This window comes from Saccopteryx leptura, chromosome 2, assembly GCF_036850995.1.
Source record: "Saccopteryx leptura isolate mSacLep1 chromosome 2, mSacLep1_pri_phased_curated, whole genome shotgun sequence".
NCBI classification, from domain to species: domain Eukaryota; kingdom Metazoa; phylum Chordata; class Mammalia; order Chiroptera; family Emballonuridae; genus Saccopteryx; species Saccopteryx leptura.
Genome location: NC_089504.1, coordinates 102,265,985 through 102,336,835, shown reverse-complemented (window position 1 = coordinate 102,336,835; position 70,851 = coordinate 102,265,985). Strand labels below are relative to the sequence as shown.

The 70,851-nt window shown below is 46.4% G+C and overlaps 2 protein-coding genes, 1 long non-coding RNA gene and 1 other non-coding gene across 5 annotated transcripts; all 4 read right to left on the bottom strand.

Annotated features, from left to right (window-relative positions):
* Positions 1–448: 448 nt before the first annotated feature.
* Positions 449–551, bottom strand: LOC136396538 (U6 spliceosomal RNA). Its single transcript, XR_010749811.1, has one exon. It is a non-coding gene; the product is annotated as a U6 spliceosomal RNA (small nuclear RNA).
* A 13,621-nt stretch (positions 552–14,172) lies between these two features.
* On the bottom strand, positions 14,173–28,323 carry LOC136391473 (putative serine protease 47). Its single transcript, XM_066363161.1, has 5 exons — positions 28,128–28,323; positions 21,178–21,340; positions 19,417–19,694; positions 16,634–16,800; positions 14,173–14,490 (listed from the first exon to the last, which is right to left on the bottom strand). The coding sequence occupies exons 1-5, from the start codon at positions 28,321–28,323 to the stop codon at positions 14,173–14,175; spliced, it is 1,122 nt and encodes a 373-aa protein (XP_066219258.1).
* Positions 28,324–43,732: 15,409 nt separating this feature from the next.
* LOC136393073 (uncharacterized) lies at positions 43,733–51,537 on the bottom strand. The gene is made up of 4 exons (XR_010749029.1): positions 51,440–51,537; positions 44,735–44,832; positions 44,399–44,508; positions 43,733–43,952 (listed from the first exon to the last, which is right to left on the bottom strand). It is a non-coding gene; the product is annotated as an uncharacterized lncRNA (long non-coding RNA).
* Positions 51,538–54,859: 3,322 nt separating this feature from the next.
* Positions 54,860–62,582, bottom strand: CDK20 (cyclin dependent kinase 20). Of its 2 annotated transcripts, XM_066368459.1 has the most exons (8): positions 62,282–62,582; positions 61,724–61,837; positions 59,673–59,861; positions 59,312–59,433; positions 59,086–59,148; positions 58,195–58,318; positions 57,622–57,777; positions 54,866–55,959 (listed from the first exon to the last, which is right to left on the bottom strand). In XM_066368459.1, the coding sequence occupies exons 1-8, from the start codon at positions 62,354–62,356 to the stop codon at positions 55,762–55,764; spliced, it is 1,041 nt and encodes a 346-aa protein (XP_066224556.1). In that variant the 5' UTR covers positions 62,357–62,582; the 3' UTR covers positions 54,866–55,761. The 2 variants fall into 2 exon arrangements, with proteins under 2 accessions (XP_066224557.1, XP_066224556.1); XM_066368460.1 differs by lacking the exons at positions 58,195–58,318; positions 59,086–59,148 and having other exon boundaries at positions 54,860–55,959.
* Between the last annotated feature and the right edge of the window lie 8,269 nt (positions 62,583–70,851).

Below are 70,851 nucleotides of genomic sequence, written 5' to 3'. Positions count from 1 at the left end.
AGCATTTTATATTTTTCAAGATTTTATTCATTTTCTTTAATTCATTTTAGAGAGGAGAGAGAAAGGGAGAGAGACAGAGAGGGAGAGAGAGAAAGTGGGGAGGAGCAAGAAGCATCAACTCCCATATATGCCTTGACCAGGCAAGCCCAGGGTTTCGAACCGGCGACCTCAGCATTTCCAGGTCGACGCTTTATCCACTGCGCCACCACAGGTCAGGCCGATTTTATTCATTTTTTAAAGAGGAGAGAAAGAGAGATAGGGGAGAGGAGCAGAAAGCATCTACTCCTAAATGTGCCTTGACCAGGCAAGCCCACAGTTTCAAACCAGTGACCTCAGCATTCTAGGTCGATACTTTATCCACTGTGCCACCACAGGCCAGGTAGAATCTAGCATTTTAGTCATTTAAGTATACAGTTCTGTGGAATTAAATACATTTACATTGTTGTGCAAAAATGTGGAATGCTTCACAAATTTGCATGTCATTCTTGCATATGGCCCCTGCTAATTTTCTCTGTATTGATACAGTTTTAGTCTATGTGCTATTAGAACAGGCAGCCACCTCTTTTCACTGTATAGTGTGACTCATCCTGCAGGTCTCAGGTTAAGAATCACTCCTTGAGAGAAGCCTTCCAAGACCAGGCCCAGCACCCTTCACACCTCCCCGGGCTGCACAGCCCCCAGCACGAGTGATAAGACTGTCTGGGATCTTCCCCTCACTACACTGTGGTCTCCGTGCCTGCGGCACTTGGGGCCTAGAGGACTGCTTCGCATAGAGTAGGGTATCAGTACATCATCTTCAAATGAATGAGTGAATGAAAGAATGAAGAAATGCAATTCTGCTCACAGTGAAGACTACCTTTGATAACTGCAGAAAAGTAGGTATTTCTGCATTGTCCTGAATTTTGTTCCAAAGTGGAATCTGGGCTTCAACTTTGAAAAACTCAAACTAATAGAATTTTTTAAAATGTTTTTCCAAAAAGAAAAGTTATTTAAACTTTTCCTCTCATAAAAGAGAAAAAATACTTAGTAGTCTTTATTTTTTAATATTTATAATGTAATTATTAGTATCAGTACTTATTTTTTTCTTTTCTTTTTTATTTATAAATTAAATGTAGCCTGACCAGTCAGTGGCCTAGTGGATAAAGCGTCGAACTGGGACGCAGAAGACCCAGGTTCGAAATCCCAAGATCACCAACTTAAGTGCAGGCTCATCCGGCTTGAGCATGTAGGGTCGCTGGCTTGAGCATGGAATCATAGACATGACTCCATGGTCGCTGGCTTGAGCCCAAAGGTCACTGGCTTGAAGCCCAAGGTCACTGGCTTGAGCAAAGGGTCACTCGCTCTGCTATAGCCCCTGGTCAAGGCACATATGAGAAAGCAATCAATGAACAACTAAGGTGCCGCAATGAAGAATTGATGCTTCTCATCTCTCTCCCTTCCTGTCTGTTCCTATATGTCCCTCTCTCTGTCTCTCTCTCTCTCTGTCACACACACACACACAAAAAAAAAGGGAATTAAATATATTAGGGTGGCCTGACCTGTAGTGGCGCAGTGGATAAAGCGTTGACCTGGAAATGCTGAGGTCGCTGGTTCGAAACCCTGGGCTTGCCTGGTCAAGGCACATATGGGAGTTGATGCTTCCAGCTCCTCCCCCCTTCTCTCTCTCTGTCTCTCTTTTCTCTCTCTCTCTGTCTCTCCCTGTCTTCTGTAAGATGAATAAAAAAAAAAAATTAAAAAAAAATCTACATAAAAAAAAAAGAAAAAAAAATGTAAAAAGGTGACATTGGTCCATAGGAACACATAGGTTTCAGGTATGCATTTCCATAGCATATGAACTATTCATTGCATTGTGTGTTCATCACCCAAAGTCAAACCACTTTCTGTCACTGTAAATATGGTATGGCCCCTTTATTTCCCTTCCCCCTAACCTTCTTCCTGTGATAACCACTTCATTTTCATCTATGTCCATGAGTCTCTGTTTATATTTAACCTATGTATGAAATCATACAGTTCTTAGGTTTTTCTGGTTTACTTATTTTGCTTAGCATAATATTCTCAAGGTCCATCCATGTTGTTACAAATGGTAATATGTCATCATTTCTTTTTTTTTGTTTGTTTGGGTTTTTGGGGTTTTTTTTTGTTTGTTTGTTTGTTTGTTTTTTTGTATTTTTCTGAAGCTGGAAACAGGGAGACAGTCAGACAGACTCCCGCATGCGCCCGACCGGGATCCACCCGGCACGCCCACCAGGGGCGACGCTCTGCCCACCAGGGGGCGATGCTCTGCCCCTCCAGGGCGTCGCTCTGCCGCGACCAGAGCCACTCTAGCACCTGGGGCAGAGGCCAAGGAGCCATCCCCAGCGCCCGGGTCATCTTTGCTCCAATGGAGCCTTGGCTGCGGGAGGGGAAGAGAGAGACAGAGAGGAAGGAGGGGGGGTGGAGAAGCAAATGGGCGCTTCTCCTATGTGCCCTGGCCAGGAATTGAACCCAGGTCCCCCGCACACCAGGCCGACGCTCTACCGCTGAGCCAACCGGCCAGGGCCTGTTTCCGTGTCTTGATCACTATGAAGAATGCTGTGAAGAACATGGGTGTGCATGTGTCTCTGCATACAGAATTTTTGGGGTAGATACCCAGTAGAGGGATTTCTGGTCATATGGTAATTCTATTCTTAATTTTTTGAAGTACCCCCATACTATCTTTCATAATGGCTGTACCAGTTTACATTCCCACCAGCAGTAAATGAGGCTTCCTTTTTCTCCACAGCCTCTCCAACACTTGTTATTACCTGTCTTGATAATATCCAATCTAACAGGTGTGAGGTGGTATCTCATTGTAGTTTTGATTTGCATTTCTCTAATAGCTAGTGAAGATGAGCTTCTTTTCATATATCTGTTGGCCATTTGTATGTCTTCTTGGGAGAAGTGTCTATTCTGGTCCTCTTCCCCTTTCTTTCTTTCTTTTTTTTTTTTCTTAATTGGATTTATTGTGTATTTGTTGCGGAGCTTGTGAGCTCTTTATATATTCTGGATATTAACCTCTTATCAGAGCTGTTATTTGTGAATATCAATTCCTGTTTGGTTGGCTGCCTGCTTGTTTTGTTGTCAGTTTCTTTCATTGTGCAGAAACTTTTTAGTTTGATATAGTCCCATTCATTTATTGTCGCCTTTACTTCCCTTGTCTTTTGGGTCTAATTCATAAACTATTCTCGGCAGTCAAGGTCCATAAATTTAGTACATATGTTTTCCTCTATGTAATTTATTTTTTCAGATCTTCTGGTTAGGACTTTAATCCATTTTGAATTGCTTTTTGTGCATGGGGACAAACTATAGTCAATTTTCATTCTTTTGCACGTGGCTTTCAATTTTCCCAGCACCATTTATTGAAGAGACTTTCTTTTCTGTATAGTGTGTTTTGGGGTCCTTTGTTAAAAGGAATTTGGACACATACATGTGGTTTTATTTTGGGGCTCTCGACTCTGTTTCATTGGTCTCTGTGTCTCTTTTTCTGTCAATACCATGCTGTTTTGATTATTGTGATTTTGTAGTGTAATTCGAAGTCAGGTTGTGAGATACCTTCAGCTTTGTTCTTTTTTCTCAGTATTGCTTTGGCTATTTGATATCTTTTATGGTTCCACACAAATCTGGTGATTTTTGTTCTATTTCTTTAAAACTGACAATGGGATTTTAATGGGGATTGCATTAAATTTGTATAATGCTTTGGGTAATATGGCCATTTTAACCATGTTGATTCTTCTAATCCATGAACATAAAGTATCTTTTTATTTTGTTGTGTCTTTTTCAATTTCTTTTAATAATGCTTTGTAATTTTCTGTATATAGGTTCTTCATATTGTCTGTTAAGTTTATTCCTAGGTATTTTTATTTTTGTTGCAATTGTAAAAGAAAAAAAATTAGCAAGAGAAAGACACAGAGAGAGAGACAGAAAGGGAGAGAGATGAGAAGCATCAACTCATAGTTTTGGCACTTTAGTTGTTCATTGATTGTTTCTCATATGTGCCTGGACTAGAAGCTAACAACTAAGCCAGTGACCCCTTGCTCAAACTAGCAAGCCAGTGACCTTGGGCTTCAAGCCAGTGACCTTTGAGCTCAAGCCAGCAACCATGGGATCATGTCTATAATCTCACATTCAAGCCAGCAACCCTGGGCTCAAGCTGGTGAGCCCACACTCAACCCAGTGACCTCAGGGTTTTGAAACTGAGTCCTCAGCATCTCAGGTCAATGCTCTATCCACTGCACCACCACCTGGTCATGCAGAAAATTTTTTTGAATTCATTTTCTGAGGCTTTATTGTTGGCATATAGGAAAGCAGTAGACTTTAATATACTGTATTAATTTTGTATCTTGTGATTTTACTGTATTGGTTTATTGTTTCTAATAGCTTTTTGGTTGAGTCATTGAGGTTTTCTATATACAGAATCATGTCATCTGCAAGAAGTCATACCTTTATTTCTTTCCCAATATGGGTACATTTTATTTTTTCTCTTGCCTGATTGCTCTGGCTAAAACTTCCAGAACTATGTTGAATAAAAGTTGTCAGAATGGGCATACTTGTCTTATTCTTAATTTTAGAGGAAAAGCTTTCAGTTTTTCACCATTCAGTATGCTATTGACTGAGGGTTTGTCATATATGGTCTTTATTATGTTGAGGTACTTTTCTTCTGTACTCATTTTATTGAGTGTTTTACTCATAAATTGATGTTGTATCTTATCAAATGCCTTTTCTGCATCTGTTTATATGATCAAATAATTTTTCTTTCTTTTGTTACTCTGGTATATTACATTGATTAATTTGTATATGTTGAACCATCTTTGTGCTCCTGGAATAAACCCCACTTGATTGTGATGTATTATTTTTAATGTGTTGTTGTATTCAATTTGCTAGTATTTTTTTAGGATTTTTGCATCTGTGTTCATTAGAGATATTGGTCTGCAGTTTTCTCTTTTCTTTGTTGTTGTTGTTGTCCTTGTCAGGTTCGACAAACCCCTGGCTAAACTCACTAAGGAAAAAAGAGAAATGAATCATATAAACAAAACATGAAATAAAAGAGGAGAAATTACCACTGACATCATAGTTATACAAAGTATTATACTAGAATGCTATGAAAGATTATATGCCACCAAATTCAACAATCCAGAAGAAATGGATAAATTTCTAGAACTATACAATCTTCCTAGTCTGAGTCACAGAGAAATGGAAAACCTAAATAGACCTCTAAGCAGGGAGGCAATAGAAATAGCTATCAAAAACCTCCCCACAGGCCCTGGCCGGTTGGCTCAGCGGTAGAGCGTCGGCCTAGCGTGCGGAGGACCCGGGTTCGATTCCCGGCCAGGGCACACAGGAGAAGTGCCCATTTGCTTCTCCACCCCTCCATTTGCTTCTCCACCCCTCCTCCGCGCTTTCCTCTCTGACTCTCTCTTCCCCTCCCGCAGCCAAGGCTCCATTGGAGCAAAGATGGCCCGGGCGCTGGGGATGGCTCTGTGGCCTCTGCCTCAGGCACTAGAGTGGCTCTGGTCGCAACATGGCGACGCCCAGGATGGGCAGAGCATCGCCCCCTGGTGGGCAGAGCGTCGTCCCATGGTGGGCGTGCCGGGTGGATCCTGGTCGGACGCATGCGGGAGTCTGTCTGACTGTCTCTCCCTGTTTCCAGCTTCAGAAAAATGAAAAAAAAAAAAAAAAAAAAACCTCCCCACAGGCCCTGGCCGGTTGGCTCAGTGGTAGAGCGTGGGCCTGGTGTGTGGAAGTCCCTGGTTCGATTCCCGGCCAGGGCACACAGGAGAGGTGCCCATCTGCTTCTCCACCCCTCCTCCTCTCCTTCCTCTCTGTCTCTCTCTTCCCCTCCTGCAGCCAAGGCTCCATTGGAGCAAAGATGGCCTGGGCGCTGAGGATGGCTCCTTAGCCTCTGCCCCAAGCGCTAGAGTGGCTCTGGTCGCAGCAGAGCTCTGCCCCAGAGCGGCAGAGCATCGCCCCCTGGTGGGAAGAGCATCGCCCCCTGGTGGGCGTGCCGGGTGGATCCCAGTGGGGCACATGCGGGAGTCTGTCTGACTGCTTCCCCGTTTCCAGCTTCAGAAAAATACAAAAACAAAACAAAACAAAAAAAACCTCTCCACAAACAAAAGTCCATGACCAGAGGGCTACACTAGTGAATTCTACCAAAGATTTAAAGATTTGGTATCTATTCTTCTCATAGTTCTCCAAAAAATTGGAAGAAGAAGCAATACCTCATAACATATTTTATGAGGCCAACATCACCCTGATACCAAAACCTGCTAGTCTTTAAAAGTAAGTTTTCCCTTGATTCTGTTCATCAAGGTTTCAAAACTATTGACTCCTGCAGCAATTTGTAATTTCTAAAACCTAATGTAAAGTAGAGCTCACTTTGCATAAGCCTGCAAGATGCTCAGCTTGATTCTGCCCACTATGTCTGCAGGGACATCCCCACTATGTGTTGGGGTTGACAGTGAGGTCTAGAGATAGCTTTCCCCGGAATCTGAGGTGTGCTTTCACCCACCAAGTTCATGGGAGTTTGTGATGCCCGATTCCAGCAAGACCTGGAATTGGCCAGATGAGGTGCACTGAGCTTTCATGGGACAAGAACTGTACTCCTGAATTACAGCAGCAACAGTTGACATTCATGTAACCCTTCACACTTGATGTGTTATCATAACACTAGGAGCTAGGGATTGACATCATCATAAACAGCATCCTAATTTTACAGATGAAGGGAAAACACTCAGAGGTCAATCAGTTGGCCCACACTCCCTTAGCCAGGAGCCAAGCCAGATTTGGCATCTGCCTTTGATGCCAAAACCCTGCTCTTCCACTCCACTTTGCTCTGTATGTCATTAACTTCTGTGTCTTTAGAAGCAACCTGTGTTAAAACAGTGCCCTTGATGTGGTGTAAATAAAGAGCTTCTGGCCACTTTGCCCTGTGGGCAGAGCCATGGAAAGTCGAAAGAAATGTGGCCTGTGATTATATGCCCTTTAATGTTGCTGAACACTTAGCACTTGATTGCACACTCTGGTTATCCAAAAGTGTGTGCTGACTCACTGGCTGGTCAAACATCTGAGAGGAGGCACTGCATGATGATCTAGACTGCCTGGAAACAAAAATCTAAGAGCCGGGGGTCTGTGAGCCATCCCGGGCTCTGTCTGCACAGAAGAGAGTGTCCTCGTACAGACAGAGTTCTGACCTAGAGCTGCTTCTGCCCTGGTGTTCTGTAAAGCTGTACTTAATCTTAGGGGGAAAGCTAGGATGCCCTCTGCCTCCAAAGCATAGGCCATGGGAGGCTAGGTCCTTCGGGTTTTCTCTAAATCCTGCCTGTCCCCACCCTCTTCACGGATAACGTGGTGAAGAGCATGTTAAGCTCTTGGATCAACATGAGAATGAAACGCATGACGCACCTACCGCAGGATCAGAGCGTGCTTACAATAGTGCTGTGCGCTCCTGGCTCAGGAGGTGAAAGGGAGAGAGGCGCCCGTATGAGGTCATTGGACAAAACCTCCTAACACCTGTCCCCTTGCCACCCCCACTTGTGGCAAGCCTTGGACTCACTGAGCCAAAGGTTCCAGTGACCATGAATGTCCCTCAGGCTGGTATTTCCCATCTCTCCATTAGGTTTCCTTTTTTTGTATCTACAAATCTGCCTTTCATCACCCCTACCACGTGCTCCCCTCAGAGGCGTGTTCCCTGTGACCCTCACCATCTCTTCCTTTGGCCATAGCTCATTCCTTTACGTGTCATAGTCAGAACTCCAACTGGAGCAGGAAGTAGGTGCTCGGCTTATTCACACAGCAATGCACGCCCCCCGCCCCCACTTTTATTATCTGCCTCCTTCTTGGATTTTCCAAAGGTCCTTTGCTTAAAAAAGAAATCTTCTCAGGTTCCCTGCAGTTTACTTCAGTGTCACCTTTCACCTAATTCTAAGAGGACTTCAAGCTGTCCAGGAGCGGAAGGAGGCCTCTATGTTATTTTCAAGGTTTGTGGAATCATCAGCAGCATTATTATTTAGAGTGATTTCCACCATGACCCTTACTTACACAATTACCTGTCCTGACATTAAAAAACTTTCTAAATTAATTTTTTGTTGTTGTTTTTGTTGTTGAATCTTCACTTTGTCAGCTTAAGAATAGTTTCCCCTGAAGCCTGCAGTTTACTGTCTGAACCTGCTCATTTAGGGGCTTCATATGCAGACACACTGGGTGTGTAAAAAGCATCAAGAACACACCTGTGGGCAGAGATAACAGTGCCCCAGAGTCACAGGACAGCCTGGTTGTCCAGGTGTTTATTCTTGTCCTATCCCTTTTCCTTGCTCTTCAGAAAAAAATGAGGCCCTGAAAAACTACCATGGATGTAGAGTATTACCAATGATTTTTTGAGGAAAAATTCTTACATATCCATTATCAGGTGGTTACTTATTTCTAGCACTTACAATTTAAATCACTTTCCTCTTAAAATTATTCATGAGCATGTATTTTTTCTCCTTCTTCTTCTTTTCCAAGTGAGAGGAGAGGAGATAGAGAAACAAACTCCCTCATGCTCCCTGTCCAGGATTCACCCAGCAACCTCATCTGGGGACAATGCTCTGCCTATCTGGGGCCATGCTCGCAACTGAGCTATTTCTAGCACCTGAGGTAGAGGCTCCATGGAGCCATCCTCAGTGCCTGGGGTCAATGCACTTGAATCAATCAAGCCATGGCTGCAGAAGAATAGAGAAAGAGAGAGAAAGGGAAAGGGTGGAGAAGCAGAAGGTCATTTCTCCTGTGTACCCTGACCAGGGACTGAACCTGGGACATCCACATGCTGGGCTGATGATGAGCACGTATTTTAAAAGGCTCGTTTAACAAACTTACTGTTGCAGTCCTGGGCCAAGTGGGAAGGCTGGAACATGGCATGAAGGGGCACCTGGGGAGCGGGGAGGGACTGGAGGAAGCAGCTTTTTCTGCTCATCCTGAAAGTGCTTATCAGAAAGGGAAGCCCTGACACTGGAAAGTATGGCTTTTTGTTGGGAATTAAGATTCTCTCAGTACCCTGAGTGTTAAGCAAAAAGGAGGATTGCTGTGCTTTTCTCTGTATGATAATTCAGTGTGTGTAGGAGAATTTGTGTCTTACAAAGATTTTGGAAAGATGCATCTCTTTCCAAAATCTGAAGGTGGTTCCCGAGCACAGGGAGCCGGCAGGGAAGGATGACAAAGACACCATTCTAACCAGACACTCGTCACTGGGTGAGGATCAGCCTGACTTTTTTTTTTTTTTTTCCCATTTTTCTGAAGCTGGAAACAGGGAGAGACAGTCAGACAGACTCCCGCATGCGCCCGACCGGGATCCACCCGGCACGCCCACCAGGGGCGGTGCTCTGCCCCCCAGGGGGCGATGCTCTGCCCATCCTGGGCGTCGCCATATTGCGACCAGAGCCACTCTAGCGCCTGAGGCAGAGGCCACAGAGCCATGCCCAGCGCCCGGGCCATCTTTGCTCCAATGGAGCCTCGGCTGCGGGAGGGGAAGAGAGAGACAGAGAGGAAAGCGCGGCGGAGGGGTGGAGAAGCAAATGGGCGCTTCTCCTATGTGCCCTGGCCAGGAATCGAACCCGGGTCCTCCGCACGCTAGGCCGACGCTCTACCGCTGAGCCAACCGGCCAGGGCCACCCTGACTTTTTAATGCTTTGAAAGCACAAACAAGAAGATTTATAGAAATTTGAAATCTAGTTTATGTAAGAATCCATGGGAGTCCGAAAGACCAGAGTAACAGGCTTTATTGAAAGGAAGAAAGGAACCCTGCCGGACACTTCTCTTGGGGAGAAGAGCACCAGTTATAGACTAGGGGCAAGTTATATAGTGTTTGGGAGAGCCTGAGGGGATACTGAGGCAAAAGTCCTGGTATGTCCGGAATGCTCCTCCTTGGGGGGCTTCGAGCATGTGGGTGTTGAATCAAAAATCCTGGTATGTCCGGAGCCCCTCCTTGGGGCAGCTTGTCAGCTTTTGGAATTCCTCTGTCTCAGGGGCGATAGTCCAGTAAGGGTGAGGTCTGACAGATAAGCGGAACATCAAGAGGGCAGTTTGAAATTCACGTATCTATCAGTTTAGAAGAACAAAATTAGTGTAATGAGACCAACATGCACATGGTTAGAGGCTGAGAACTATCCACAGAGAAGGGGCAGTTTCCTCCGTGGTCTTTCTCACATTTGACAGGGGCGTCCTCAGGTTTGTGTCTTGGTATGCTACTATGGAAAAATTCCACAGGGAGTGGCTTTACTACAAATCTCTTTCTTCCTCAGCAGTTTATTCCAACCTCACCCACCTACAAAACAGGCTATAGAAAACCTGTTCTGAATATATATAGACAGTATTCACTTGGGGTCCAAAAATAGAAAGAAACTAGAAAATTATGACAAAATATTACCTGCATTTTTCATTTTCAGAGCTTGATATCTTTTTTTTTTTTTTGTATTTTTCTGAAGCTGGAAACGGGGAGAGACAGTCAGACAGACTCCCGCATATGCCTGACCAGGATCCACCCGGCACACCCACCAGGGGGCGACGCTCTGCCCACCAGGGGGCGATGCTCTGCCCCTCCGGGGCGTCGCTCTGCCGCCACCAGAGCCACTCTAGCGCCTGGGGCAGAGGCCAAGGAGCCATCCCCAACGCCCAGGCCATCTTTGCTCCAATGGAGCCTTGGCTGCGGGAGGGGAAGAGAGAGACAGAGAGGAAGGAGGTGGGGGGGGGGGGTGAAGAAGCAAATGGGCACTTCTCCTATGTGCCCTGGCCGGGAATCGAACCCGGGTCCCCCGCACGCCAGGCCGACGCTCTACCGCTGAGCCAACCGGCCAGGGCCAGAGCTTGATATCTTTTAATTTAAATAATGCCTTCTACACAGCTCTCAAAACTGGTTTTCCAGATGAGAATCAAAAATATAAACAACCTCAAACATTTTAATCATTTACCATTGTGAAGTATACTACTCAAACAGAGCCCTAACCCTGAAGACAGATATCTATTGCTGTGTAACAAATTACCCCCAAATTTACTGGCTTAAAAGAATAATAAACATTTATTATTTCGGTAGTTTTTTTGGGGGGGAGGGTTAGTCTTTTTTAAAAAGATTTTATTTATTGATTTTAGAGAGAGGAGAGAGAGAGAGAGAAGAAAGCAGAGGAGCGGAAAGCATCAACTTGTAGTAATTGCTTCTCATATGTGCCCCGACCAGGCAAGCCCAGGGTTTCAAACCAGCAACCTCAGCATTCTAGGTTGACACTTTATCCACTGCGCCACCACAGATCAGGCACATCCCTGATAGTTTTTGTGGCATGAGGACTTAGAAGCAGCTTAACCACATGGTTCTCGCTCCTGGTCTCTTATGAATTGTAGTCAAAATGCTGGTGACAGCTGCAGGGATCTGAGGGCTTCACGGGCTGGAGGACATGCACATTGGCCAACTCTCCTGGCTGCAGGTTGCTACAGGTTGCTGGTGTGAGCCTCTGATCCTCACTATGAAAGCTTCTCCCCAAGGCTGCTTGAGTGTCTCCATGACATAGCACTGGCTTCCAAAGAGTAAACGCTGTGAGCGAGAGAAGCCAGCGGAAGCTTCATCTCTTTTAGGACCCAGCCTCAGAAGTCACATAGCATCACTTCTGTTTGTTCAAGGGAAGGGGAGTTAAGCTCTACATTTTGAATGGAAGAGTATCAAATAATTTGCAGACATGTTTAAAAACCATCAGTGAGGCTCTGGCCGGTTGGCTCGGTGGTAGAGCGTTGGCCTGGCATGCAGGAGTCCCGGGTTCGATTCCCGGCCAGGGCACACAGGAGAAGCGCCCATCTGCTTCTCCACCCCTCCCCCTCTCCTTCCTCTCTGTCTCTCTCTTCCCCTCCCGCAGCCAAGGCTCCATTGGAGCAAAAAGATGGCCCAGGTGCTGGGGATGGCTCCTTGGCCTCTGCCCCAGGTGCTAGAGTGGCTCTGGTGGCGACAAAGCGACGTCCCAGATGGGCAGAGCATCGCCCCCTGGTGGGCATACCGGGTGGATCCCGGTCGGGCGCATGCGAGAGTCTGTCTGACTGCCTCCCTGTTTCCAGCTTCAGAAAAATAAAAGTAAAATAAAAATAAAAACCATCAGTGGTTACAGATAAATGCAAATTATTTTAAAACTTTTATAGCTTATTTGAAGTATAATTTATATAAAGTAAAATTCACAAATCTTAAGTCTATGGTTCAGTGACTTTTTACATGAATATAATCCTGGGCAACCAGCACCTAGATTACATCAAAAAGTGTAACAATTTCAGCTCCTCGGAAAGTTTCATCATGTTAATGGGAGAATATGTGTGAGCCACACACTGTCTCAGTAACTCACTGACATCCAGGGTCCACAGCAACCCTGCCAGAGACCCCATAACTGAATTTTCCACCAAGGGAGACAATGTTGATCTTCCTCCTTCCAGTAGCAGGTGAGCTCGTAAGGGCTGACCCTGGTGGTGGGCGCACAGCTCTGCATAGTGCTGTCATCCTGGGGGAGCTCCAGCTAGAGGGGCGCCAGAGACAGGGACTGCCAGAAACGCCCATACAGGTGTGGACCTGGGAAGACACTTTCTTGAAGCCTCCCAAGATCAGCCTGGAAAGGAGTTCTGAGCTAAGTTCCTGGTTCAAGCCAGTGAGATCTCAGTGTTGATGGGTATGTAAGTCTATTTGTGGCCACCTGCTATGAGGGTCCAGGATTTCTGGGAAATGCCAGAGTTAGGAAAATTTGAACTGAACCTTCTGAATGGCCTCTGGTCCACACTGGATGTGCACTAAGTGGAAGCTTCCCCAGATTCTCGTGTCTCTGAAGGCTGGGCTGGGGCCTGAGGTCTGCGCGGGGACCCTGTGTCAGGCAGCTCGGCAGGAAGGGTGACCTGGGGGTTGCTTCAAGGCTCATTGTCTGGACACCAAGCCCTGGGTTAGCTAAGCCAAAATGGTGACACCAGGGTCCAACTGCAGGAAGTGTGTGGACACCCCAGGGCAGGTTAGCTTGGGGCCTTGAAAAGAAGGAAGTTTCATGGGGGTTTGGGGGATATGAGGCGGGAAGTGGCTTAGGTCCCTTCAGATTGGGAGAGTGGAGCCATGGGCACAGGTGAGGAGGGTGCTGGGAGCCGACTCTAGAAGCAGAGGTCTGAGGACTGCAGGCCTGAACCTCAGCTCTGTCTGGCATTTGGCCTCCTCTGTCTGCTTCTGACTCACTCTCCAGACCCCTGCCCATCTGAGAGTCATTGTACCACCGGCCGGAGCCGCCTGCCTCATGGTCTGAGTCTAGCTAAACTGCCCTGGGAACTTCCCTCTTCCTCCACTGGAGTTGGTCCTCCTCCTCCAAACCCTAGAAGTGACGTTTTCTACTTCAGGAAAGGCCTTGCCTCCCTGCACTGCAGATACCTGGAAAAATGTCTTACTTCCCGTTAGGAGCAGAATTGTGTTCCTTAAAATCCACATGTTGGAGTCCTAGCCCTGTGCACTGCAGAATGTGACTGTATTCAGAGATAAGGTATTTAACACGGTGATTAAGTTAAAATGAGGTCAGTAGGGTGGGCTCTAATCCAATGTCACTGGTGTCCTTACAAGAAGACATTGGGACACAGACCCCAGAAGGAGGACTGCATGAGGACACAGGGAGGAGATAGCTGTCTGCAAGTCAAGGAGAGAGGCCTTGGGGAAAACCTACACTGCCCTCATCTTGGCCTCAGACGTCCAGCCTACAGACCTGTGAGACGAGGAGTTCCTGCTGGTACAGCCGCCCGGCTGACCCTTGCCCTCAGAAGGTCTGTGCCCTACCACAGCAGGCGCAGAGTCTGGCTGAGGCCACTGCTCTGTCCCCGCTCATGTCCTGGCTCCCTCGGTGTCCCACCCCTGCCTGCCTCCTGGGGCGGCCCCCTTGCCTGTTTCCTTGCCCGAGAGCAAGGTGCCCAAGGGAAGAGCTGAGTACTGAGGAACAGGAGGGGCAGCGGGAGCCCCATACAGGAGGTGAATGAATCTTTTATTTGTTTCTGTTTTGTTTTTTTCAGGCTTGGTTTGAGGGTGGCAGCAGAAGGACAGGACAGCCAAGGAGGAAGGACCATGAGAACTCGTGGGGCTGGGGGCGGGGGGAGACATGGGGACAAGGCTTGAGGCAGACAGCAGAAGCAGAGGGGCTCGGCGGGTCACTGCGGGGCCTGCCACCGGGCCCTGAGCACAGACAGCAGTGGCAGCCAGGTCTGTGGAGGCACGAGGGCCGTGCCAGGGCCGGGAGAGCCCGCAGCCTGCAGAGGCTGGTAAGGAGCTCGGGTCTGGGGAAGAGCAGCCGTGGGGTGAGGAGGAGGGGTGAGCCGCCGGGTCTCGCTGATCCAGTCCGCGAAGTAGGTGACGTTGGTGAACACGCTGGGGTAGACGGGGTGCCGGCAGTCCAGGCCCCAGCTGGCCAGCCCTACCAGCACCCAGACATCGAGGAGGTCACAGACGAGGGGGCCCCCGGAATCGCCCTAAGAAAGAAAGGAGAGTTAGTGGGATGACAGAGTCTGAGACACCAAGTGGCCAGGAGGGGCTTGTGAGTCTCCACTGTCCTGGCCATACCAGGGTGACCCTCTGTGAAAGTCCAGGCACCACTGTGGACCCCATGAAGTCACCCTGGTGGGCACTGGAATCACAGTTCAAAGAGCTTCTAATTGACCCTCAGGAAAATCCAGGATCTAAACCCTTCAACACAGGGACCCCACCCTCTGCCTCTGCAGCCAGGGAGGGCCCTGTGGCCCAGGATAAGGCACTGAACAGTGCCAGCCAGAGAAAGCTGCATGGCTGGAACCCAGGAGGGTCAGCGTGTGAGCAGAGCCCAGCCAGCTGAAACCTCCGCAGACCCTGGCTCCTGCCACACCCTGAGCTGCAGCAGCACATTCTCCCCAAGGTTCTCTGCCTTTTTCATTTATTCAGGCCTTTGGTTTGCTCTCAGCTTCTTTAGAAAATGCCCAGGTTGAAGCCTGGTGGAGGAGGCCTGCATTACTAGATGAGTGGGCAGGGGTCCCCAGAAAGCTGCTGGGGGTTACTGGAGTCCTGAGATGCTGTCAGGGAAGAACCACCCAGTTGGAAGTCCCCTCACTTCACTGGCCATAGGGAGAGTCTCAGGAAGTGCAGGAGCGGGAGCCACAGCTACGTGTGGTCGCTCTGCCCCCACCCATCCAGCCTGCACAGGGTGTCCAAGGTGGTCTCCGTGCTCGGAAGCACAGCAGTGGAGAGACAAGGTCTCTCCTTCATCATGCTTTGTAATAACCAATTAGCCACCATGTTCAGATGGGATATGTGGAAACAAGCCATGGAAGAGACTGCAGTGGGGAGGATATCTACTCTGGTGACAGCGTAAGGCTTTTCTGAGCTCAGACTCCAAACAGGAAACAACGTACATCTCTGATACAGAAGCAGAAGGAACAGTGAGTGCAAAGGAGGAAGGAGGAGGCTTGCCACGCGGAGGGGGAGGACAGCAGTGAGGGGAGCAAGGGGACAGAGAGGATGTGGGTCACAGGGCCCTATGGCTGGAGGTTCGGGACTCCCCCAGGGGAGAACTGTATGCAAGGGGTGGCCTGACCTTCTAGGTGAGTCACTCTGGTGTGCAGTGGAGAATGGACAGTGGAGGGACGACCAGTCAGGAGGCAGGCACAGGAGAGAGATGAGAGATTATTGATGGGCAGTGGCCAGGGTGCTGAGGAGCAGTCAGATTTGGGGTAATATTTTGAAGGAGGAGCAAATGGGACCTGTCAAACCGGAGCCTCCTCATCAACCAGACAGAAGGCGCGGAGAGAAGGGAGAGGGCTGAGCACGGAGCCCTGGGGCCTCCTGCATCTCGTGGTGTGTCAGGAGGGGGCCAGGAGCAGAGGGGAGCAGCTGTGGAGGTTGGAGCCCAGGGAGCAGGAGTGAGACCTCCGGATGTGCCGTATGAGAGGAGCACTCAGGCGGGACCGAGGCTGGTGGGGACTCTCATCATGCGGCTTTGTTGGCGTGGCAGGGATACACGGGAGGAGTGGGCCAGACAGACTCGGTGCTGTCAGAGGAGTCTTTCGGGAAGTGAGGCAGAGAAACTGGGCGGTGTCAGGAGAAGACTGCCACTGTGAGTTCGCACTGCCGTCGTGTGTGACGTTGGGAAGGGCTCACAAATATAATGTGAAGACACAAATGATGGTCAACTGGCAACAAATTCCACTGTGGGAGATTTGGAATCTAATCTAAGGCGTTAAAAGTGAAGACAGTGGTTCCCTGGGGTGTGACTGGGAGGAAGGGACATGAGTGTGGCACCCGGGGGGTTGTCCACGTATGTCAGTATGTGAACAGTCATTAAACTACATACTCACTAATTATATGCTTTTTTGAATGTACATTATACTTCAATAAAAAGTTTAAAATGTGCCTCAAAAATAGAAGCTGTCCTTCCAGCAGAAGCTGTCATGGGGGATGGGCCTAGGGAGGGGCTAACCCAGGGGACACTGCTGAGGGGTCGAGCCCAGGAAAGACCTGCAGAGGGAGAGAACAGGAAGTCCCAGGGGTCTCACAAAGGGAGTAGAGGCAGCACGGGCTCTCCCTGGGGAAACTGAAGCCCTGAGCTTGGGCCAGGGAAGAATAGAAAGGGCTTCCTTCACTCACCCGGCAGATGGCCTTTCCTGTCAGGAAGTCCCCGGCACACAGCATCTCCTGGTGCACAGAGTAAGACTTGGCTTTGTTGAGCCTCTGTCCGTATAACATGTTACAGAACTTGTTCTCAATGAGCTGCACCTTGCCCTCCTGGAGCTGGAAAGGTGGGAGTAGGTGTGCTGCAAGGATAAGGAGTCAGTGAGGCGCTGCCGGCCAGCCGAGCGCCAGGCTGCTCTGAACACCACCCTGTCCTGCTCCCCGCTGCCCCTGCCTTGGGGCGTTCTCAGCGCAGCTCCTCCCGTGTCTCACACGTTCACAAACTCATCTCCTTCGCTCCACCTCTCTCATAACAAAAGACCAAACCTCTCCTACTCCACAAAGAAAAACGGCCAATCCCACCATCACATGCCATTCACGGGGGCTTAGCAACCGTTCGCCGACCCACCTACCCTCTCATGACCATCCCATCTACTCTGCATCCCTCTCTCATTGACCTTTCCCATCCTTCCATCTACAAAGTCCTCCAGCCATCTGCCCATCTTCCCTCATGCCCCGTTCATCCACCCATCCTTCCCTCCATCTTTCTGCCCGCCATCCACCCACACTCCATCCATCTTCCCTCCTACTCACCCCTTCTCCCACCTACCCTCCCATCCATCGTCTCATCCAGTTACTCATCTATTTATCTATCTCAGTGGTCATTTAGACAATACTGATACAGAAGAATATTTGGAGGAGAGGGGAAGGTAAGTCAAGTTAATAGAATTATTTTACATCTAATAAGTCGTGTGAAGGAAATAAAACAGGAAGATGTGATAGTAGGGATTGTCCATTTAGCTCACATGACCCAGTATAACTCCTCAGAGGAGGAGCTGAGTTGTAACAGTAATGTAAAAATGAGTCATGCAAAGATTACTGTGGAGAGCGTGTGAGGCAGAGAAGATAGCCAGGTCAAGGCCTTGAGGTGAGGATGACCTTGGCACAGTCAAGGCAGGAAAGGGGCCTGGTGGCTGGGATGCTGAGCCTCAGTGAGGGATGCAGCAGGGATGAGGCAGGGAGTGATGGGTGCCAATGATGAGTAGGGGCTGAGAGCTAAGGTACAGAGTTTGATTTCTTAGAAAAATGGCAAGGCACTTAGGATGCTGAGTGGGGAAGTGGCATGACTCATGTTTTAAAGCAAATGGACAGCTGTTTGGAGACTAGAACAGAAAACACAGGATGGCAGCTGGGAGACTAGTCTGGGGGTCCAGGCAAGAAATGACAATCTATTGACCCAGGGTGACAGCTGTGAAGTGCCTCCAAGATGCCAGGTCTCGTGGCACAGATTGTGATATTAAAACAAGTAAGACGTGGTCTCTGCCCTCAAAAAAGAACCAGCCTCTCTCTCTCTCTCTCTCTCTCTCTCTCTCTCTCTCTCTCTCTGTGTGTGTGTGTGTGTGTGAGAGAGAGAGAGAGAGAGAGAGAGAGAGAATGAATAAATATTTGGGGGCCTTGGGTGAGCGGTGCTCACCAAAGCAAGCATCCCTCAACTGGAACCGCAAGCCCACGTGGGCATCCCCTCACCCTCCTACCCAGACTGCGCTTGAGCTCTTCTACAGCCCCCACCACCTCCACCTACCCACCATCCCCAACACCCCCACCGCCTCCACCTCCACTGAGAAAGCAAACAAAGGGGAGGGGACTCCTGCAGGGTCTGGATACAGGGAGCCAGTCAGAGGGCTCCCATCTCCCGGAAGGCGGGCGCCTTCATTTAAGAGGGCCCGAGCAGTTCCTAAACCGGGAGATGAGGAGGGGCGGAGAGATGGGCGGGAAAAGCTGGAAATTGGGAGGGGTCCCCGGGAGGGGTGGGACGCGGAGGGGGGGGTGGAAAGAAAAGAATAGGAAAAAAAAATATTTGGGGGCCTTGGTTGTCCTGTGATTGGAGGGAGTTCCAGAAACTTGGTCGGCAAGAGCCAGAGATGTGGGCATCTCCCACCCATGAAGACATGGTCTGTCCAAAGTGCCTGTGGCACCTCTACTGAGAAACACCATACCAAATATGGTCCTATAAATAATTACAAATATATATTATTTTCCCCTTAACTTTACACCATGAGCATTTCCCCAAACCACTAACACTCTTTTCCTTAATTAACACTGATTCATGAGTCTTTGCATACATTTCTCCTTTCAATCTAAAAAATAACACAAACATTTCCCTCTGTTACTCAGTTTACCTCATGAGCCTGTGAAATAGACTATTTATCAAAATGAGGTTCAGAGAGATTTTTTTTTTCAGAGAGATTTGATTCTTTTTTTCAGATAGGTGCTTAAGTTTTTATCATTCTAACTTAATCATGCAAGCTCAAAAGTCAGAAGCCATAAATAAGTTTTTATCCCAATTTTTCCATGCACCTTCTCTGGCAATGGGAAATTGGGGTGTTTGGCAGTAGCCTGGAATGGGTCAAGCCTCTAGCATGACTTTAGATCTCAGATCCATGGCTGATTCAAACCTTGGAATCAAGAACCTTAAAGACTCCAAAACCCCCAATTTTTTTATTCCAAAAGTCAAAGATTCCCAGACCTTCAGAGCTGAGATGGGAAACTCTAATGCTTTAGAATTACACGCTTTTCAGAATTAGAACTAGAATGGTCCAGTCCTCTGGAAATGAGGCACAGAGGGCCGGGGCCCAAGGCCTCTTTGTGTGAGGGCCCTTCATCTGAGCTGTTCCCCCTTCTTCTTGCCCTCTCCTTCCCCTTGTAGCTCCCCTCCCACCTCCCCGCCCTCATCCGCCCGCCTCTCCCACACCCCTCACTGTCCTCGTTGAGCATCCCCCAGCCGGTTATCCAGCAAGATGAGTGACTGGGAAGCTGCATTCCAGTGGTTGGGAGACAGGCAGGACTAATGTAGGAGGTGAAGTTCACGGGCAGGTCCAGCTGCAACATGGCTATGTCACTCCCGAAGGGGTGGAACTTCTCAAAGTCTGGGTGTGTGACAATCCGGCTCACAGACATCTTCTGGGTGTGCTGGGTGTGCTGGTACAGCTGGGTGTTTCCCAACAGAACCTGGTAGTCCTCCGGGGCATGGGATTTGCTGGAGGAGGAAGCACCCACTGTCACCATCATCCCTGAGTTGTGTGGGCCAGCTCTCAGTCCCTGCATCCTTGTCTAACTGCCCACACCCCTGTAGAGCCTTCTGTCTCATATGATGAGCAGGGGCAGCTTTTGTCTCCACTTTCTGACTGTCAGGAGCCCTGCTTTCTTGAGGCCGATTGATAGTCTACTCACAACCTCAGAACACACAGCTTTCCCATCACACTCTAGAACTGAAGGCACAGAGTCTTCTCATGCTAGAAGGGTCCTGGGAGGGCCAGCACATCAGGGCATTCTGATGGTACACAGAGGAGCTCTGGCTCAATCCTAGCTCTAACCTGACCCTTCCCAAGGCTCCCTGTGACCGAACTCCTGGCCTCAACACTTTTGCTGCCCCTCCTTTCTTTAAACACCTTCCTGCCCAAGGGCTGTTTGTTCACTTGCCTATAATCACTCACAAAAGATGTGTTAAATGTGCAAATGAGTGCAGGAGACACAACCTCACCTTGTTCCTTAAACACATGTGATAAAACTTCCCACAATTCTGACTTTGTTCACACGGCTCCTCCACCTGGGAAGCCCTTTCTTATGCTTCCCAGACCCAAGCCCTTCTTCTCGGCAACCCCCTCCTGCTCCATACCAACTGGGGCACAGCCCTCCTTCTCCCGTGAGTCGGTCCTTCTCCTGACCTTCTTCTCTCTTCCGCAGGGTAGGCCCTTCTCACCCCATGTTGGGCTTTCTTTCCTGACAGACTGGAGGCATGGGGAGGTAGGATCTTGCCATCTCCTGTGCCACAGAGGGGCTCATGTGGAGTGTGGCACAGAAAAGGTGTCAATAGGACTCTGGGCTCTCAAGGCCGATTGGTACTCGAGCTCCAACTCTCTGACCTAGGCTGTGATGCCTCTGCTTCCGTGGGCCCCTTCCTTGTCTGTTCAGAAGCTGGGCACTGAGCCAGGCCCAGAAGGGATGGAGGAGTTAAAACTCCCGAGTGGCCATGTCACTCTCTAAGATCAGGGAACTCCACCTCTAACCCACACAGCCTGGGACCACAGCTCTAAGAGGCATGCAGTTTTGTGGAAGTGATGAAAATTGCCCAGCTGTTGGCTGTCCTTACAGCCCCAGGTCCCTACCTAGAGTCTGAAACTCAGGAATAAGAGGACACTGAGAAGAAGCTGTCGTCTGAGGCAGCGAAAGCCAGTCCACAGTGTATGGCAGCTTGGATGGACACTGCCAATTTCTTGGGAGACAGCACAGGAGCGAAGGATAAAGGATGAAGAGGATCTGGGCAGGTGAGTGGGGAAGACCTTCCTTGTCAAAGGCAGGAGTGACACATGTTAGAAAGCCACAGGCTGTTGCAGAGCAAAGCCCAGTGAGCTGGCACGGGACACTCCTCACCCCCTTTTCCTTCCTCCCTTGCATCCCTACCCCCTCCCCACACACACACAGCCAGCCCATCTGCTGGAGACCCAGGAAGGAGGACTCACTTGAGAAAGCAGTGGGCAGTGGAAACCAGCCAATGGGAGTCGATGAGGACAGCTCCGCAGAGGTGCCTGTTTTGGTACAGCAGGCTGGCCTGCCATGGCCACTGGCCGGCCACCACGTTCTGGCCACCATAGATCTTCCCCATCACTTTGGGTTTCCCACATGCTGTAAAGACACCCCCCCCCCCCGGCCTACCATAGTGAAACTGGTAGTATCCCAATGGACTTTGTCCACTTCACAGATGAGAAAAGTAAGGCTAAGGGTCAAGTGGTCAAGCCCAAATCACAAGACTTCTCAGACTCTGCCTTCACTGGCTGCTGCCAAGGGCAGGACAGCAGAGCAAAGCTGAACAAGTCCTGTAGGGAGGCTGGGAAACCAAGAATGGCCACAGTAATATCTTCTAGGAGACAGACATCCTTGAGCAGGCCTGCCAAGGGCTGGGCACATCATAGACCTTAGTTCTCTCAATAGCACCTGCTACACTTACTCAGAAGATGTAAAGGTCTCAGAGGGCACCAATACGCCTTTCTCAAGATCATGGTTTTTCCATGTCTGTGCTCCTCCACCTCACCCCAATATCTCAGGCAGAGAGGTCCATAGGCATGAGTCCAGTGCGGTGTGATTCAGGGAAATTTGTTCCCCTTCTATGACTCAAGATTCTCCATTTCTAAAAGAAGAGTGGGTAGCACCATCAGAACTCCTAAATTTATAAAGAAAATACTGAGGGACAAAGAGGAAGACATTGACAATAATGTAGAAATTCTAGGGGACTTTGACACCCCATTGACATCAATGGATAGATCACTCAGACAAAAAATCAACAATGAAACAGCAGCCTTAAATAGCACATTAAACCAAAGGCTTTAATTTACATTTTTGGAACATTTCACACCAAAGCAGCAGAATATATACATACTTTTCAAGCACACATGAGATATTTTACAGGCTAGACCACATATTAGGAAACAAAATAAATCTCAATAAATATAAGAAGACTGAAATCATATCAAACATTTTCTGCACCTACAATGATATAAAACTAGAAATCAATTGCAAGAAGAAAATTGAAAAACACACAAACACATAAAGGGTAAATAATATACTACCAAATAATGACTAGATTAACAACAAGATCAAAAAAGAAATAAAAAAAATATCTTGAGACAAGTCAAAGTAAAAATACAACGACCCCAAATCTATGAGACACAGTGAAAGCAGTTCTAAAAGGTAAATTCATATAGCATTACAGGCTTTTCTCAAGGAACAAGAAAAATATCAAATAATCTAATCTTACCCTTAAAGGAACTAGAATAAAACAACAAACAAAGCCCAATGTGAGTAGATGGAAGAACATAATAATGGTCAGAGTGAAAATAAACAAAATAGAGTTACAAAAAAAAAAAGAAAACATCAATGAAACCAAGAGCTAGTACTCTGAAAACATAAACAAAATTGACACAACCTTAAAATACACTCATCAAGTGAAAATGGATTGCATCAGTTATCTGGAAGACAAGTAGAAAAAAGCACCCAATCAGAGCAGAAAAAAATTTTTTTAATGAAGATAGTTTGACGCCCTGGTCGGTTGGCTCAGTGGTAGAGCGTCGGCCTGGCGTGCAGGAGTCCCAGGTTCGATTCCCGGCCAGGGCACACAGGAGAAGCGCCCATCTGCTTCTCCACCCCCTCCCCTTCTTCTCTGTCTCTCTCTTCTCCTCCGGCAGCTGAGGCTCCATTGGAGCAAAAAGATGGCCGGGGCGCTGGGGATGGCTCCTTGGCCTCTGCCCCGGGCGCTAGAGTGGCTCTGGTCGCGACAGAGCGATGCCTCGGAGGGGCAGAGCATCGCCCCCTGGTGGGCGTGCCAGGTGGATCCCGGTCGGCCACAAGTGGGAGTCTGTCTGACTGTCTCCCTGTTTCCAGCTTCAGAAAATTAAAAAAAAAAAAAAAAGATAGTTTGAAAGATCTTTGGGACAACAGGAAGCCTAACAATATCTGCACCATAAGGGTACCAGAAGCAGAAGAGAGAGAGCGAGGGATCAAAAACTCTTGAAAATATAATGACCAAAAATTTCCCTCACATTTAAAGGAAAAGAACACACAAGTCCAGGACTCACAGAGAATGACAAACAAGATAATCCAAAGAGACTCACACCAAGATACATCATAATTAAAATGGCAAAGGTTAAAGACAAAGAAAGAATCTTAACAGCCACAAGAGGAAAAAATGTTAGCTACCTACAAGAGAGCCCCCATAAGTCTGTCAGATGATTTCTCAGCAGAAACACTTCAGACAAGAAGGGATTAGCATGAAATATTCAAAGTGATAAAAGCCAAGGACCTGCCTGACCAGGTGGTGGTACAGTGGACAGAGCGTCTGACTGGGATGCGGAGGGCCCAGGTTCGAAACCCCGAGGTTGCCAGCTTGAGCGCGGGCTCAACTGGTTTGAGCAAAGCTCACCAGCTTGTGCCCAAGGCCCCTGGTTTAAGCAAGGGGTCATTCAGTCTGCTGTAGCCCCCTGTCAAGGAACATATGAGAAAGTAATCAATGAACTAAGCTGCCACAACAAAGAATTGATGCTTCTCATCTCTCTCTTTTCCTGTCTGTTCATCTCTCTGTTCCTCTCTGTCCCTGTCACAAAGAAAAAAACAAAAACAAAACCAAGGACCTACAACCAAGGCTACTTTACTCAGCAAAAATATTATTTAAAACTGAAGGAGAAATATAAAGAGTTTCCCAGCTAAAGAAGTTTGGAATTTCTTACCACTAAACCAGTATTACAAGAAATGTTAAAGGGCCTATTTGAAGAAAAAAGAGAAATAAAAAACAAAAATAGAAACAAAGAAAACAAAGAATAAACAGAGGAACATAGTAAAAAGAATAAAATGGCAATAAATATATACGTATAAAAAATTACTTTAAATGTAAATAGCTTAAATGATCCAATAAAAAGAAATAGGGTAGTTGAAAGGATAAGGAAACAAGCCCCATAAATATACTGTCTACAAGAGACCCACCTCAGAATGAAAGATACACACAGACTAAAAGTAAAGGGATGGAAAAAGATGACACAACAGATAGATCTTCCAGACAGAAAATCAATAAGGCAACAGTGGCCTTAATTGATGCACTAGATCAAAAGGATTTAATTGGTATCATCAGAGCATTTCACCACAAGTAGCATAATATACATTATTTTCAAGTGAACATATAACATTTTCTAAGATAGGCCACATGATAGGAAATGAAACACACCTCAGTAAATTAAAGATGACTGAAATAGTATCAAGCATCTTCTATGACCATAATGGTATAAAACTAGAAATCAATCACACATACACAAAAAAATCCAACCAGAAAAACACACAAAGACATGGAGGCCATATAACATGTTATTAAACAACAAATGGGTTAACAATGAAATCAAGAAGGAAGTAAAAAATTACCTGGAAACAAATAAAAATGAACACACAACAACCTATAATCTATAGGACACAGCAAAAGCAGTCCTAAAAGGGAAATTCATAGCATTAAGGCCTATCTCAAGAAACAAGAAAAATCTCAAATAAACAATCTAACTTTACACTTTAAAAAACTTGAAAAACAACAACATACAAAGCCCAAAGTGAGTAGAAGGAAGGAAATAATAAAGATTGAAACAAAAATAAATGAAATAGTTATGCTATTATGTTAAGTAAAATAAACCAGTACCATATGATGTCATTCATATGTGGAATCTAATGAACAAAATGAACTAACAAACACAATAGAGATGAACTCAGAGATAGAGAGCAGGCTGACAGCTGTCAGGGATATGAGCTGCTGAGTGAAGAGGCTTTAGGGCAGGGATCCCCAAACTTTTTACACAGGGGGCCAGTTCACTGTCCCTCAGACCGTTGGAGGGCCAGACTATAAAAAAAACTATGAACAAATCCCTATGCACACTGCACATATCTTATTTTAAAGGAAAAAAACAAAATAGGAACAAATACAATATTTAAAATAAAGAACAAGTAAATTTAAATCAACAAACTGACTAGTATTTCAATGGGAACTATGCTCCTCTCACTGACCACCAATGAAAGAGGTGCCCCTTCCGGAAGTGCGGCGGGGGTAGGATAAATTGCCTCAGGGGGCCACATGTGGCCCGCGGGCCATAGTTTGGGGACCCCTGCTCTAGGGATTCAGCAAAAAAGAAAAGAAAAAGGGAAAGACTCATGGACACAGACAATAGTGTGGTGGTTGCCCCAGGGAGAGGAGGTGGAAAAGGATAGAGGAGAAGAGATAAATGGTGATGAATGAAGATTTGATTTGGGAGGGTTAACACACTATACCACGTACAGAAGATGCATTGTGGAATTGTACACCTGATGCCTGTATAATTTTGTTAACCAGTGTCACCCTAATAAATTCGATTTAAAAATAAAAATCTTAAAAAGCAATACAAAAGATGAAACCAAGAGCTGGTTCTTTGAAAAGATAAACAATATTGACAAACCTTTAACCAGACTCATCAAGAAAAAGAGAGGAACCATTAAATAAAATTAGAAATGAAAAAAGAAAAGTATCAATTGATACCAAGGAAATACAAAGAATTGAAAGAAAATATTTCAAACAATGATGTGCCAACAAATTGGACAATCTGGATAAAATGGATACATTCCCAGCAACATACAATCAGGAACTAAATCAGGAAGAATTAGAGAATCTCCCAACAAAGTCCTGGACTGGATAGCTTTACAGGTAAATTTGATCAAACCTTCAAGAAGAACTAACACCTATCATTCTGAAACTATTCTAAAGATATTCAAGGGGAGGGAATACTACCAAGCTCTTTTTACAAGGCCAACATTATCCTAATTCCAAAACCAGATAAAGACACTAAAAAGAAGGAATATTATAAGCCAATATCCATGATGAACATGGATGCTAAAATCTTCAGCAAAATATTAGCAAACCAGATCCAACCATATATTAAAAAATCATACACCATGACTAAGTGAGATTTTTTCCAGGGATGCATGGTTGGTACAATATCTGCAAATCAATAAATATAATACACCAGATAAACAATATGAAGGATAAAAACCACATGATCCTATTAATAGATGCAGAAATCCAGCGCCATTTATGATAAAAACTCGCAGCAAAGTGAGAATACAGGGAACATATCTCAATGTAACAATGACCACAGATAACAAACCCATAGCTAACATCATACTCAATGGGCAAAAATTAAGTATTTCCATTAAGATCAGGAACATGACAGGGTTATCCACTTTCACCACTCTTATTCAACATAGTACTGAAAGTTCTAGCCAAAGAAATCAGACAAGAGCCTGACCAGGCAGTGAGTGGCACAGTGGATAGAGTGTGGGACTGGGACATGGAGGACCCAGGTTCAAGACCCTGAGGTTGCCAGCTTGAGCACAGGTTCATCTGGTTTGAGCAAAGCTCAGCAGCTTGGGCCTAAGGTCACTGGCTTGAGCAAGGGGTCACTCAGTCTGCTATAGCCTCCTGGTCAAGGCACGTATGAGAAAGCAATCAATGAGCAACTAAAGTGCCGCAACGAAGAACTGATGCTTCTCATCTCTCTCCCTTCCTGTCTGTCTGTCCCTGTCTATCCCTCTCTCTGTCTCTGTCACACACACACACACACACACACACACACAATGGGCACAGGATATGAATAGATCTTTCTCCAAAGAGGACATGCGATGGCCAATTGACATATGAAAAGAGGCTCACTGTCACTAATTATCAGACAAATGCAAATTAAAACCACAATGTGATATCACCTCACACATGACAGAATGACTATCATTAGTAAATCAACAAACAACAAATGTGGAGGATGTGGCAAAAAGGAGACCCTCCTTCATTGTTGGTGGGATTGCAAACTGGTTCAGCCACTGTGGAAAACAATGTGGGGCCCTTCAAAAAATTAAAAATAGTTCTACTTTATGGTTTAGGAATTTCACTTCTGGGTATTTATCAAAAAAGAAAATCCGAAACTCAAATTTGAAAAGTTATATACATCTCTGAAGCATTATTTACATTACCCAAGATACGGAAACAACCTAAGTGCCCATCAATAGATAATTGGATAAAGAAGTGGTGGTACAGATGGACGATGGAATATGACTCAGCCATGAGAAGGAATGAAATCTTACCATTTGTGACAACATGGGTGGATCTACAGGGTATTATGCCTAGTGAAATTAGTCAGACAGAGAGAAACAAACACTATATGATTTCACTCTATGTGGTCTGAAAAACAAAATAAATGAACAAACCAAACAGAAAGAAACTCATAGAAACTGATGGTTGCCAGATGAGATGGGGTTTGGGGGGCCTGGCTGAAAAATGTGAAGGGATGAAGAAGTACAAATTGGTAGTCACAAAGTAGTCACGAGAATATAAAGTGCAGCATAGGGAACATAGTCAATATGTATGATGCCAGGAGGGTACTAGACTTATTGAGAAATTACTTCATAAATCATGTAAATGTCTAAACACTGGGCTGTACAACTGAAGTTAATATAAAATAATATATTGAATGTCAACTGTAGTCTAAAAATAAAAACACAAAAGAGGGGTGGACTATAGTCCTGGTTACAGGACCCAGGTGAGAAGGATGGGCTCAGGGATGTGGCCAGGCCCTCTGAGAGGTGAGCCTTGTCCCGGGCCTGTGCTTGGGCCTCTGAGGGGACTGAACGCCCTGGGCTCGACTCAGGCCCCGGATTCCAGTCCTGGCCCTCCTCCACCCAGCGCCGGTTCCACGGCCCACACCCAGGTCCTGGGCCAGTCCGCCCCACCCCCCGAGGCCCACCTCTGTGAGGGGTCTCTGGGCTGCCCAGTGTAGGGGAGAGTGAAGGGGAATGAGATTCAGGGGGCGGGGGGCCGGGAGCTGCCTGCAGTCTCTCACACTCACACCTCACAACGCCTCCCACGCACCTGAGACTCCGGGGGCCAACCGCTGACCAGCGGGCGTGGGGGCACCGCTCTGGGCTGTCCCGCCTGGAGCCCAGGCTGGGGTGGCCGAGGATGGGGACCGTTGCAGCTCCAGGGCGGCCAAGGGCAGTAGCAGCAGTAGCCAGAGCAGGGACGCTGGCCGGCCTCGGCCGGGGCGGGTCCACTCTTCCACATCCATGGCCTCGACCACTGACCTCAGCCTGACCCCGACCTGACCCTGACCACTTCAGCCCAGCCCCGACCCGGGCCCCCACCCAACCCCGGGTCTTCCCAAACCCCACTTCCCTGCAGGAGACTGAGCCACCCTGACCTGGCCTAGAGCCAGCTCTGATCCCGGCCTTGATTCCTCTGGTAACGGGCTCTTGACCCCAATCATGCCTGGCCTTCGACCAAAAGGTTGTATGGCCAGAACTACGATGCAGTCAGTGCGCCTACGAATTAATGAGAAAAACAGTGGGGTATGTATGAAAAAAACGGGAAAGGATATGAAAAGGCAATTCATGGAAGAAGAAATTAAATAGACTCATTATCAGAAAAATATGGTCGATCTAATTAGTTATCTAGAAAATGAAAATTAGATTGTCCTTTTCACTCACCAAGTTTTAAACATTTTCTGATATTGATAAAAAAAAAAAAAAAAAACCCAATCAGTGATTTCTCCACGGAGTGAGGGGAGTATCCAAATTTCAAAGACATGTTACCTATTATCTACTACAGGATGTAATGTACTGGATTTGTTAAGGGAAGATCCTATCATTTTACCTTCATTTCCTTATGTGTTTGTTTGCATAGTTGGACTGACGACAGAAAAATTATTTCATTCACCACTGAGTCTAGAGGTAAGAGAGTAATCAAAGTAGCACTGCATACAGATATACACTAAAATTTTAATAACAGCCACTACTCTTATCAATGAAAATAGAAATCAAGGGTACCACAGCCTTCTGACCCGTGGTGGCACAATGGACAAAACATCTACCTCAGTGTTTCCCAACGTGGGGCCCACGCCCCACAGGGGGGCAATTCGATAGTCAAGGGGGGCAATTTGAAAATGGGCTTGACATGACTTTAACTCTTTCGCCCCGGGCCATTTAAATGCAAAGCTAGATATCGATGCCAAATTTAACAAAAAATGCAATTCTTAAATAATTGTGGTAATAATTATTAAGTATAATTTCATTTGATGAGACCAAAATATCAACTGGGTGACTGGCGTCGTCAAGTAAACTTCGTCCTGGGTTCACCGCGGAGCGTGCCGTCTGCCGCGGGGAACCCCGGACGGTTTAAAAACTCGCTAAACAACGCAGTTATTCTCACCTAATTGGCCCGTCGCAACTTCTGTAGTGTTTCACATCATTCAGTTGGTGTTAATTTGAAATAAGTGTCAGTCAAAACTGTTGTAAAAGCTCATTGATTTAATAAATATACATATATATATTGTATAGATATAATTGGTAAGTATTTGATTTTATTTTTATCAATATTAAACTCTTTATTAAGTACTTCTTGCATCGGGGCTAGAAAGCACTAATATTTTATAAATATTATTGGGGCTATAATAGTGCATGCATGACAATTTTAATTTTAGAAGCATAACTTTCTAGAAAATTTTGTCAAGTGGAAAAAATATAGATACCTTTTGATTTGCAGTGGTAATGTAGTAAATGTGTTATATACATTTAAATAAATATGAATTTTTAGTATACATTTACTCTTTGTCACATTGAATATATTTTAACACATATTTTAATATTAGTTTTTAATTGATCTTATTTTTATTATAGCCCATAGTAAAATGAGTGGTGCAAGCAAGAAAAAAACTCGTCAATATTCGGAGGAATATTTAAAATTTGGGTTTATACCCACTGTTCACGATGAGCGGATTCCTTTTTGTCTTTTATGCCAGCAATGCTTGACCAACAAATCAATGAAACGAGGTCGTCTTGAGGCACATTTGAAGGCGAAACATAGTGCTCATATTAATTCAGATTTGAGTTACTTTAAAACTTTAAAGAAAAAATTTGAAAAAAGAACAACATTAAAGTCTCTATTTACTGCTCATACTTCAACTAATAATCGTGTTCTTGAGGCTAGTTATCAAATTTCTTTATTCATTGCTAAAACTGGAGAAAATCACACTAGAGGAGAGAATTTAATAAAACCGTCAATATCAGCATTTCTTAAAACGGTTCTTGAAAAAGATGACAAAGATGTAAAAGCTATGCCACTCAGTGACAATACTGTTAGCAGAAGAATAGACAAAATGAGTGAGGATATTGAAAAACAACTTATTGAAAAGCTGAAAACAAGAAAATTCTCCTTGCAAATGGATGAATCAACTTTGAGAGACAGTGAGGCAGTATTGATAACTTACGTAAGATCTATTGATAAAGGACATTTTGCTGAAGAAATGTTGTTCTGTAAAAGATTAGAAAGCATCACTACCTCCAAAGATATATATAATAAGTTAAAAAACTACTTAGATGTCAATGATATACCAATGAAAGATATAACATCTTGTGCTGCAGATGGTGCTCCCAATATGATGGGCAAGAAAAATGGCTGCTTAAAATTGATGAAAGATGCGAATCCAGAAATGATTCTTGTGCATTGTGTTATTCATAGGGAAAACTTGGTAGCTAAAAACATCTCGCCTGTTCTGAATGAAGTATTACATACAGTAATAAAGTATGTTAATGCTATTAAAGCTAGTGCCAAATGTGAGCGTCTTTTCAAGCTATTTTGTGAAGAACAAAATGAAGACCATGTGAGACTTTTACTTCATACTGAAGTAAGATGGCTATCTAAAGGAAACTGTTTGAAAAGATTTATGGAACTGTTTGATACTCTTAGTGATTTTTTTAAGCGACAAACCTGAAATGAAGTATCTGTTAACAATAGATGGTAAAGCATTTGTGAGTTATTTAGCCAATATCTTTGAAAAACTAAATATATTAAATAAGCAACTTCAAGGAACAAATAAAACTCTTGTCGATGCAAAAGCAAAGGTATTTGGTTTCATTACCAATATTGAGTTATGTCAGAAACATATTAACAACAAAAACTTTAAACAGTTTCATTGGCTCCAAAAATGTGAAGTAACTGATACCGCTTTACTTGTTATTGTCAATCATTTGAATATTCTATCGGCTGATTTAAAAGAAAGATTTTCTGATTTAAAACAAATTGATTTCCCAACATGGATGATGCAGCCAATGTTAGTGGATTTGTCTGATATATCAAATATACAGTATCAAGAAGAACTCGCAGAATTGCAAAATGATGAGTCAGTTAAAGCTTTATTTAATATCAAAGGAGCGATGGCATGGCTTTGTGAGGAAATAGAAATCAAATACCCAAATTCAACCAAATGTGCAAGAAAACTATTGCTACCGTTTCCATCTTCATTTTTAGCTGAATGTGGATTTAGTGCTGTAAATGATTTACTGGTAAAAAAAAGAAATCGGCTGGATATAACACAACGTGGAGACTTGAGACTAAAGCTAACCAAATTGGAACCTAATATAAAATCTCTGTGCAGCAAGCATCAAGCGCAAGGATCACACTAAATTAAAATAATAAATTAATATAGAAAAATCTGTATTAAAATTATTTGGAATTTAAATTTCTGTTTTTCATTATATGTTTTGAAATTTTACTTACTGTGTTTTGTTAACAATTTCATAGTGATTTCTTCCTAGAACCTATCATTTATGTTTATTAAGTGAACAAATCAATTTTTTAATGTTAAAAATTATGTATGTTACATAGGGGGGGACATAAAAATTTTAGAAAGGTTAAGGTGGGGCATGGCACAAAAAAGGTTGGGAAACACTGATCTACCTGGAACGCTGAGGTCACTGGTTTGAAATCCTGGGCTTGCCTGGTCAAAGCACACATGGGAGTTGATGCATCCTGCTCCTCCCCCTGCCATCTCTCCCTCTCTTCTCTCTAAAGTAAATACATTTTCAAAAAGGGGTACCACAGCCTTACTTATTGGTTAGACCTTGAACTTCAATGAAGTTTGAAAATATTTAAGATTTGATAAATTTATACTAGTGTTAGGAAGAATTTATACTTCAATATTGAGACTATGAGAAGAATTTATAGATTTTGTAAAAGGGAGTACAAGATTGATGGTGAAGGTGAGGTGAAGATAATGAGGACCATCACAAAGGAATTAAAGTATCTATGGAATATTGAGTGGGTTTGGCGAATAGACATTTAGAAGTGCAGTTGGCCGGTTTGGAATTTGGAAAGTGTATTTGAGTTGGAAATATAGATACAGATTAGTTGGAGAGACAGTACTTTAAGAACCGAGATGACAGTTAAAGCCATAGAGTAGGTAAGTCATCAATAGAAAACATGTAGAACGAAAATCACAGACCAAACATACAAAAGAGCCAAATGAGGAAAAGGAACCAGTACAAGACTGAAGACTGCAGTAGTAAATTAAAATTGTAGAAAGACTGAATATAAAGTTTCTTATTAACTTTTCAGCAGTTTTATTGAGATATAATTTATATACCATGAAATCCATTCATTACAAGGAAAAATTCATGACTTTCAATTAATTTTTAGAATTGAGCAAACATCACCAAATTTGCATTAAGCTCTGCTCCTACTCACAGCTCTTAACAATGATTGATCTGCTTTACATCTCTCTTAAGTTTGTGTTTTCTGGACATTTTATATACACTGTAAATGGAATCATACAATATGTAGTCTTTCAAGTCCGGCTTCTTTCACTTAGCATAATATATATTTTGAAGTTCATCTATGTTGGAGTACATATCAGCATTTTGTTCTTTTCGTTCCATTGTATGGTTGTACCACAGTTTGATTACCTGTTGATGGACATTTAGATTGTTTGTAGTTGGGAGCTACTATGAATCATGCTGTGATGATTATTCTTGTGCAAGTCTCTGTGTGGATGTATGTTTTCATTTCTCTTGGGTAGATTTCTAGGTATGAAACTACTAGTAAGTTTACCTTTGAAGTTTTAATAACTGCCAAACTACTTTCCAAAGAGTCTGTATCATTTTACATTTCCACCCCAGTGTCTAAAGCTTCCATTTTTTCCACATGATTGCCAATACTAGGTATTACCAATATTTTTAATTGCCAGCATTCTATTGCTATGAAGCAGTATCTTGTACTTTTAATTTGCATTTTCTTAATGACTAATGATATTGACTATATTTTTATCTGCTTAATGGCCACTCATATATCTTCTTTAGTGAAATATCTACTCAGATTTTTTGCCTATTTCAAAAAGTGTGTTGTTTATTTTTTCATTTAGTTGTAAAAGTTCTTTATTATATTTTGGACATAAATTCTTTTCCAGGTAAGTGATTTGCAAGTTTTTTCTTCAGTCTATGGCTTGACTTTTTATTCTCTTTACAGTGGGTTTTAAAGAACAAATGTTTTTAATTTTGATGAAGTCCAATTTACCAACTTTTTTTCTTGTGTGGATCATACTTTTGATGTCATACCTAAAATGACAAAGATTTTCTCCCATGTTTTCTTTGAAAAGTTTTAAGGATTGGTTTTACATTTGTGTCTGTGATCAATTTTGAATTCATTTTTCATGTAGTATGATGTAAGTTTTTGTTGTTGTTAGTGGATAACCATTTGATCCAGCACTGTATCTTGGTTAAAAAATAAAAAACTAGATTTTCCCCTTGTTGATTGTCATGGAACCTTGTTAAATTAATTGATCATAAAAAGTAAAGCCCCTGGCCGGTTTGCTCAGTGTTAGAGCATCAACCCAGTATGTGAGTGTCCCGGGTTTGATTCCTAGTCAGGGCACACAGGAGAAGTGCCCATCTGCTTCTCCACCCTTCTGCCTCTCACTCCCCCCCCCCCTCTCTCTCTTCCCTTCTTGCAGCCATGGCTTGATTGGAGCAAGTTGGCTCCTGGCACTGAGGATGGCTCCATGGCCTCTGCCTCAGGCCCTAAGAAGAGCTCATTTGCTGAGCAACGGAACAACCCCCAGATGGGCAGAACATTGCCCCCTAGTGGGCTTGTTGGATGGATCCTGGTAGGGTGCATGTGGGATTCTGTCCCTCTGTCTCCCCTGCTCTCATTGAATAAATTTTTTTTTTTAAAGTAAGGATTATTCCTGAACTTTTGATTCTGTGCATTGATGTACGACCTACCTTTGTGCCAGAGCCTTCCTCTCTAAAGTAATGTGGGTTGTAGTAAACTTTGAAACCAGATAGTGAGAGCCCTCCAGATGTATATTTTTTCAAACTAGATAAACTATTCTATGTTTTTGCATTTCCATATGAACTTCAAGATCAGCTTGTCAATTTCTTTCTTTTTTCTTTTTTTTTTTACAGAGACAGAAAGAGTCAGAGAGAGGGATAGACAGACAGGAATGGAGAGAGATAAGAAGCATCAATTATCAGTTTTTTGTTGCAACACCTTAGTTGTTCATTGATTGCTTTCTCATATGTGCCTTGACCACAGGCCGTCAGCAGACCGAGTAACCCTTTGCTTGAGCCAGTGACCTTGGGTCCAAGCTGGTGAGCTTTTGCTGAAAGCAGATGAGTCTGGGCTCAAGCTGGCAACCTCGGGGTCTCAAACCTGGGTCCTCCGCATCCCAGTCCGATGCTCCATCCACTGCGCCACCACCTGGTCAGGTACAGCTTGTCAATTTCTATCCAAAAAAAGTCTGCTAAGATTCTGACACAAACTGCACTGAACATATGAATTAATTTGAGAATTGTTACTTAAAAATAATCTTTCAGATTCCTGTTTAACCATGAATTGTTTAGAAGTGTGCATCTCAACTTGCAAATGTTTGAAGGCTTTCTTCTTCTCATTCTCATTTTCAAGTAATCTAAAGCTTAAACTTTGGACACAATGGAGGGAAATGCAATTACATTTGTTTAGTTACTTCATAGAGGTTCTTCAAATCTCATTGCAGTGAACTTTCCAACTATTAATTTTACATAGTAGTTCTTGTCCTTTGCACTTGTAGAGTAACCATAAGAGAATGCCCTGAAAATAGGAACTGCAGACTGTCAGAGGTGTGTTTCTAGGGAAGGTCACAGAGAGGAGTAACAAGAAGTGTGTGAGCCCCATTGCACATTGTTCCCTGGGCCAACAACAGGATCCAGTAGGGACCCAGGGTCCAGGAGAGGCCCAAGCCCACCCTCTGGTGCTTTATGTTGCACGAGAAAGAAGCCCAGGCCCTGTGTGGGCAGGAGCTGGAACGAGGATGCTGACTGGCAGGTCCTTCCCCATCAAACAAGCACCCGGGGTGAGGGGAGCATCAGTATCTCCCCTGCTGGCCAGGGATGCTTCTGAGCTGTGTTTGTGGCATGTACTACCCACTAGGCCCATGGCTTAGTCAATGGGTAACACCCACCAGCTTTGGCAGCCGTAAGCCCTGGATATGAGCAGTGTCCATGAAGCGTTGAGGGAGGGCAGCCGGCCTGTGGGGAAGCAGTATTCACAGCTTGAACCTTCCCTTGTGCCACTTCAACAGTCAAACTTTTCATCATTCCCCTTTTCTCTCCCAACCCCCAAAAAGGCAGTTTCTTGCAGCGTTGCCAATGTTTTATTTATCAAACACTGTCAACATTATTTTACAAAAGAAAGGACATCTTTACCTGATTAACTAAGCAGCACATATTACAGAAGAAGCAAATTTGCCCTAACACAAGACATTAGTGACTTCCAAAGCCCATCCTCCACCTCTCCATTGACTGCTGGGTAGTGAAAAGTCGGTACAGTGATACCTTGAGATACGAACAGACCAACATATGAATTTTTTTAAGATACAAGCTGTGACTTGGTCCATATTTTTGTTTGAGATCCGAGCGAAATTCCGAGATACAAGTCACGATTAGGGAAGCTGCCGCTAGTTGGCGCATTGGCGCATGGGTCCAGTATTGGCAGTTTGATATACGAGTTGACTGACTTACGGGCTCGGTTACAGAACGAATTAAATTTGTATCTCAAGGTACCACTGTATTTGACACTCCTTGGACAGTTAGTTGTGTGCTATCAATAGCATCTATTAAATAGAAAGCTGTCACCCTCCATGTCTATATGGGCAGCGAAGGTGAGGAGGCAGTGGGTGATGGCCCTGCTTTAACAGTGAGGGTGTCCGCTGTCCACTTCTCCTTTCAGTCTCTTGTATTCCTGCCATGTAATGGATGGTGGCAGTGCCGAGGACACTAGCCACCTTCCTAATAAGTTACAGCCCATCTGACAAGGTCAGCTGCAAGCCAGAGCATCCAAATCATCCTGGGAACACATGGCTCCTTACCCACCTCTTAACAGTTCCTTCAAACAAAGCTACTCTATCTACACATTTGTACAAGTAGTCAGTTAAGACATACCATGAAAGAAATGGTAGCTCTGCCAATTTCCAATTCCACAGTTAAAGATGCAAACACAAAACTGAATTGATAACTTACCAGCACTTTTGTCTCATAAATCAGTGGACCAAAAAAAAAAAAAAGGCCAGGCTTGCTGTTTTCCTTGCATTTGTTCAGTATCAGTATCAATGATCATGAAGATCTGCACTGATCACCAAGAAAAATGGTGCCAAAATATTCAAATTGTTGGTAAATTTTCTTGACTCCTAAGATTCATCCTAGAATAATTGTGTGACACATATACTAATGTTGCAAGCAATGGTGGCAGACCTTAGCCCAGATCAAGGAGCACCAAACTACACATGTGGGAATTGTATTCACTATCATACACTTACTGTTAAAAATGCAAGTTCCAGTTAAGAATGTTTTGACCTGACTAGTGGTGACACAGTGTTGGATGCTGGGGTCACTGGTTCAAAGCCCCAGGGTTGCCTACCTCTGAGCATGGGTTCATCAGTGCGGGGTCACTGGCTTGAGCAGGAGAATCATCTATATCAGTGTTTTTCAACCAGTGTGCCGTGAGACATGGTCAAGTGTGCCGTGGGGAAATTAAACATGGGTCCCCAAACTATGGCCCACATGCCAGATACAGCCCGCAGAGGCTATTTATCCGGCCCGCCGCCAGCCACCTCCATCTGAACATAAACATTCCCCTCACAATCCCTCCAGCTATCAGCAACAGGAAGAGTGGAGGCACAGGGAACGCTCACTGACCAATCATCTTCTAGGATTCATCCCGACCACTAGGATGAACCAATAGTAGGCCGCCTCTCATCCACACCCAGGAAGGTCCCTGCTTGGGCTGCCACGCACTTGTCATTATGTGGTCGCGCGAGTAGTTGAAGCTGCTACTCCTCCCCATGGTCCCGATTTCTAATCCTGGTCAAGACTGGAGGTAAATGTTGCCACCACTAGATGAAGCCTCAGCCTCAGCTGGTTATGTCTATCCTGATGGTGTATATAGATATTTGACCTTTTTCTTTTTAAAAGAGGCCCCTGCAGAGGGTGATATATAATGCATCACAATGCATCACAATGTTATCTAACTTTAAAGCTAAAGTTTGCTGATCTTCCTTTGGACAGTTTTTGGTTATCTGTTGCCAAGGAGTTCCCCATTCTGGCCAACAAAGCTATTGCAATATTTTGACATTGCTCCCGTTTTCAACCACATATCTATGTGAGCCGAGCTTCTCAAGCTTCACTGTGATAAAAACTAAAAACAGAGAGAGACTGAGAACTGTTGAGGAAGAGCTTCGTGTGTGTCTTTCTACCATTCCTGCCAGGATATCCCTTTTGTGTTCATCGAAATAGGCCCAGGTTTCACACTAAGTGAGTATAAATACATTTAGAAACTATATTATTAACTATATGTATAATATGTACTGTGTTAGAGTGTCATTTTGGTAGGTGGTGTGCCCGGGATTTTGTAAATGTAAAAAATGTGCTGCGGTTTAAAAAAGGTTGAAAATCACTGCCTAGGCACACATTTACTAAAAGAGCTTTTTTTTTTTTTCTTTCCTATCTGGTCTGTATTTCACCAGGGATTTCCCTTTAAACAAAAATGGAATTTCAAATAATTACACAGAAAAAGTATGGCAGTACACCCCAAAACACACCTATTATAATACTTCATTGATAGGAAAAGTCCAAAATAGGTATCGGAAAGGAGACACAGAGCAGATGGGGGGTTGCCAGGGCGAGAGGAGTGGGGAATGTCATTTTGGTTCAGGGTTTCCATTTGGGGTGATGGGACATTTTGCAAGAAGATAGTGGTGATGTTTGCAGAGCATTGTGAAGAGACTTCACATGAGGAATGGCACAACTTTAAAAATAAGCAGTCATCGTTATTTTTTTACTTATAATAAATCACGCTATGGAAGAACAGAGAAAAAGAACAATAACAAAATAAAATAAAAATACAGAACAATTCCAAATTAAATTAAATTAATAAAAACATGAATCATGCCACAGAGAAAAAAAACCCCATAACGTTAAAAGAAAAGAAAAGAAAACTGTCAAGGAACGGTGGTAAATCAGATTCTTCTGATGTGGTGGGTCAGCTGGATGAAGAACAAGTATCTCTGGAGCTGGCCCAGATGTGCTGCCCAGAGGCAACCCCTTCTGTCTGGCCGCAACCAGGGCAGGTTTGGCAGAACATTCTTGAAACAGCAGTGGTGGGGCCTCAGTGTGGTCAGGAGACGCTGCACAGTCCGCCCGGCTCCAGAGCTGCAGCTGGAGTGGCTGCTGGAGGAAGCTCGGCCGCTGGAGTCGGGCGCCCCTCCAAGTCTGTGTCGGCCTCCAGGTCTCTCTGTGCAGCTGGTTCCTCCAGGTGTCCCTCAAGTGTAGCAGGAGTCGACTCTGCCTCTTGATTTCCTACCCAAAGCATCTCCTCAGACAAGAGCAGTGACATCACTCCTGGCCAGGACAATGACCTCACCACACAATGTCCTCACTACCTGATGGAACAGACCAACAGAACTCAGAATCCTGGTAACCAGGGAACCACATTCTCTAAAACAATCACTAGCCAGCTCAGTTGGCCAGAGACTTTAGTTGAGTGAATATGTTCTTGTGTTGTCTTCCCCGGTCCCAAGGCCGTGGCAACCAAAGAAACAGCCGTGATGGTTGTTTCCGCCGTGGACGCCGCTGGGTCCAAACTCAGCCGAGACGCCTGTGGCCGTTTTCTCGAAGGAACCGAGAAATAACCCATGGAGGCTCAGAGGTGGTGCTTCCGGGCCAGGCCACCACTGTGATTTCACCTGAGCAGGTCTATGTCCCCTACGTGTGTGTGTGCATGTGTGTGTGTGTGTGTGTGTGTGAGTTTTGAGTGTGATTGTATGTATATGTGTAAGAGGGTTTCATGTCAAAGGAGCCTGCCCTTAGGAAGAAGGGTCTGAGCACGTGGGTCAGAAGCCTTGTGAACCAGCACATTCACACCGCTGCCTGTTTGGATTGGAAGTGTGGGTGGCACCCTCTGCCCCAGGTTTATCTTGAGCCCTGGAGGTGAATTTCATTTCCACTGAAAGGAGGTCTCTGCACAAACATCCTTGGGTCTGATTTGGGAGCAGAAGGTGCAGTGGGCAAAAGCAGCAGCGACTAGGGCCAGGCTGGGCTTGAGGCACCCTGACCCGCTGCTGGTCATGTCATTGCAGAGCTCAGTCAAAAACACCCAGGAGCAGCAGCTGGAGGAAGGAGACCCCCACATCATCTCCACAACTGTGGGCCAGGTGCACCCTAGTAGTGAAGATCAATGCAGGCCTGCAAAGAGCGTGGCCACCTGGGCGGCCGGGGACCTGGGGCCCGTGGATGACCTCAGTAGGTCTCCTCTCCTGAAGCCACCCAGGGTCCGGAGGTCTCCTTCCCCAACGTCACCCAGGGTCAGGAGGTCTCCCCTTACAACACCCAAGGTCCCGAGGATTCCTCCCCTGCTGACACCCAGGGTCCGGAGGACTCCTCCCCCTAAGCCGCCCAGGCTCCATGCACCCTGGCTCACAGTATCTGGATCCAGCCTGCAGCAGCGGGCCCATGTTAATCGAACTGAGCCAAACCCCCTGGAGCCCAAGGAAGGAGATGTCAAGGGTGAGAAGGTGGTTGAGGACATGGTGGGATGGTGGGGGAGGGTTGGAAGGGAAGGGTTGCTGTCAGACACACAGGGAGCACTCCTAGAGGCTGGCCAGGAACAAAGACTGGCTTCAGATGACCCACGTGCAGGATGGCTGGTGGGGAGGACGTCCTGAGGTGGGTCCTGGCCTTCGCTGTGCTCTGCCTTTGGAGAAAACAAGCAAATGCAGGCACATGGGTGATCTTTTCTCCTCTAGCAGCTCCAGCACCAGCCCAGGAGGCAGAGCCGGCTCCTGCTCCACCTGAGGGACATCTGGAGGAGCCGGCTGCACGGACAGACCTGGAGGCCGACCCAGATCTGGAGGGGCGCCTGACTCCAGTGGCCATTTCACCGTATGAAGTTCTTCCAGGTGCAGCTATGGAGTTGGGGCCAGCCTCCACTGCGCCTCCTGACCACACTGAGGTGGGAAATCAGCTGCCGGAAGAAGCCTCCGACAAACCTGCCTTGACTCCGCCCACAGGAGAAGAGCTGTCCCTGCACAACACCTCAGGGCCAGCTCAGGAGTCACCTGTCCAATCAGCTGTCCCTAGCACATCCGAAGAATCTATTTTCCCACCCGTTTTGGATAGTTTTCTTTTATTCTCTGTTATCATTATATTTTTATTTTCACCCTGGTGTTACAGAGTATTCTATATTATTAAGTTTTTTTGGAATTGTTTTGTTTTCTTTTATTTTGTTATTTTTCTTTTTCTGTTTACATCTTTTTTCTGTGTAGAGTAATTCATTATAAGTAATAAAATAAAAGTGATTATTTAGATTTTAATTTGTGCCATTCCTCAGCATGAAGTCCCTTAATGATGCTGTGCAAGCATCACCTCTAACTTGTTGAAAAATGTTCCATCACCCTGAATGGAGACCCTGCACCAAAAAGACTCACTCCTCCTATCCCTGCAAAACCTCACCTGCTTTCTGTCTCTGCTCCTTTACCTATTCTAGACATTTCCTATCAATGGAATCTTACCATAGCGCTGTTTACAATGTGCTCCCTTTTTTGTTTTTATCTGAAATAACATTTTTGCCATTAAAAATGGAAATCCCAGGTCGAATAGAGAGACAGATATAAAAAGAAAACTTTTTTAGTAAGTCTGTGCTTTATCTATGGGTAGCGACCACTCTGCTAAGTGTGATCCCGGGGCCAGAACATAGTCAGGTGACAGCTTGACCTTCCTGGGCATAAAACAAACACAAGAATAATGCAGAAATCTGCAAAGTCAAACCACAAGCTGGAAAGCATTCCTTACAATGCAAGGCCAGAGAGTAGTTTCACATTCCTGCGGTGATGAACTTCCTGAAAATTGGTCTTTTCTTTCTTTCTCTCTTTTTTTTTTTTGTATTTTTCCAAAGTTAGAAGTGGGGAGGTAGTCAGACTCCCACATGCACCTGACGGAGATCCACCCAGCATGCCCACCAGGGGGCGATGCTCTGCCCATCTGGGGCATTGCTTCGTTGTAACCAGAGCCATTCTAGTGCCTGAGGCAGAGGCCATGGAGCCGTACTCAGTGCCTGAGCCAACTTTGATTCAATGGAGCCTTGGCTGCAGGAGGGGAGAAAAGAGACAGAGAGAAAGTAGAGGGTGAAGGGTGCAGAAGCAGATGGGCACTTCTCCTGTTTACCCGGACTGGGAACCAAACCTGGGACATCCACACACCAGGCTGATGATGCTTTCCTGCTGAGGCAACTGGTCAGAGCCAAGTTGGTGTCTTTGATGTCTTTGAAAGGTACAGAGGGCAAACACCTGCACTTTTAATAAGAGGCAGTGCACACGCCAGTGCAAGTCAGATGATGGCCCACCACCCTGATGAGGACACATGCACTTTAAATGCCAGTGGGAGAGCCCTGTCCCCATCAGACTGAAAGGCTTCTGGTCTGGTGGTGACCAGCCCAGGGGACAATGTGAGGATGGAGAGGCACCAACAGCTCCCTGAAAAGAAGTAGGAAAGGCCCCTCTTCTGGGGGAACAGTGTGTAAGACCCATCAAATTCCACAGGTGCTCAACTTCACCTGGCAGTGCTCACCCTAGGGGGGGGTAGTCAACCTTTTTATACCTACTGCCCACTTTAGTATCTCTGTTAGTAGTAAAATTTTCTAACTACCCACCGGTTCCACAGTAATGGTGATCTATAAAGTAGGGAAGTAAGTTTACTTTATAAAATTTATAAAACAGAGTTACAGCAAGTTAAAGCATATAATAATAATTACTTACCAAGTAATTTATTTTGGATTTTCACTAATTTTGGCAGAATTAATCTTTATAAAACAACTTACTATAGTTAAATCTTTTTATTTATACTTTGGTTGCTCCACTACTGCCCACCATGAAAGCTGGAACGCCCACTAGTGGGCGGTAGGGACCAGGTTGAAGACCATTGCCCTAGGGTGTTATTCCAAAGAAATTCTTGCACAACTTTTCAAAGATCTATATTCAAGACTGCCCATCAGAGCACTGATGAAATAGCCAGGAATTGAGAAAAAACTGTCCATGGACAGTGATGGGACCCACCAATCCTGGTCCACACGGATGATGGAAGCTGGACAGCAGCTAGAGTTGGGGCAGGGGTCTCCACGTGTTGACAGAAAAAGAGCTCAGGTGTCCTCTCACATGAGACATGTGGCCCATCATCTGAATCCATGATCCCACTTCTTAGAGCACGACCATGTGATTTCAGCCGGCAGAGAGTCATATATGATAATCAGTCTGAGTGAAACACAGACAAAACAAATCGAGTGAGAAGGGTGGACCCTGAGAGATACCAACGAAGCCGCTCATGATGCTCACCTGTGGGGTGGAGACATCAATCTCTGACCTTCTCCTTGATGTGATGTCTAATTTGTTATAATGCATGTGTGACTGGGCCGGTTCTAAATTATATATTAAAGTTATATGTCCAGTGTTATCTGTGTATCTCTTATCTATAAAGTACATTATTTAGTTTTTATTGTTAAAGAATTTATGACAAGGAAAATAAAGGTTAGTTATAGTACCATATTGAATTCTAAAGGAATTCAGAAACAAATAAAGAACAAAGTCCTTCCCGGGAGGAGAGCCCTGATACGGGGGGGCTCACCGTGCCTGTTCTTTCCAGGATTCTGCACACAGTGTTGGCATGTGCACGTGTGTGCTTCTGTTTTCTCGCACCCATGTGTGCATTGGTGGGTGCCTGTGTGTGTTCACATGTGTGAGCGTGTGCACCTGTGGGTGTCTGGTAGGTAGGATTCCTGGGCATGTGTTCTTCCAAACCCTTATTTCTCTAGGGGTGGATGCTGCCAGTCAGAGTTGCTGGCATTTTCTGTGACTCCACATCAGAATATCCAAAGCTCCAGGTGGTGGAATCCAGATCATTACTCATTTTTCACTTTTCTTGTTCTAATTTGTACAGGATTTTAAAATATTGGGTGCAGTTCCTATTTCCGAGGAGAAAAGGAAAACATCACAATGAAAGAAAAGTGAAGAGAATGGTCACAGAGTGGGGATAAAACCAATTCTCTTGATGAGAGGAGTGCGGGTTCGAGAGCAGACAGCTCCTGAGCTGACCTGGTGTGTGGTCCAGAAGCAGGTGCTCTGTGGCAGGAACCAGGGCAGGTTCTGCAGAGGGCTCTCAGTCGGCGGAGGTGGGGCCTGGGGTAACTCGGCAGATGCTGCACAGGCCACCTGGCTCCAGAGCTGCAGCTGGAGTGACTACTGGAGGCGACACCCCTCCAGGTCTAGAGCAGTCTACAGGCCCTCCCCTGCGTCTGGCTCTTCTGAGGAGGTGGAAGCTGCCGGCTCTGACTCCTGGGCTGGTGCTGGAGCTGTGAGAGGAGCAAAGATCCCCCACGTGCATTCCCTGTGCCCCCAAAAGACAACACAGCCAGAGCCTTCCTCAGAAGCCACAGCACGGGACCCACCACAGGATGTCCTACCGGCCCACAGTCCTGCAGAAGGGCGGTCTGAGTCCTATCTGCTCCTGGCCAGCCTCTGTGCGTGCTCCCTGTGTGTCTGGCACTAACCCCTCCTCATCAGTTCACATACATCCCCACCCCCCACCATACCCCACCTCCCCCACAATCACACCCGTGGGTTCTGCCTCCTTGGCCACCAGGTCCTCCTGGCCAGTTTCTGAACTTGGGCATCGTGCTCCCAATATCATGTCTGAAATTATGTGCTGCGGTGGGATACTGTGTTGCTTCTGGGGAGAAGTACTTCTCTGGCCATCCAGGGGCCCTAGATTCCCAAACCGCCAAGTGGCCACACTCACTTTGAGCCTGCTCTGTACCTCGGTGCTATGGCTCAATTGCCCATAACTGGTGGAAATGGGTGGGGCTCTCCTTCAGCACCCTGCTGTTCCTCCATGTTGTGGGTTGAGCTCTGCAATGACCAGCAGTGAGTCTGGAGACTCAAGCCTTGCCCTGTTGTAGCCACTGCTGCTTCTGCCCACTGGACCTTCTGCTCCTGGATAATGCCCAGGCCTGTGTCCGCACAGATCATCTCCCAGGTGAAATAAGATTCTCCTCCAGCCTGACCAGGTGGTGATGCAGTGAATAGTGTGTCAAACTGGGATGTGGAGGACCCAGGTTTAAGACCCCGAGCTCACCAGCTTGAGCGTGGGCTCATCTGGTTTGAGCAAAGCTCACCAGCTTGGACCCAAGGTCGCTGGTCGAGCAAGGGGTCACTCAGTCTGCTGAAGGCCCACTGTCAAGGCACATATGAGAAAGCAATCAATGAACAACTAAGGTGTCGCAACAAAAAACTGATGATTGATACTGCTCATTTCTCTCTGTTCCTGTCTGTCTGTCCCTGTCTATCCATCTCTCTGACTCTCTCTCTCTCTGTCTCTGTAAAAAATAAATAAATAAATAAGATTCTCCTTCAGGGCTCAGGATGAACTTCTGGCAGAGGGCACCACCCACACTCCAAGTCAATCCAGCAAGCCCTGACCTGGGGTTTAAATGTGACAGACCCACCTTCTGATCTCTCCTCAGCCTGTTTCTGATTGGGGCAGAACTTCCCCACATGAACCTTTAAAGCGCGCGTGCGCGCACGCGCACACACACACACACACACACACACACACACACATCCGGGACATAGGGCTGCTCAGATGGGATCAGAGTGGTGGCTCGGCCTGAACAAAACCACCCTGGGCCCCCTTGTGTTACCTTGGGTCCCGGCCTGAAAAGGGCCCCAGGTGTCTGGCCTGAGCCCAGACCATCGGCAGCCTTGGCAAAACATACTATCACTTCTGTCTCTTTTGAGGCTGCGGCCTCCTGATGCTGAAAAAAAGCAAGAGAACATCTAGTCTCTGCCAGTGTGTCCAGTGAAGTTAGCTGGGAAGGAGCTGTTTTATAATGTTGTTGCTTGTTTACCAGGGTCCAAGTTGAGTTTGGCTCTATTGTCAGAATATGAGGTCACCCCTGGGTCTTCTACCCAGAGGGTTTTTTCAGACAAGAGCAGTGAATTCCCTTCCTTCTCTTCTTTTTCTTCTTCTTTTTTTTATTTTTTATTTTTTGGTGACTGAGACAAAGGGAGGGACAGATAGAGACAGACAGACAGAAAGGAAGAGAGATAAGAAGCATCAATCTTTGTTGCAGTACTTTACTTGTTCATTGATTGATTTCTTATATGTGCCTTGACATGGGAGCTACAGCAGACCGAGTGACCCCTTGCTCAAGCTGGTGAGCCTTGCTCAATCCAGATGAGCAAAGCTCAAACTGGAAACCTCGGGGTTTCGAACCTGGGTCCTTTGCGTCCCAGTCTGACCTATGCACTGTTCCACTGCCTGGTCAGGCGTGAATTCACTTCCTGGAAAAATCAGTGACCTCACTACACCAAGCAGCAAAAAATATTTCAGAAAAAAATACATTACTGAGACAAATATCTGTGATTGTACTGCCTATGTTTTCATCATTTATGGTTTCAAGTCTTACAATTAAGACTTTAATCCATTTGGAGTTAATTCTTGTGTACCGAAGTAGCCTAGATTTCTTCTTTTGCATGTGCCTGTCCAGTTTTCTCAACAACATTTATTGAATACAACGTCTATAACTTTGGGTATGTCCTACCCACCTTTGTCAAATATTAATTGATCATATAGACAAAAGTAGGTTTATACTGTTCCATTGATCTGTATGTTTGTTTTTATGTTACACCATGCTGTTTTGATTACTATAGTTTGATATCAGGTAGTGTTATACCATCAACTTTGTTCTTTCTCAAGATTGCTGAGGCTATTTGCGGTCTTTGGTGATTCCCTATAAATTTGTGGTGAATTTGTTCTAGTTGTGTAAAATATGCCATTTCCTTTTTGATAGAAATTGCATTGAATATGTCTTTGGGAAGTATGGACAATTTAATCATGTTACTTATTCCTGGCCATAAAATAGTATATTCTTTCACTTATTTCTACTTCTCCAACTTCTTTTTCAGTGTCTTATAATTTTTCAAATACAGTTTTTACATCCTTGTTTAAATTTAATTTAAGATTTTTTTCATGCCATTGTAAATATTTTTTTAGTTCCCTTTATGACAATCCATTATTGGTGCATGAAAATTAAGTCTAAAAATTTCTATTTTGATCAATTCAATTTATATATTTATTTTTTTAATTACTTATAACATATCTAAGATACCTCCTAATGAAAAATTGCAATGATTTTCTTATGTCTTCTAAGGATTTTAATTTTTTAGCAATTACATGTAGTCTGTGATCAATTTTGTTATTTTTTTGAGTGTGGTAGAAGGTGCTAGTCTAATTTCTTTCTTTATCATGTAGCTATCCAGTTATCAAGCATCATTTTTTAAAGTATTATTCTTTTTACCACAAAATTGTCTTGTTCTTGTGGATAAAAAATTGGCAATGCAAGTAAGTAATTCAGTTAGACCAGTGGTCCCCAACCGCCGGGCCGTGGACCGGTACCGGTCTGTGGGCCATTTGGTACCGGTCTGCAGAGAAAGAATAAATAACTTACATTATTTCCATTTTATTTATATTTAAGTCTGAACGATGTTTTATTTTTAAAAAATGACCAGATTCCCTCTGTTACATCTATCTAAGACTCACTCTTGACGCTTGTCTCGGTCACGTGATACATTTATCCGTCCCACCCTAAAACCGGTCCATGACCCAAAAAAGGTTGGGGACCACTGATCTATATGATCCCAAAACTCACCAGCTTAAGAGCAAAGGTTGCTGGCTTGAAAAAGCCCAAGATCACTGGCTTGAACAAGGGGGCACTGGCATGGCCTAGTCAAGGCACATACAGGAAGCAATCAATGCACAACTAAAGTGAAAGCAACTATGAATTGATGTCTCTCTCTCTCTCTCTCTCTCTCTCAAAAAAAGAATGTTCTGAATAAAGTAAATATTATTTATTAAATCTTGATGACTGAAATTGAATATATTTGATAACATATGAAATTGAATGTACAAACACCAAATGCATGTATATGAATGTGAATGGGTAAAAGAGTAGATAAGATACTGCAAAAGGAAAAATGCATGATATGGAAGGTCAGTGTACCAAATTAGGTAAAATGTAGCACAGAAAAGAGTCAAAAAATATGAAAGAAATTTATAAACCTAAAGTCTGCTTGCTGGCACCTTGATCTTGGATTTCCAGCCTCCAGAAGTGTGAGACATAGTATCTGTTTAATAAATAATGTTGTTCTTCTGGTCAAGATGACAAAGCAAGAAACAAGTTTGCTTGCCTCCTTCCATGATTACATCAAAATTACAACTAAATTATACAACTGCTAGCCCTGGAAATTACCTGAAGACTAGTTAGAACTCCTATAGCTAGTAAAAAGAAACTAAGTTGAAACTGAAAAGAGGGGAAGAGACATAAAATGGCTAGCCCACACACATCTGTGACAGTTAAGAATTGGGACAAATGCTTGACCAGGCGGTGCTGCAGTGGATAGAGTGTCTGACTGGGATGCAGAGGACCCAGGTTTGAAACCCTGAGTCACCGGCTTGAGCATGGGCTCATTCGGCTTGAGCACAGGCTTACCAGCTTGAGCCTCAGGTCATTGGCTTGAGCATGGGATCATAGACATGGCCCCATGGTCACTGGCTTGAGCCCAAAGGTCACTAGCTTGAAGCCCAAGGTCGCTATCTTGAACCCAAGGTCACTAGTTTGAGCAAGGAGTCACTGGCTTGGCTGGAGCCCCCCAGTCAAGGCACATATGAGAAAGCAGTCAATGAACAACTAAGTGCCACACAAAGAATTGATGCTTCTCATCTCTCTCCCTTCCTGTCTGTCTGTCCCTCTCTCTGTCTCTCTCTGTCTCTGTCACACACAAAATAATAATTGGGAGAAATATCTCTGTGTAATGCTGGTGGCCAAGGCCAGGCAGGTTCACATTGCATTCGAGCAGACAGTAGAAAAACTATGGAGCCAGAAAAGGTTGGGCCTTCTGTTTAACAGAGTCTCACAACTGCAGACAAGCACACAGGCAGGGGAAACTGCTTTTCAGGCAAACAAACAGCAAAATGGCCCCTCAGTGGCAGGCAGGCAATCCACGCATCTGTATCCCCCCATCTCTCATCTCTCTTGAGGGCAAGCACCCATAGCCTTATATCGGCCGTGCACACATGCCTCTGCCACGTGCTCACACACTAATCAAGCAAAATGCTTGCAGCTGGTAATCCCGCGAGCAAGCCTAACATGGCTGCCTCCCAGGGTCCTATCCCAGAAATGTGACTTTCCAAGCCCTGACAGACACAATGACCATCCTATCTTACCCCAGGCTCCTGTTTCCATTGCCTTTGCTCAGCTGACCAAAGTTTTCTGCCCTTAAGGAGTTTTTTTGGCTAGTAGGAATGTAACGTTTATGTTTTGCAAAATCAAACCATTCAAGAAAATTTACTCACTTCCCTTTTCTGTAGTTCCCAGTTCAAAATGTAACTGAGGTCTTACTTCTTATATAGTATATAGAATTATAATTTGTAATACAATCCAGTGTGTTTTTCAACTATAGGGCAATGGACAGGGTCTGCCAAAAATTTTGTGCAGGTCCCGCAAAAGAGTTAACCACCTTGATGACATATGAAGATTACAAGCCCAAATATCTTAGTCAAATTCACTTAGGCTCTAGGTCAGGGGTCCTCAAACTACGGCCCACGGGCCACAAGCGGCTCCCTGAGGCCATTTATCCGGCCCCCATCGCACTTCCGATAGGGGCACCTCTTTCATTGGTGGTCAGTGAGAGGAGCATAGTTCCGATTGAAATACTGGTCAGTTTGTTGATTTAAATTTACTTGTTCTTTATTTTAGATATTGTATTTGTTCTCATTTTGTTTTTTTACTTTAAAAAAAGATATGTGCATTGTGCATAGGGATTTGTTCATGGTTTTTTTTTATAGTCTGGCCCTCCAGCGGTCTGAAGGACAGTGAACTGGCCCCCTATGTAAAAAGTTTGGGGACCCCTGCTCTAAGTGATTTCTGCCTTAGTGGTCCCCAAAATAATTCTTTTTACAATGGTCCCCAAGTGTGAAAAGGTTGAAAACCACTGATAAAACCTGCAAAATAGCCCTGGCCGGTTGTCTCAGTGGTAGAGCGTCGGCCTGGCGTGCAGAAGTCCTGGGTTCGATTCCCGGCCAGGGCACACAGGAGAAGCGCCCATCTGCTTCTCCACACCTCCCCCCCTCCTTCCTCTCTGTCTCTCTCTTCCCCTCCCGCAGCCGAGGCTCCATTGGAGCAAAGATGGCCCGGGTGCTGGGGATGGCTCCTTGGCCTCTGCCCCAGGCGCTAGAGTGGCTCTGGTCTCAACAGAGCAACGCCCCGGAGGGGCAGAGCATCGCCCCCTGGTGGGCAGAGTATCGCCCCCTGGTGGGCGTGACGGGTGGATCCCGGTCAGGCGCATGCGGGAGTCTGTCTGTCTCTCCCCGTTTCCAGCTTCAGAAAAATACAAAAAAAAAAAAAAAAAAAAAAAACCCTGCAAAATAGATCCTACCCACCTTTAAGGATCTCTCCCTTAGATCCCAACCTTAACCATACACCCTAAAGCAGGACACTGACCTCATTTTACCCAGCAGGAAACTAGGACCTGGAGAAGTTGGTGCTATAAAAGATAGAAAGCCTATCATGCCTGACCAGTGGAGCATTGTTAGGAAAACAGCTGTGTTAGGCTTGCTTGCTTGTACTTCGCCTGATTAGTGTGTGAACACTTGTTGCCCTTGTGTATAGTCTATGTAAAGCCACAAGTGGGTTTGGCTCAGGTAGGTTGCAGATTGCCCGCCACTGTGAGGGGCTGTATTTTGCTGTTTGGTTAACTGCTGCCGAAAGTAGCCAGGGATCCAATTCCATCCCTGTGTGGGACCACCTGGGTAACCCTGGACAAAGCACTTACTGAGCTTAGTGGTAAAATGGGGTTTATCCCTAGTATTTTACTTGACATTTTAAAATTATAATTTCAAAACTCAGGTAAATATCTGTGTATTAATCTTTTTGTAACAAAATAATATCAATTATTTTAAAAGAAATTTTTACTCAACAAATACTGAGAGCACACTAAAATGTCATACATCAAGAATATGCCTGCTCTAGGAACGAGTGGCTGGAGTGGGGAGGGATGGGGGCAGCCTCTAAACAAACACACCCACAGACAAGCTCTTCGGTACAGGTGCGCACTTGTGCCCAGCGCCCAGAAGGAAGAGCTGAGCGCCCAGGCAGTGACCAGCCCTGACGGCACTAGGGCGCTCCCTAGGACCTCAGCACAGCCCCGCGATGCGGCAGCTGAGAGGACACAGAGGCAGGTCGCCAAAGGGGAGCGGCACTCCAGGCAGACGCAGCGAGGGACATTCCAGAAGGGAGAAATTTATCTCAGTAGTGAACCCTGATGGGATAGCAGCGGCACAGAGTTGCCAGGGCCAGGCGTATAGCGCGCAGGCGCTCTGGATGCAGCGGGCGGGGCCGTCCGAAGCGACCCCCTCCGGAGGCCGCGGGAGTCACCACCTTAAGGGCAGGGAGCGCCCTCTGTGGGTCACGGGTTCAAGGCTGCGGAAAGCTCCCTCCCAGATGGGGAACCGGGCCCAGAAAAGGGCCATCCTGTAGCCCAGTGGTCATGTCCGCAGCCCTTCCTGCGGCGGAGGGCGCTGCCTTGTCCCCCCGGGCACAAAGAACAGGTCTCGGCCTCCAAGAAGGAGAACACTTGTAGCAGCTCAGGGTTACCTCGCTGAGGCCCCAACACGTCCGCTGCCCCAGTCTCGCCACGCCTTCTCCTCGCTTCCTTCCCGCCAGCCAGTCTCCGCCCAGCCCGCCGCGCTTCCGCCCTGCAGGACAATCCGCGCCCAGCCCACCTTTCTCCGGTCCTGCATTTAGGACTCGCTTTTCCCGCTGCGCTTGGGCTCTGTCCTATATACCTTCGAGCCTGCTCCTCTCTGGCCTTGGATTTCCCTCCGACCTCACCTTTGGACCTCGCCTTTGCCCTGATCCTCATCCTGACACTCCTCCATACCCTCACCCACTTCCATCTATTGACAATTCACCCTTGCACTGACTCTTACTGGACCTCACAGTCGCCGTGAGTCGGCAACTCCAGAGCCCTTGCCCTGGTGTTGGCCCTGCCCCTTGGCCTCGCCCTGGACAAAGTATATAGCCAGTTTCTTCCATTTCAACCTCACCCCTCCCCTCTGAAACGAGCCTTTGACTTATACCGCTCACCTGTTTCATACCTGGCCTTCACCCTGACCCCCTTCCTCAACCTTTCCCTGATCGTCACCCTAGTCCCTACCTACCAGGGTCATAATAGATCTGTCACCCACTCCTACCCTCACCTAACCCTGATCCTGACACTCACCCTCACATGGAACTTCACCCTCGCCCTGATACTCACCTTCACAATGACCCTCATCCTCTTTCTTAGTTTGGCACTGGCATTTGCCCAGACCCTAGCCCTAACTAAATCGGTCACCTTCCTCACCACAGCCTCTAATCTGGTCCTCACCCTTGCTTTGGGCCCTGACCCTGAATCTCACTCTGGACTTGGTCCTGGCCCTGGCCAAGTTCAGATCAGTTAGTGTAAGTGAAAGACAGAAAGCCAAAAAGACCATCCCTTATTCCTAACTTAATCTCCCAACATAGTTTTAAGCTAGTTTTATAGGCATGGAGGGTGTAAGCTAAGCTGCCTCCAGCTGGCAAGACAGCTGCCCTCACTCAAGATAATTTTAATACTTATCTGCAGCTGGACAACCAAGAAACAAACTACCCTCCCATGCCCAGCTGCCTTGTGCCAATAACCACAATGCCCTTAAAAACCCAATAAAGGGCCTGACCTGTGGTGGCACAGTGGATAAAGCATTGACCTGGAACGCTGAGGTCGCTGGTTCAAAACCCTGGGCTTGCCTGGTCAAGGCATATATGGGAGTTGATGCTTCCTGCTCCTCCCTTCTCTCTCTCTCTCTCTCTCTCTCCTCTCTAAAATGAACGAATAAATAAAGTCTTTAAAAAAAAAAGATGTAAGAAATATAAAAACAAAACAAAACAATGAAGGCCAACTCCCTGCCTCACTCCAGCTACTACTATTCTCCTGTTACCTGGCCCTTTCCATGCTTAGAAAGTAATAAACTTTATTTCAGCCTTTCCATGCTTTGTGAATTCTTTCATAATCCACATCACCGGCCAGCCTAACAGTAAGGGTAAGGGTCACAATCAAGTTCAAGGTCCTAGCAGGTCAGAATCATAGTCAAGATGAAAATAAGGTCAGGGACAGAGTGAGGGTGAGTGTCTAGTTCAAGTAAAATTCCGTATCAGATCAAGGGTCACGATGAGAGAAAGGTCAATGCAGTGGTCAGTGTCAGAATCAGGTTCAAGGGCAAAATCAGTGTAAGGGAAATTTTAGGACCAGGGTTAAGTTCAAGATCGATGTGAGAGTGCTGATCAAGGTCAGGATCAGGGTCAGGTTGAGGACCCGTTAGAAATCAGTGAGAGGATGAAGGTCAGGGTGGTTATTGTCAGGGTAAAATTGAGAATTGCACTTTGGTTGACAGTGAATGTCCAATTCTGTGTAGGATTCAGGGTCAAGGTCAGGGTGAAGATATTCAGGATTAGGGTCAGTGTCAGGTAAAGGGTCCAAATCAGTGTAAGGATAGGGTGTCATGTTCAAGTCAGTTCAGGTGAGCATAATATTCATTGTCAAGGTCAATTAAATCAAGGTAGGGTTCATTTTCTATTGTTGTAGAGTTATGACCTCCCACCTCCACATCTCTCTCTTGCACATACATGCACCTGGATAATCCAGCATACTCTTTCCATCTCAAGGTCTGTACCCTTAATCACATCTGCAAAGTCCCTTTTACTATGTAAAGCAATATATTCATAGATTAGAACATGGACATCTTTGGGGGTGCCCATTAGGAATACCTACCACAAAGGATCAGAGTTATAGTCCAATCAGGTTCAAGGCCAAGGAAAGGTCAAGATGTGAGCACTGACCAGGCTGATGATGAGGGTCACCCTAATAATAGTCAATGTCAGTGTCAAATTTGATTTCAGGATCAAGGTTCAAGGTCATAATGGGGTTAGGGTGTCAATAAAAGAGCCAAGTGTGAGTCCAAGTTCTGCTTGAAGGTCAATGTTAGGATGAGGATCAAGACTAGGGTGAAACTGAGGTCAGGTCAAGGTCAGAGTCAGGATCAGGGTCATTGTAATGCTTAGAGTACAGACTAGTTTCAGCTTGAATGTGTTGTGTGGTTCAAAGTCAGGCTCTAGACCAGGGTTAGGGTGAGCCAGTATGATGGTCCTTGTTAAACTGAAGATTCAGTCTAGGCCCCTGTTTGGCAAACTGTGGCTCATGAGCCACATGCAGCTCTTTGGCCCCTTGACTGTGGCTCTTCCACAAAATACCACGTGCAGGCGCTACATCGATAAGGAATGTACCTACCTGTATAGTTTAAGTTTTAAAAATTTGGCTCTCAAAAGAAATTTCAATCGTTATACCGTTGATATTTGGCTCTGTTAATTAATGAGTTTGCCGACCACTGGTCTAGGCGTAGAGTGAAATTGAGGGTCGTAATTAGATTTAAGGTAGTGAGAGTCTGATTCATGATAGTGTTCTGAGTCATGACCAGTGTGACAAATTGTCATTGTCAAGGGTAAGTCAAGGTCAGGATAAGTATGACAGCCATGTTAATGGACACCATCAGAATCATGATGAAAATCAAAGTATAACTGTCAACTAGAGGGTCAGTGTTAAGGTGAAAGTGATAACCAAGTTCACGGACAAGGTTAAGTTCTAGGTCAAGTGGAGTCTGAGTATGGTGAAGGTAAGGTTCTGCCAAGATCAAGGTCAGGTATGGGTGGGTCAGGGTATGACAAAGAATTGAGTGAAGTTGAGTGTGTATGTCAGGGTCGAGGTGATGAGTAAGGGTCAGGTTCAGGTCTGAGTGAAGGTCAAGGTCATGGTAAGTTAAGGTTTAGGGTCTTCTGTGAGTGGGTTTGGTTGTGAGTCAATGGTCAAAGGTGTGGGTACAAGCTCCCATTTATGTGGAGATGAGAGCTCCCAGAAATGAGCTAGATTAGTACTCAGAGTCTATACATGTGGCTAGAGAAACAGGTAAAGGCCAGATCCCAAAAAACATCTTTAAAGAAAGAGATGGTCAGACTTTCCCCTAAAAATAACCAGAGTTTACTGTGTTTTGCGTTTCCTCTAAAAGCAGTGTCTCAATTATTACAGCCTTAGGATAAGTCTTGGTATCTAACAGGCTAAGTCCTTTCATCATCTTTCTTCTCGTTTCTGCCTCCTGTCAACCCTTTCATCTCTGTGTATATTTTTTACAATTGTCTTATCAATTTAAATAAGAAAAACTAGAGCAAGATGGAATTGTATTGGGATTTACTGAATTAATAAATGAGTTTCAGGAATGCCTGTCTCCTTATTTGTTCAGTATCTCTAAGTAGGAAGATAGCACATTCCTGGCTCACCCTTCTCTGAAGGGTGGAGATGTCTGAACACCAGATTAAGGGGTTTGATCCACAACCTGAGCCATCCCTGAGCCTTAACTTTTGCCACTTCCTGTCCAAATGAGGAGCTCTGTTATATGAAACCCCTAAGAAGCCCTCAAGACTAGTGTAGTCATGGTTGGGGCTGCTTTCTCAGTGACCACAAAGAAGTGAGGACCAGGAAATAATGCCACCTCAGCCACTTCCTTGATAGGATTAGAAGAGGGGTAGACACCAGGCAGAACAACTTGGAGTTTTTTATAATAAATCTCAAAACTGGTGTTTAATATCTCTGAGAAGAAAAGCAAACCAAACCTCCCTTCCCATGTGGGCTTTGGAATTGAGCACATCTTGCTCTGTGCTCCCACAGGTGGCTCTACCACGACTGTCCCTGCCCAGACGGGCAGCGCCTGGAGCAGCAGCACCACGATGGGCACAGAAGTGGGCTCCCTGTCTCTTTCTGATAGGTAAGTCGGCAGCACACAGATGGAAGGTGGAGGGCGCAGCCACAGGTCTCCTTCTGGGCTTGGACGTCCTCATCGCCTGGCTGAGTTAGGACCAGGTACGGAGTGAGTCCAGTGCGGCTGCAGTGCGGCTGCAGTGTGGCTGCAGTGCGGCCATGGGAGGTTGCGTAAGGCTGGAGCAGAGGAACAAAAGGCCAGAGTGGGCCTGGCGCAGCATCTCAGCCCTTAGGGATGAAGGGCCAAATCAGCTCCGGGTTCAACAGCAACTCCTCGAGGGGCCGGTCCACATGGAAGTCATGGACGCTGGGGGGCCCTGGGTGGGCCTTGGGGGCCAGTCCCCCTGGGCGCTGGGGAATTGGCAGCTCCGAAGGGTGGGCAGGCAGGGGAGCTGTGAAGAAGTATTGGTGCAGGAGGGCCTGGGGGTGGCAAACAGCATAAAGAAACCAATCATCTCCCCGTCCCAGCCTCAGCTCGCTTCCCTGAGGGGAGACCGAGGGTTGCCCGGCGGAGGCTCATTCCTTCATCTGTGTATCCACTCAGCTGACTGAGCACTGCTCCAGAGGCTGGGGGTGCAGCGGTGCACAGACCCTTCCAGTAGCCAGAGGTGGGGGACAGTAAATAAACAGTAAGAAAGTGCATCAGACTAAGAGGCTGCAGGCCTGAAGTGGTGAGAGGAGGCCCCCTGAGGAAGCATTTGAGCAGACAGGAGAATCAAGCAAGCAAGACCGAGGGACAGAAGCGCACAGACGCCAGGACATGAAGGGAGCCCTGGGGCCATGGGGGGTGACTGAGGGGAATAGGAACAGGCAGGGTCATAGGTGACAGCCCTGAGTGTGTGACACTTGTGGACTACAAGAACCTAGGCTTCTCCTCTGAGGGAGTGACAGGAGGGCCCTGCAGAGGGTGTGCTGGCCTGTCTGGACAAGGTCACGCTCTCTGCCAGGTGGGAGCAGACCCTGAGTGGGCAGGAGGACAAGCCTCCAGGAGGCAATGTGGGCGGTGCCTTAGACTGGTGGCAAAAGCAGGGCTGAGAAGTGGTAAGTTGGTCTCAGTATGCTTTGAAGGCACTGCAGACATGGCGCTCACCAGGTGCATGAACACATACTGCTAGTGCCAAGGATGGGGAGGGGAGAGTGGCACACCCGACCGAGACCCTGACACCACAAGCCCAGCCCATGGTCCTCCCTTCCTTCCCTGCCTCCTTGCCGAGACCCTGACACCACGAGCCCAGCCCATGGTCCTCCCTTCCTTCCCTGCCTCCTTGCCGAGACCCTGACACCACGAGCCCAGCCCATGGTCCTCCCTTCCTTCCCTGCCTCCTTGCCGAGACCCTGACACCACGAGCCCAGCCCATGGTCCTCCCTTTCTCCCTGCCTCCTTGTCACAGCCCATCCTCCTAGATCCCCTCCTCTCTAGGCCTCTGTTCAGCATCTCTCTTGGGAAAGCACCTCCCATGACTAAACCTGTCCTCCTCCAGGAATCCTCCAACTCCCACAGCCTGGATGCCCTGCCTCACCACAAGGTAGGGACCTCACAAGGACAGGGCCATGACCGCTTGTTCGCTCTAGGCCAGGGCCCAGAGCAGTGCCTGGCATATGCCAATGCTGAGTAAACACTTGCTGAAGGAATGAAGAAATGAAGAAGGGAGTCACCAGTCACTGGAAGTGTGCTCTCATGTGAGGTAGGCACGCTCTTCTAACAGGCCACCCTTCCCACCCCCAGCCCCTCTGGGGTTTGCTCAGGAGAGGCAGAGTGGCTCCAAACCCCCATCACATGTTCTAAGGCCCTGTTTTTCAACTGCCTTCCGCAGACTGGTCCACCATAAATTTCATGCCAGTTCATAATGAGTTAACCACCCTGACATTGTATGGAGATTATAGACCCAATGGTCTTAGTCAAATTCACTTATGCTCAGGGTGATTTCTGCCTTAGCAGTCCCTGAACTAATTCTCCTATCCTCACCAGTCCCCAAGTGTAAAAAGGTTGAAACCTTAAAACGCGCTGTTTTAAGGGGACCTTGACCTTCTGGGTCACAGGAGCATGAATGAGGAGGATCAGGGTGATGGGGCTCACCCTACCTGAGAGGCTGCAATGCGCTGGCGTGGAGGGTAGAGGAGGAACTGCCCCAGCAGGTCCAAGGCCTGGGGAGAGGCATCCGGCAGCACCTCTCCCAGGGGCACGGGCGCCTGCTCCTTGAAGGAGATCTTGTTGTAGTCAGGCAGCTCTGTGACCTCCTGAGGAGAAGGGGGTGCCTGAGGGCCAGCACTGCCCTCCAGCTCCCTCGGTTGTTGGCTCTCACTCCCTGTTGCCCATCTGCTCAGATTCACAGTCTGCTGCCCTATCCAAGTGCCCATTCTCAACCCACCACTCATGTCTTCACACACTCACTCAGTCCTCAGGCCCCCACCCTCCCAGGCACCGGCTCCATCCCCAGCCTGGTGACACCCGCAGTGTGCTGGGGGCAGACAGGAAGGGACAGTGGACAGAACCTGGCCTTTCTGCCTCCAGCATGGCAGGGAAGGACAGTGGTCTGGGATTCCAGGGAGGCATGGACACCACAAGAGAGAAAGTACAAGACACAGGGATCACCAGCAGTGGGAGGGAACAGAGGATACCTCTCCTACCCCTCCCCACCGAGGGCCCCTGCAAACCGGCCAGACTTGAGGGCTAGGAGTGCCCAAGATGCGAAGTACACAGCAAAGCTGTTCGATGTCATTCACCCCAGGGAAAAGCGGAGATCCATTCAACAGCTCCGCCAGGATGCAGCCCACAGCCCTGCAGATATAGAAGCCAAACAGCTCAGACTCACACCGTGGACACTGATCTCCCCACACCAGCTCCAAAGCCTCACACCATGCACACAGGTCTACTCATACCAGCACCTACCGCTCACACTGGGATCTATGCACCCACAAAGTAGCCTTGAGGGTTCACAGGCAAGAATACAGACCCCCCCCCCAAACAATCAAAAACCTCAAGCCTAGAACACAGAGCATATCCCCCTTTCCAAGCATCTCTCAGTCTCGACTCTGGAACACACCGCCACTCAACAGTCCTGACCCTGCTCAGTCTCCCACTCTGGGACGCAGAGCCAACTCCTCACATTCTGGGGCAGACCCCCGCAACAGCCCCCAGATCTTAAATTCTTAGGCATGTACAAACTATCCTCCCCCAAATAAAGCCTCAAAGCCTTTATATCCAAGGACCCAGGTTTCTGGATAGCTCAGGGACATTGCACCCTGTGTTATAATCTGCTGGATAGCAGCTGGACGCTCCCGCCTCAGACCACCTCCCCCACCTCCACCCAGAAGCATCCCACTGGGACAACCACTCCAATCCCACCAATCCCCACCCAGCTCAAAAATGTGATAGAGAACACTGATCCCAAATTCCTCAGAGGTACCTTAACTGGGGAAAACACTCCAAGGCAACCTAGAGTAACAGCAGAAAACACCCCCAAACAGCTTAGAAACCCCAATGCTTAGGAGGAAAAGGTGACTCCACAACCCACATCAGCCCTTTGCCCAACACACAGGTCTTACCACAGGTCGACCCCTTGGTCATACTGGCGGGCACCATACAGAAGCTCAGGGGCTCGGTACCATCTGTGGGAGGAGGGCAGGTGGTCACAGTCAAGTTACCAGTCTGACAGGAGGCTGTCCCAGAACGTCACCGTGGCTCCCATACCAGCATCGTGAGCAATGTCTGGAGAGGGCCAGTAGCATCCTTTCCACTGCAGGGTCCTGCCTGGGAACCGGCCCTCCCTACCTGGTGGCCACCTGGTGCGTGTAGAGACGGCTGTCATCTGGGGAAAAGACCCGGGCCAGGCCAAAGTCGGCTATCTTGAGCTGGCCTGAGGCACTGATGAGCAGGTTGGCTGGTTTCAGGTCCTGAGAGCACCAAAGGAAGCGTCATGCCTTCAACGCCCACAGAGGGTACTGGGGGCCTGGCAAGCTAAGCACCTGGGTCAGCCCAGGTCTCCATCCCCTGCAGGACGACATCCCGGGCAGATTACCCACAGGCCACTCCCTTTGTCTCCCCCCCCCCAATCTGGCCATGTCTTCAAGGGCTAGCCCACCCCCAGCCCAGCTGGCCCTCAGGCCCCACCCCAGCCTGGGCTGGGACTGACCCGATGCACGATGTTATTGGCATGGCAGAAGGAGACACCTTTAAGTAGCATCTGCAGGTAGCTCTTGACCTGTGCCTGGGCAAGCGGCCTCTGGGTGTGGCGCACCACCTCGGCCAGATCCGACAGCATGAACTCGAAGGCCAGCACAAAGCCCGCCCCGTGTGGGAATACGGCTTTCAGCTGCACCACCTGCAGGCAGGATATACTGTCAACCACTCGACTCACAAGGCTCAGGCTCTCTCTGGGACCCCCAGCCCTTGTTCCGGCAGAGGACAAGGCAGGCAAAGGAGGTGACACGAGATCTGAGCTCAGAACCAAGGAACTGGGTGCCCTCTTATTGCTCCCCTCCCTGAGGAGAGACAGGTCTCTACTCTAGCACTCCACCCACACTCAGAGAAAATGAATGAAAAGAGAGGCCGGAGGTGGGTGGGAGCAGACGGTGACAGTGCTCTCAATGCAAGGACACGCCACAGGAATGGACAACTTCAACTGCATTTTTTGACGGTGGGGAAGGAAACAGTGGGGAAGCTGCTGTAGTTGTCCTGCTGGCTGAAAAGTGACAGTGGCCTGGACTAGGGTGAAGTCTGGAGTGTTTTAAAATCAGAACCTCAGGACTGCAGATTCACAGGCTGCAGGACCTTGTCACCTCCTCCACTGCTGCCACACACACACTGTCAGCAAGCCCTTTTACTTTCATCAAAAGTTATGTACAGACCAAAACACACCCATATATTCAGATAATACACAAAAGTGTTTAAAAAAGAACAACAGCCTGACCAGGTGGTGGCACAGTGGGAAGAGCATCGGACTGGGATGCGGAAAGACCCAGGCTTGAGACCTTGAGGTCACCAGCTTGAGCGCGGGCTCATCTGGTTTGAGCAAGGCTCACCAGCTTGGACCCAAGGTCGCTGGCTCGAGCAAGGGGTCTCTCAGTCTGCTTTAGTCCCCCGGTTAAGGCACATATGGGAAATCAATCAATGAACAACTAAGGAGCCGCAACGAAGAATTGATGTTTCTCATCTTTCTCCCTTCCTGTCTGTCCCTATCTGTCCCTCTCTGACTCTCTGTCTCTGCCACAAAAAAAAAGAATCAACAAAAGAAAAATCCTACCACCTATAGTCAACCTAAGAGTACATTCTCCCACACTTTACAACAGATAGCACACAAAGACACATGTTTACATACACACATATAAATTTTCATACAAAACCAGGATGAAACCATTTTAACGTCTTTGTCACCCAATATATCATGGATATCTCCAGAGATTAAGGAACAAGTCAGAGTATCACCCACCTTTGTCACTTTCCAGAAAGTAGAAACATTCTCTACTCCTGACATGGACAGAGAGAGAGAGCCACGAAGAGAATGAGGGGTATAAAGTGTCCCTCTCTATGTGCCCACAGCCCCTCCCATCCTGTCACAGCACAAACCATACCAGCTGGGCCCTGTAGCTTCTGTCTATCTCCCTACCACACTTCACTTCCCAAGAGCCAGGTGAGGGCTAGTTTCTTTCTGTGTTGCCAGTGCCCAGCACAGGGTAGGGCCTAGAGGAGGCCCAAGGTTAAAATGTCCAGATTCCTCACCAGAGACCTGGGCCAAAACCTCCACAGACTAGCTGAGCACCCCTGAGCTGGTGGCTGAGCCTGCACCCCTGGTTGCAGAGAGGGAAATCCTGAAACTTCCCTCGGAAAGTAACAGAGAAAACTCAGGATAATGTAGGTAAAGCAGTTAACCCACCCTACAGAACAAACAGGAGTGCAATAGGTGGCAGTTATCATTTCCATTAGAAATCACTAAACATTTTGAGAAATAAGGCATAAGTTTATGAATGAATGAATGAATGAGTAGAAAGAAATAAGTGAGTGAACAAGAGAGTGAATGAGAGGGGAATGAAATAATTGAGTGAATACTAGTGAATAAATAGACAATAAAAGGAGTAAATGAGGAGTGGGGAAAAACATGAGAGCAGAGTGGGTGTGTGCCCCCTAGAGTGGAAGTAGAGTGGAGAGGGGTGAGGCGGGAGCCTCAGAACCCTTAGCCTCACTCACATACTGATTGTCCTCGATCTCCTGCAGGGCCTTGATCTCCCGCAGGGCCTGGTTGGGGATGCCATCCTCCAGCCGCCGCAGGGCCACCTTCTTGAGGGCAACGATCTCTCCAGTCTGTGCAGACAGAATGCAGACACTGCCAGCCGGGAAAGGTGGGTGAAAGGACAGAAACGCGCCCTCTGGTAGCACGCAGAGGTCTGAGGCTTTCGTGGGGATGGAAAGCGCCCCACCCCATCCTGAGGGAAATCTCCGCCAGCCTGGGATCCAGAAGTCGCAGGGCTGTGCAAACAGCTCAGAAGCAGCCCCTGCACGCAACTAGGGGACACTCGCGTGATGAGTACTGCAACTGTGGCCATGGGCAACTGGCCACAACTTGGACGCCCACCCTCGCCCCTTAAAGGGGTTCAAGTAATGAGCACACACCAGGAAAGGAAGGGAGACGGGGGCGGGGCGGCGCAATGGCCCAAACCTCAGTCCGGAAACCGGGTACCTCTCACAAGCAGAAATGAATGGAACCCCCAAGGGGCAAGGCCCTGGTGGCCCCCGCCGCCCGCTCACCTCCACGTGCTTGGCCTTGAAGACGATGCCGTGAGCGCCCTCCCCGATGCGGCCCAGGATGCAGTACTGGTCCATAGCCCGTGCTCCGCCCGCTCCCGGACGCGGCTACCTAGCAACCGGGCAGCCTCCTAGCGTCGTGGGCCGGGGGCCGGGGGCAGCTGGGGGCGACGCGCAGGCCTCGTCTGTGCCTTCCCGTAGGCCCTCGCCTGCACGCCGCAGGTCGACTCATTTGGCGGAAGGCACCCGTGAGCGGACACGACACCGTCCCATTTCTCTGAACTGTCCCGGCGTCACGTACTGAGACACGCTAGGCACGCCGGGGTGGCTGGGCGTGGCTGCGCGGCGGAGGGCGTGGCCTGGGGCGTGGCCGGAGCTAGGGACTGGGACGCGCGGTGGGGGCGTGACCTGGAGGCGGGTGAGCGAGGACAAAGCGACAGACGGGCCGGGATTGAGTAGTGCAAGGATAGTCAATTGACGACAAAATATAGAGGTAACTTTTAGAAAGTGCAAACTCAGACTCAGGAAGCCTATGTCTAAGGACTTCTCATAAGGAAACGTTTGGAAGAATTTGCGGATTGAGTGATTTTAAGAAACGCATATTATCAAAGGATATTGACAAAAAACAGCAGTAGCTTCTGGACCAATCCCCATAGCTCGATTGGTTCGAGCATCATCCCGATGGAAGTTACCTATTCGACCCCTGGCAGGGCACACACAGGAACAGATCGATGTTTCTGTCTCTCTTTCCCTTTCACTTTCAAATCAATGAATAAATTTTAAAAAATAAGTAGCTCTTTATCGTCTGAAAAGATGCTCAATCTCACACACAAGATATATGCAAAACAGTGTACAACTTTTCGCTTATTGGATGGCTAAAGATTCCAGATTTAGCAGCTGGTGGGAATACAATCCCCTTACCCTCAGCAAGCCCTTTTCCAGAAATTACCCCAAGGACATATAGCACACGTGTGTAATGGCATTGCAAAATTATCAAATGAAACGTTGTTTGAATAGCAAAATATTGGAAACACCACAAATATCCATCAATAGGAGACTGACTAAATTGTGGCATACCCGTCTGACCAGGCGGTGGCGCAGTGGATAGAGCGTTGGACTGGGATGCAGAAGGACCCAGGTTCAAGACCCCGAGGTCTCCAGCTTGAGCGCGGGCTCATCTGGTTTGAGCAAAAGCTCACCAGCTTGGACCCAAGGTCACTGGTTCGAGCAAGGGGTTACTCGGTCTGCTGAAGGCCCGTGGTCAAGGCACATATGAGAAAGCAATCAATGAACAACTAAGGTGTCGCAATGCCCAACGAAAAACTAATGATTGATGCTTCTCATCTCTCTGTCCCTGTCTATCTCTCTCTCTCTCTCTGTAAAATAAATAAATAAATAAATAAAAATTGTGGCATACCTATCAAATGAAATATTAGGCAGCATTAAAAATGAATGAGGAGCCTGACCAGGTGGTGGCGCAATGGATGGAGCATTGGACTGGGATGCAGAGGACCCAGGTTCAAGACCCTGATGTCGCCAGTTTGAGTGTGGGCTCCTCTGGTTTGAGCAAGGCTCACCAGCTTGAGCCCAAGGTTACTGGCTTGAGCAGGGGGTCACTCCGTCGGCTGTAGCCCCCCAGCCAGGGCACATATGAGAAAGTAATCACTGAGAAACTGAGGAGCCGCAACAAGGAATTGTTGCTTCTTATCTCTCCCTTCCACTTTGTCTGATCCTCTCTCTGCCTCTCTCTGTCTCTGTCACAATAAAAAAAAAGAAAAAAAATGAATGAGGAAAAAAATGTGGAAACTTTTTGAGTATAGTAATGGGAAGATTTCTAAAATATGTTGTTAAAAAGGCAAGGTACAGAGCAGCACACAGAGTGCCACTAGCTATGTAAGAGGACAATAGAATATAAACAAAAGAATACAAAAAATAACACTTGTTCATACATTACAAGCTATCTGGGAAAATACATAAGATTTCATGGTGTGGTTACCTGGTGGAGGAAGGACGAGGAGGATTCAAAACAGGATAAGAGGCAGACTTTTCACTGGCCCACCTTGTATTCTTTGGATTTTGAACCATATAATTTATTAATTCTTAAGAAAAGTAAATATTTTCTAGCTCAGAAATTCCACTCTTTTAATAATTTCAGAAGACATCCTCAATGTCTGTACAGAGACTGTTTTCTGATAGCAGAGGTCAGGTAATAACCGCAATATATTTTGGCAACCCTGGAAATCAGATTATCTTCCCTCTCCAGGATTGTTGTTGTTGCTTTTTGCTGTTGTTTGTTTAGTATATTTTCTGACCTAATTGAGTCGTGACTGATTTCTTTATGATATATGGACCCTGAGCTGTCTGCTCAGTAAGCTCAGTTGTCACCTAACAGCGGGGAGAGGTTTTCAACAGGCAGGTTCCTTTCTGTAGCCACCATGTGTCCAGTGGCTTTTTCTTGACAGAGTGGTCTGTGTGAATGTGAAGGAATATGAGTAAATAATGAACCTCAGACCCTGACCTGATGCAAATTTGAATCCCCACACAGAAGTAAGAGCAGAGGATTAAATATGGAAACACCAGCTACACATGTCCACTGTCTCTGCTTTTCTGTTCCTCTCTGGCTCCACTGACAAACTGATTCCAAGTGAGAAACTAAGATTCATCCAACACTTTCTCGTCCTGCAGTAGTAATGTCAATGGACTGCTCATTTCTGGACACTATTTTTGCTTACTTTGTATTGTTTTCCTCCTTTGCCTCCTTGTATTTATTATGTGAATATAGCAATGGAGTCCCTTTATGCCTTAGTTCCTATATGGATGAATGCAATCTGTCTTACCCAACTGCTGTGAGAATTTAGTGAAGTATTGTGTGGAACACACTGAACAGGACTCAGCAGTGAGTTCTCTCTCAGGAACTGGTCGGTCTCATCTAATCATGGGAACGTTGTGGAACCCTATGTTATTATGTATATTCACTCGCTCAGACAATGTTCAAACCCAGAGGCTTGGATGGGGTGGGGAAAACAAATGAGAAATAACATGAACTTCCTGTCTAGTTACTCAAATGGTGTCTGAAGACCAGTAGCCATGTCCTCCTCTTGGCCCTTGTTGTAATGCAGAGTCTTGGCAGCACCCAAACCTTATTGAATCTGCATATTTAATAAAGCCCGAAGTTGACTCAAATGCATGTTAAAGGTAGAGAAGGACCGCTCTATAGTTCCCCTTTGTGAAGAAGAGGAATGTCTACCCTAGTGCCTGCTGTTTCTGTAGATAAAGGAAGAGGCAACAGCTCTCATAGGGAACCTTTGTGAGAATTAAATATATTATCAGCCAATGTTTTAAAATATCAGCTGATAGTTAATCTTCTGGCTCCCTTCCCCAGATGCTCAGTATTTTCTTTTCTTTTCTTTTAAAGATTTTATTTATTCATTATAAATAGGATAGAGAGAAAGAGAGAAGGAGGGGGAGGAGCAGGAAGCATCAAATCCCATACGTGGGTGACTTCTCTGGCCTCCATCTTTCCTTGGGGCCAGGGAACCTCGTCCCTCAGGGTGCATGCTCTGCCCTCAAGAAAGCCTTTTGTTATTCAAAAAAAAAAATCCCATATGTGCCTTGACCAGGCAAGCCCAGGGCTTTGAATCAGAGATCTCAGCAATCCAGGTTGACACTCTATCTACTACACCACCACAGGTCAGGCCTCCATCAGGTAATAAACCAACAATCTTCTGAGTGTCTATCATGTGCCATCCACAAAACACCGTCACTCCCTCCTCCACCAGGTAAGCACACCATGAAATCTTGTGTATCTTTCCAGATAGCCTGTAAAAGGCTGCAGTTGCTCTTGCAGCATTAGCACATAGAGGCTTAGAATGGGGATAAAACAAAACAAGCTTCAGTGGTATTCTCAAACTGCTTTTACCAGCTTAGGCCATGACAATGGCAAATATCCTTCTCTTCAAGTGGGCATATGCCTATAATGTACCTCAGAGGGCTGCTTCAGTGGTTTCATGAAAGCATCATGCTGCTACTGTCCATTAATCCTTAACTCCTCAATACACATTCATCACTTTAAGTCATTACAAGCACGAAAAATTTTACCAGCAGTGATGTGAGAATTACATATGAAGATGGCTAGATTCAGAAAAGTTAAATAATGACATATTTAAGGATTCAACTTGCTTCCTAATAAATGCTGGAGCATGGATTTGACTTAAGTCTTGTAAAATTCTTTTTATTTTTTTCTTTCTTTTTTTTTTTTTTGCTAGAGACAGACAGACAGGAAGGGAGAGAGATGAGAAGCATCAACCTACAGTTGTGGCACCTTAGTTGTTCATTGATTGCTTTCTTATGTGCCTTGACCAGGAGGCTCCAGCCGAGCCAGTGACCCCTTACTCAAGCTAGCAACCATGGGGTCATGTCTATGATCCCATACTCAAGCCTGCGACTCCGCGCTCAAGCTGGCAAGCCCACACTCAAGCCGGATGAGCCTGCACTCAAGCCGGTGACCTTGGGGTTTCGAACCTGGGTCCTCAGAATACCAAGTCAACACTCTATCCACTGTGCCACTGCCTCAAAACCATGCTATTTTAGGTTTGAATTGATCAATCTGGCTCTAGCCTGGGAATCCCAAAGCACTTTACCCATGAACCCTAATAAAAGCATGTATCCCACATCCTGTAGCTCTCTCTGCCTGAATCCTACCTTGACCTCCCAGAACCTGTGAGTAATAACCTTCTTTATAGTATATCAGTACCTTTATGGCCTTTTGTTAAACTGTAGCTCATCATTCTATGAGCTGGGACTCCATTTAACGCACGTTAACTAAACAAAGTCACAACAGTGAAATAAGTTAGTCACAGAAGGATGAATACTATAAGATTCCACTTACATGGTGTCTATAGAGTAGTCAGATCCATAAAAACAGAAAGTAGAACAGTGGGTGCCAATGGCTGGCAGGAGAGAGACTGGGAATTAGTGTTTAATGGAAACAGTCTCAGTTTTGCAAGATGAAAAATTCTGCTTCTAGATGGTGCTGACAGCTGCACAACAATGGAAGTTCTTAATTTTAATGAAGTCAAATGTATCATTGTTCCCCTTATGGTGCCTGTCCTTTTTGTTTTTTGTAGGAGCTCTTTGTCTACCCCAAGGTTTAAAAGAAGGCAGCAAGAGAGGGCAGGTGGATCTCTTGCCCAAGGCTGGATGGTTAGCAAACAACCAGGTGGTATTAAGGTTTGGCCACATCAGGGCTACTTGTTCTGCTCTGAAAATGTGTCCATTCTCCAACAACTTAAGTTCTTTTTTTTTTTTTTCTTTTTTTTTTTTTTTTCTGAAGCTGGAAACAGGGAGAGACAGTCAGACTCCCGCATGCGTCCGACCGGGATCCACCCGGCACGCCCACCAGGGGGCGACGCTCTGCCCACCAGGGGGCAATGCTCTGCCCATCCTGGGCGTCGCCATGTTGCAACCATCCTGGGCGTCGCCATGTTGTGACAGAGCTACTCTAGTGCCTGGGGCAGAGGCCACAGAGCCATCCCCAGCGCCCGGGCCATCTTTGCTCCAATGGAGCCTTGGCTGTGGGAGGGGAAGAGAGAGACAGAGAGGAAGGCGCGGCGGAGGGGTGGAGAAGCAAATGGGCGCTTCTCCTATGTGCCCTGGCCGGGAATCGAACCTGGGTCCTCCGCACGCTAGGCCGACGCTCTACCGCTGAGCCAACCAGCCAGGGCCAACAACTTAAGTTCTAAGGATTCTAATATCATAATTTTGTGACCAAATATCTAGACCTTTCTGTAATTTGGTCTCTGATCCTACTCAAGTGATTAGACCATTTGCAGTTTAAACACTGACTCTGTCTACCTGACAGAAAGCACTCCCTACATTGTCCATTTCACCAAAAAACCAGTTTATTTTGTAGAATCCAAGGGAAACTGAGCTTTTGATTTGCATTATTTTGAGATCCCCCCTCCCATGTTTTATGACTCCAAACATTGGCCATATGCTGTGACTCAACCTGCTGACCATGTCAACCAAAACTAACTTTGTTCTGATCTTACAACCACTGAGCCAGAACACAACTGAAAGTGCAGTTGCCCCCACGGATCAGAAAATGAATGATGGAGGTTTATGGTCTTGTTTCCTAGCAACCCATCCCTTTAATCAGCAACCCTGGGCAACTCTCACCTTATAATCCTTGCTTTACGTCTCCCAACTCAGAGACGTGTCTTTGCTTCATGTCAAAGGCTCTGTGCTCTGATTTACAAATCATATCAGAATGAAACTCTCTTTTAATTCCTGAGAAGTGTCCTGTAGAACTTCTGTTTACAGTTCTTTCCCAGCTGCAATCCTTTCTCTGACAGGTTCAAACAGGGCAAGCGCTTTCCTGACTGCCGAGTGCTTGGTAAATGGGACCCCCTTCTGCTCTGGGGATGCCTGGTCTGGTCTGTCTTTGTGAATCTTCCCCAGGAGGAGCTGTCCCTGTAGGCTTCCTGGTCAGCCAGCCTGTGTGTAACAATCCTGCTAAGCTGTGGCCAGCACCCTGTTCCCTGCAGCTCGCTGCTAGAATCTTGCCAACAGAAATAAATCCCTGCAAGGACATTTTCTGTAGCTTCAAACTATTGGAAAGAAACATACACAGTTATCAGTGGAGGCAAGTGCTCTAAAGCAAAGTAAGTCCACACAACGGAATTCCTGTAGCCATTGTATGCTGCATCTGTACTGATAGGAGGTGATGTCCAAGAGAAGGGAACATGTTGTACAGTCTAATAGATTTATCATCCATACCTTTTTGTAAAAATAAATAATATCTTATGTGTAGAAACACAAGAAAGTTTTGGAAGAGCAATGTAAATGGTTACCTCTGGGTTTGCGATTGAAGGGACAGATACTGGCAGCTGTGGTAAAGGGGAAGATGTTTTACTCTAATTTTACATCATTTTTCAACCTATGCATGATTATTGTTCGTTTTGATTTCATTTGTATGGTATATTTTCCTCTGCAATTTTAAAAATGAAACCAATAAAACAAAATTAAAATGGGAAAGAAGGGATCTGCTTCAGTTGTTCATATCCTTATCTCCGGACCCCAGGTTTCTAGTGACGTAGAATAGAACGTTATGTTTGTGCCAGAGCCAGGCGACTCCTTGTGAATCATGACTTGCCGTCCCACTTGTCGCTTGTCGGGAGTGGTGCAGAGATGCAGGCCTGCACCCACACTCAGGGTCGGGTTGACATGTTGGATCTGCCATTGTGCTGTAGTCTGCTTAAGGGAAGTGATTTCTCATCTCCTTTCTAGCCCTGTGGTAATCTATGGTGATTTTCTAATTTGCAGGTAGAGTGGTACCTTGAGATACGAGTTTAAATAGTTCTGTAACTGAGCTTGTAAGTCAGTCAACTCGTATATCAAACAAATTTCTCCCACTTAAAATAACTGAAATAGATTTAATCAGTTCCAGCCCTGTGAAACATCCTCAAACCATCTAAATTATGAAAAAAAGACATGTTTTTAATTAAGAAACACACATGTATACTTTATCAATGCATAAAAAATATATAAAAGAAAAGAAAAAATGTTATTTAGTACTGTATTGTATTCTTACCTTGGAGACAGATGAGTGCAGCTAATGGAGGTGAATGGTGGAGGAGGCAGGAGGGAGGAAGGGATGCAGGCACTGTAGACACATAAACTAAAACTGCACTTTTTTTTTTTTGGATTTTTCTGAAGCTGGAAACGAGGAAGCAGTCAAACAGACTCCCGCATGCGCCCTACCGGGATCCACCCGGCACGCCCACCAGGGGGCCACGCTCTGCCCACCAGGGGGCGATGCTCTGCCCCTCCGGGGCATCGCTCTGTCGCGACCAGAGCCACTCTAGTGCCTGGGGCAGAGGCCAAGGAGCCATCCCCAGCACCCGGGCCATCTTGTGCTCCAGTAGAACCTTGGCTGCGGGAGGGAAGAGAGAGACAGAGAGGAAGGAGGGGGGAGGGGTGGAGAAGCAGATGGGTGCCTCTCCTGTGTGCCCTGGCCAGGAATCGAACCCAGGACTTCTGCACGCCAGGCCGACGCTCTATCACTGAGCCAACCGGCCAGGGCCAAAACTGCACTTTCTTAACACTAAATGTAAACTAAAACTGCATTTTCTTTACTTTAAACAAAACTAAAACTTCACTTTCTTTACTTAAAATGAAACCACAAAAACTTAATTGTAAAAAAAATGCACTTTCTTAACTTTAAACTTAACCTAAGCTTAACATTACATATATTGCATTTAATCATCACCTGTTTTGCCTTTTTGGCTGCACTTTCAGCACTTTCACTTGCAGGACTTTTGAATAAAAATCTATCCAAACAGGTTTGCTTTTGCCTGCCTTTTAAAATGTTACTGAAATGTGACAAACAAGTGTCATTAAAAAAGTGCTGAAGCACAACCAGTTGAAACTTTTCTGGGTGTTTCTTTTCAATGAAACTTGAAAGCTTCTCCCACATTGCCAGCATGTCTTTAATTTCACTTGTAGAAATCACTTCCTCCTACTCTACCTCCTCCTCACTAATAATCTTTTGCAGAAGCTCTGTATGTTACATC

Excerpts from the sequence above, each read along its gene's own strand:
- LOC136391473 (XM_066363161.1), bottom strand. The coding sequence starts at position 28,323 with ATGGATGTGGAAGAGTGGACCCGCCCCGGCCGAGGCCGGCCAGCGTCC. Across the intron at positions 19,695-21,177 it reads ACTGCCCACTGCTTTCTCAA|CAAATCCCATGCCCCGGAGG; the intron begins GTGAGTCCTCCT and ends TTCCTCCTCCAG. Across the intron at positions 16,801-19,416 it reads GGGGATGCTCAACGAGGACA|CACACCTACTCCCACCTTTC; the intron begins GTGAGGGGTGTG and ends TTATCCTTGCAG.
- CDK20 (XM_066368459.1), bottom strand. The coding sequence starts at position 62,356 with ATGGACCAGTACTGCATCCTGGGCCGCATCGGGGAGGGCGCTCACGGC. Across the intron at positions 59,862-61,723 it reads AGATCGAGGACAATCAGTAT|GTGGTGCAGCTGAAAGCCGT; the intron begins GTGAGTGAGGCT and ends TCCTGCCTGCAG. Across the intron at positions 57,778-58,194 it reads CTAGCCCTCAAGTCTGGCCG|GAGGTCACAGAGCTGCCTGA; the intron begins GTTTGCAGGGGC and ends CCTTCTCCTCAG.